Source organism: Oxyura jamaicensis, unplaced genomic scaffold (assembly GCF_011077185.1).
Source record: "Oxyura jamaicensis isolate SHBP4307 breed ruddy duck unplaced genomic scaffold, BPBGC_Ojam_1.0 oxyUn_random_OJ71886, whole genome shotgun sequence".
Lineage (NCBI taxonomy): Eukaryota > Metazoa > Chordata > Aves > Anseriformes > Anatidae > Oxyura > Oxyura jamaicensis.
In genome coordinates, this window is record NW_023310740.1 from 3,911 (window position 1) to 55,045 (window position 51,135).

The window sequence follows — 51,135 nt, forward strand, 5'->3', positions numbered from 1 at the left end:
CCCCCCCCCTCCCCCCCCCCCTCCAGTTTGCCTGTACTGGTACTTGGGGTTTTTCCTCTCTAGGCCTAGGACCCTGCACTTGCCTTTGCTGAACTTCATGAGGTGCCTCTTGGCCCAACCCTCCAGCCTGTCGAGGTCCCTCTGAATGGCAGCACAGCCCTCTGGGATATTGGGCACGTCTCCCAGCTTTGTAAGGTCAGCACAAGTCAGGATGACTTTAGGCAAAAGCTGAAACCTCTGACATGACAACCACTGTCCAAGACCTCTTCCTCTATGGGGCCTATCAGGTACTTAGGAAGAGAGGATCTCACAAACTATGTGCAAAACAGGTGCCTTCTGCTGGCCTATCATGGACGCTGGCAGATGTGAGCCTAATGGCAGAGATCCCAGCCAGGAGTCAAGGGATGAGCTGTTGGCTACTTCAGAAAGAGCTCAACTCATAATTCGCTTCACAGATATTCACATAGGACTGGATTAGGAATTTATGAGGCACCTCTGAGCTCATAATACCACACCTACAAAACACTCCTTTTTAGCCCAGGACCTGCCCAGGAAGATGTGAGCAGGTTGTGATCCTTCAAGGCCATGGCACTGCTGCTTGACTCCCAACATCTCTGAGACACAGCAGCTAATCACTTGCAGTCCTGTGAGATGCTGTCAGCCATCAGCCCCATCGTGTGCTGTAGAGCCACAGTGCCTAGGAATTGGGAATATTCATCAGCTCAAGGGTACTGAAAAGTGTTGGAAAGGGAAACGGACCCGAGTAACGATGCAACCTCGATGCGAGTATAATCGTCCTCCTTTATTGCATGTTCTCACAGAGTATATATAGGCAACTAACTACAGCACACGCCAATAACAACTTATAATTGATCTAGCTTCTCCGTGCACTTGTCTCTAGCTTGTTTCCTCATTATCTCTAATACAAGGACGTGGGAAACTGTGCAAAGCCACCTGCGAATTCCTTTCCCACAGAAAACTAACAGGGAACCTCTGAACCAGCCCCAAATCCCTAAAAGTCCATGCTGAGTCTCTGCTCTCACCGCACCGAGTCTGTCTGGAAAGAAGCAAAGCATCATGCCTCTTTGGAGCCTCTTCCTTGGGCTTGTTCTTGACAGCCCCTGTGTAGGAAGGCCTCAGTCTTCAGGCAGTGCCCGGAGGAGATCCCTTAGGAGGGAAGTGTTGCAGTGGAGACCAGTTCTGCCACTGCTGTGCCCATGGCCTGTCCCTGCCTGCAGTCCCAGCACAGCCCCACAGCAGCAATGGCACCAAGCTACAGGAGCAGCTGGGCCTGACCCCACCAGCAGGGCTCAGCAGGAGAGGGTGGCAGTGGCAAGAGAGCAGCTCTGCGTGTACCAAGCACTGGTGCTCCCTGGCTGTACTGCTGGGATGGGACTCTTTTCCTCTGCACCCCTGCACACGGGCACTGCCCCTGCAGAGCCAGACCAGGTCTCAGAGGAAGGACATCCGACAAAGAAGGCAGTGTGGAATCATTTTGTTTAAGTTCACAGAGAGATAGGCTCCTCATGTATAGAGTCTCAGTATATACATTAAACACATACATACTGAAATGGATTTGGGACAAATAATGGCATTTTATTGGAAATCCATAGATGAATTAAAACTAAAAAATACTGATACTAAAAACACATACTGACACACACGCATACACAGAAACACACACAAATGGAAAAAGAAAGAGAAAGAAAGAGAATATAGTCTGTTCTTTTAATAAGTGACATTATGAGTCATTTGCAGAAGTAGATTGAAAATTAATTTCTTCTGAAACACTTCAAGTCATCAATTTCCATAGGGCTTGATTGAGCTCCTTGTTCTGCATGCTGTAGATGAAAGGGTTCCCTACTGGAGGCACAGAACTGCCTTCTGTACTGGAGGTACAGAACTGCCACCACCGGGTCCAGGGATGGGGAAGAGATGGAGAGGGGCTACAGGTAAGCAAACATGATGGTACTGATAAAGAGGGAGACAACAGCCAGGTGAGGGAGGCATGTGGAAAAGACTTTGTGCCGGCCCTGCTCAGAGGACATCCTCAGCACAGCCCTGAAGATCTGCACATAGGACAACACAAGGGAAAGAAAGCAAATGCTAAAGAAAAACTAAACACAAGTGCCCCAACTTCCCTGAGTTAGGCACCTGAGCAGGAGAGCTTGAGGATCTGGGAAATTTCACAGGACTGGTCCACGGCATTGCCTTGGCAGAGGGGCAGTAAAAATGTATTGGCCATGTGCAGGACAGCATTGAGAAAGCCACTGCCTTAGGCAGCTGCTGCCATCTGGGCACAAGCTCTGCTGCCCAGGAGGCTCCCATAGAGCAGGGGCTTGCAGATGGCAATGTAGTGGTCGTAGGCCATGACGGTGGGAAAACAATATTCCTCTCCAACCAAGAAGACAAAACAGAAGACCTGGGCAGTACATCCTTGATAGGAGATGGCCCTGTTGTCCCAGAGGGAATTGGCCATGGCTTTGGGGAGAGTGGTGGAGATGCATTCCAGTTCGAGGAGGGCGAGGTTGAGGAGGAAGAAGTACGTGGGGGTGTGGAGGCTGTGGTCGCAGGCCACTGTGAGGATGAGGCCGTTGCTCGGGAGGGCAGCCAGGCCGTTGCTCAGGAGGGCAGGCCAGGAAGAGTGTAAAGTGCAGCAGCTACAGCTCCCGCGTTTCTGCAAATGCCAGCAGGAGGAACTCAGTGATGGAACTTCCATTGGACATGAGCTTTTCTGCGGATGTGGTCCTGCACAAAGAAGAGAAAGAACAGTAATAATGTACAACAGACTTATCAGAAGAAAACTCATTGCATTTCTTATGTAAAATTGCCAAAAATTTTGTCCAATTCCAGGAAGTCATTTGGCAGCTCCCTTTCATAAGTTCTTCCTGATGCTGCTTGAGGGAGCAGGAGACTCCTCTGTGGGCAATAGAAGAGTTGGTTAAGTCGTATAGCCAGAGGTAAAGAGGAACATGGGGTGATCTCAGACTCACTTCACACCTGATATCAAAGAACTTTGCCCCATTGTTGCTCCAAGGTCACCCAACTTCAGAGCATATATATATCTATGGATTTTTTTCTTTTTTTCTTTTATGGGGTCAGATTTTTTGTTGTTATTGCTACCCCACCACACCTGATGAGTTTTTCTAGAACAGAAATCCTGGGCATTCCTCCTGCCCATTCCTCCTGCCCTTTCCTGAAGGGAAACTTTGTGGATCCTCAGAGAAAAAGGGACTGGCCTTATAATGCAGAGTGTCCTTCAGGGAGGACAGACGATCTGTCCATCAGTGCTGGTCTCAGCTGTCCTGTGAGAGCTGCAGGAAAGTTGTACTCAGTTGTTCATCTGAAAAGAACCTGAACACTACTAAGAGAAGAGGAATCCAAGCTCAAAGTGCACATCTCCAGACCCCTCACCCTTTCCCCATACTCCCCTTCCCCCAAGCACTCCAAAGACTCACTCCATGGGAATGTGAAACTCCCATCCTCAGCCACCCTGCAAACAAGAACAGCAGCAGCATGGCCAGGCAGAGAAGCCAGGAGGAATGGCACCGTGCTGCTGCCAGGGGAGGCAAGGCCAGGGAGGGACGGATGGACACTCTGCAGACCCTCCTCTGCTGCAGCTCTGCGTGCAGAGGAGGCAGCTCCTGTTGGGGACACCAGGGGCTTGAGGGCAGAGGCTGTGATGATGGGAGAGGAGATCAGGGGGTGTCCCAGGGAAGGTGTCTGCCCTGCAGGGGATGGCAGGGAGGTGCCTGAGCCCTCCCTTGCACAGCATCTGTGGCAGCAGCACATTCTCAATGCCTGCCCATGTCCCTGCTGGGAGACAGTTCTGTGTTCCCATGTCTCCTGCATGTCCATATTCACAGACCCCATTCCTGCCTTCCCTCCACTGCAGGAATCTGAAAGCACAGAATGCAGCCATACCCTTTAGGTAGCCCCTGCCTTTACATTCCTTTTGAAAAAATCACATCATAAATTCTATTCTCTAAAGCATCTTTTCCTCTTTCCTGGAGTAAGAGAGAGAACTATCCTGAAGATGATATAAGGCATCAGATGTGCCAGCTGTAGAAGACCCCTCTGGCAACTGCTCCTGCATTGCCCTGCTGCAAGAGACTCACAGTGTCAAGAGTCTGCAGATCTGTCCTGCCACACGCTGCTCTCTGTTGTTGCGCTCTTCACTGCCTCCAAGCCCTCTCTCCTCTTCTCTCCCCATGCCACCTGCAGTCAGAGCCCCCAGCCCTGCTGCACTCTGCAGAGGAGCTGCTCCTGGGCAGAGCTGTCTCTCTGCAGTGCTGCCCGCTTGCCAAGAGCTCCCCTAGGGCCCAGGAGCCCGGCCCAGCTCAGCAGCACAGCACCTGACCATGGCATCACTTGCTCTGTGCCATTGGGCTCCCTCCAGGTGTCCCCAAGGCCTCAGGGCTGACAGCTCCAGAAGGCAGCAGGGTCTCTCCTGGGGTGTGGTGTTTGAAGCAGACTGAATTCATTACCGACTGCCCTTCTCTGAACACAGGCGACTTTTAGAAGTGTGATTTGTGCTATTAGAGTGTAGTTGTCAAACATGTTGTGTTTTAACCTGGCGGGCAGCTCAGCACCACACAGCAGTTAGCTCACACCTACCCCCCCAAATGCTTATGTTTTGAGACAAGGGCAGTTTAAAGGACCAAAAGGGAAGAGAAATAGTAATAATAGTAATTAATATTAATATTAGTATTGATATTATTGTTATGTACAAAGCAAGTTGCACAATGCAATTGCTCATTACTTACTGATGTCCAGCCTGTCCCCTGTCCCCAGCCTGTCCCCAACTGGTAACCATTGTGGTAACCATCTGCACCTGCTCTTCTTTGACCTTCAACAACTCCACAAATGGAAGGGTCCTCCCAGAGACTGGGCAAGGTAGACAACTCTTTAATATCCTCTGTCTCCAAGGCAGCCATCCCAAAACCCCACCTGTACCCTTTTGGATCTTTGAATTAGCCTTTAGTGGGGAACTCTATGTCAAGGTTTTATAAATCAACATTCTTCTCCCTCCTTTCTTTTCTGGGTAGCAGTTGTTTTCCATTCTAAGGAGCCTGATTTTCACACCCATTGTTTTCTCCTGCATATAGAGGCAACTGATACTGGCACAGGTTGGTGCTCTGGCCTACCAGACTACCAGACTGACTAGTCTAGTCCCCAGACTAGACCTGGGGTCTGTCACAGGGGCTGGATTGGCTGCAGGACGTGACAGAAGTGTTGGAGTAGCTGCAGGGCCTGTCACAGGGGTTGGAGTGGCACTGACTGAGACTCAGTAAGCACAGACCAAGTCCTAGCACATTCCAGTGACTTGTGTCCCTTTGGAATTGCCAAGGTGGTAACACCTCCTTTTCAAGCATTTCTACAGTTTTTAAGGATTCTGCACTTGCTCAGGGGTGAAGTTCCAAAGCATTGGAGGTGCCCACTGCTCTAGGTGCCTGCCCATATCCTCCCATGCTCCCTGCCACTCCTTTATCCTTAAACAAAAGTTGAAACACATTCAGGAGACATCACAATAGGACTATCCCAAGAATATCCAAAGCTTTGTAGAGCTAGTGTAATTAGCCTGGAGGAGAAGGGGGAGGTGAAGGAGAAAGGGAGAGTGAATAAATGGGGAAAAGTGTCCCTCCCTTTTCTCCCCCTAGATTGGCTCCCTAAAGCAAAAAGGTCAAGAGTATAATTCTTAAGTTTCTGAGTGATGGCTCCTGAGGTATGGAGGTGATGGCAATGCTCAGTACAAATAACAGATTGGTCACATGACCAGTAATTGTATAGAATCATAAACCAGTGTTACACAACATAGCAAAATAACTTTAAACCAGCCCCAGAAATGATAAACAGCACAACAGGGACACATACAGTAAGTAACGTGCTATACAACACATTTCTGAAAACAAGCACAACAGACCTGAGATCCAAAAAGTCGGTATTGTGATCAACAACTATTAAACTGGTCTAATGCTTATAACAATTTAATTTTAACACGCTGTGGTAAGATCTGTCATTATCTCAACCCTTTGTGCCCCACACTGGTTGCCAAAAAGACTGCTGTGGTTAACGCGGCAGTTTGAGTACATGGAATTATTTGAACGTGTCCAGAGGAGGGCCACAAAGATGATCAAGGGGCTGGAGCACGTCTGCTATGAAGGCATGCTAAGCGAGCTGGTACTGTTCAGCCTGGAGAAGACAAGGCACTGGAGAAACCTTGGCGTGACCTTACAGTACTTAGAGAAGACCTACAGGAAAGCTGGGGAGACAGTCTTTGTCAGGGAGTGTAGTGATAGGACAAGGAGTAATGACTTTAAACTAAAAAAGGGTAGGTTTAAATTAGATATATGGGAGAAATTCTTTATGGTGAAGCACTTGAACAGGTTGCCTGGAAAAGCTGTGAATGTCCCATCCATGGAAATGTTCAAGGACAAGTTGGAAAGATTTTTGAGCAATCCAGTCTAGTAGGAGGTGTCCCTGCCCATGGCAAGGTGGTTGGAATAAGATGATCTATAAGGTCTCTTCAAACTCAAACCATTCTATGATTCTATGATCCCATGATTTTGTGATTATCTATGACACTGTGACATTGTCCTTGTGAAGCCCATAAAGGCTCTCCTCTGAGATTTTAACCAGGCCCTTTCCCAAACCAAAACCATCTTCCTGGTCAGTCCTCAGGTTGCTTAGTGGTGATGTGGGAATGGTGAGAGAGGTGCTGGTGGAGCTGAAGATGTCACCATAAGACCTCTCTCAAAGACCTTGGAAAGGCCAGATAAAGGAGAGACATTGCTCAGGAGTTTGAAAAGGCAGACGTGAAAGAAATCTTCTACAAGAAGGGTAAACAGGAGGATGATTAAGCCTAACTAAGGATTGATTAAAATGCCAGTCTTAAACCTAGCCCTCTAACCAAACCTAAACTAAAAGCCTCAAAACTTGTCCTTATCCCAAATCTTGAGCAGGCACCTTGAGCAGAACACCAATCCCTCCCATGAAGCCCTTGCCATTCCCTTAACCCTGGAGAGTGACCTCTAATTCCTAAACATTAACCTGAACACCTAACCCCCAAAGCCTTCCAGCATGCACACAGCACATCTCATCTTCAACCCCACTCCTACCCCTAACTTCAGCTGGGGCTGGGCAGGGCCTGTAAGGTCCTGCAGCAGTTGCATGGCATTGGAAGAGGCATGTGAGCTGATAGTTATGTGATCAGATCAAAAGCCACAAGGAGGAGATGGCTGGGAATGCTGTGATGGGATCAGGTGTGCCTCAGGATCTGCTGGGCCTGCAGGAGGCACATGGCTGTGAAGGAGGCTGGGAGGTCACTTCTGTCTCTAGAGGTGACGGCCCAGCAGCAGGAATGTGGCCCAGATAGGGACCGTAAAGGGCAGAAGCCCATACATGACACTGAAGATGATGGCAAGGCAAATTCTGTTCTGGTCAGGTGATAGACCACAGGAAGGCTGATAAGATGGGAGTCATGCTACAGAGCTGCCTTACAAGAAGCATGGCCACCAAGAAAAACTGAGTTATCAAACTCAGCTGAGATCTGGTGTAACACCACCCACACAAGGGTCTGCAGCCAGCAGGGAAAGAGATGCAGGTCTGGGAGTCCCTCAGACAGGCTGGTGTGGAGAGGAGCAAGGGCTGTGTCAATGCTGTTAGTCCCAACAGAACCAAAGTCTTTGTGTCCATGGCTATGGTTGCTGTCAAAGCCACTGAGGCCTATGAGGAGACAGCTTATCATTAAAGCACCAGGGCCTCATTGCCTCCTCACCCCCACCCATGAACCAGGCAGGGGTCTTACCATTCTCTTCTACTTGGCAATGCACATCCTCATCTCCTACTTCCCCAGGATCAGCCCTGAGCAATGTGTGAAGGGAAAGGATCTCCATTCCCAGGGGCCGGGGGTCAAGGCTTGGGCCTTGTGCTTGCTGAAACACATCCAGTTTTCCTAAACATCAGTGTCACCTTCACATTGCCTTTGTCTCTTTGTCCTCACTGCCTCCAATGTTCTGCTCTAACGAGCTCCAAAGGAGGCTGTGTCAGTGCTGGCCCTCAGGGGGACACTCCAGGAAACTTGCATCTGACTTGGACTTTTTGGAGAAATCTTGGAGATTTCTTCAATTGTCTCTCAGTGCCTGAGGTCCATGGGCTCATCACCAAAGCCCCCAGAGGAGTGATTACAATGCCTTGGGCTGGGCCTCTGCTGCTGAGCTGGGCTGGGCTCCTGGGACAGAGAGAGCTCCTGGCAAGAGGGCCCTGCTGCAGAGAGACAGCTCTGCCCAGGAGTAGCTCCTCTGCACAGCACAGCAAGGCTGGGGGCTCTGACCACAGCAGACACATGGAGAGGAGAGAAGGAGAGAGGGCTTGGAGGCAGCTGGGAGTGGGAGGATCCTGGGAGCTGACTGCAGGAGAAATTTGCACAGCCCTTGACAAGGTAAGTCTCTGGCTGCAGGGCCATGCAGCTGCAGGTCCTGGAGGGGTCTCTTGCTGGGTCTTGTTCCTGGGAGGGCAGTGGGCAATGCAGTAGGCTTGGAGAGTCCTGCTGGATTGCACTGCGAGGTGAGGAAGTCTGGCAAAAGCCCCTTGGAGTGCCCTAAGCCAGGTGTCCCTGGTCAGCCCCAAACACCCTGCCCTGGTTGGACATGCTGGGCTCTCTGTCAGCTGCCCCATAGCTCCTGCAGCCATGGAGGGGCCCCTTGGCCGGGCCCTGTTGGAGGCAGGGTGCTGCAGGGCAGCACTGAGCACAGCTGCATGGGATGGGGTCTGTGAGCACAGGCAGGGGGAAAGAAGAGGTGGGCACAGAGCAGCAGGAGCAGAGTGGCCAAGCCTTCCTCCAGACACTGCAGGGGGTGCAGCTGGGATGCTGGGACATGCCAGCTTTCAAATATTCAGCTGTCTGAAGGGTGTCCTCCTGGGCTGCAGGCTGCTCTCCAGCAGGATGCAGCTCTCTCATGGCATCCTTGTGTTATCCAGGTGCCCCGAAGAGAAGACACCTCCTTGCTAAGGCCATGTCTGTGCTGCTAGATGGCTGTCTGTGAGCAGCTGGAGTGAAGCCTCTGCACCTCTGCCTAGGAGGGATGAGCTGAGATTCCAGTCCATCACCGGCAGACAAGGTGAGGATTCTGTCCAGCTGCATTTCTACTGTGGCTTCTGTGCTCTCACCTGTCTCTATGTTCTTCTGAGAGAAATCCCTGAGCATGTTGGTCATCCGAAGCATTACAGGGGGAACTACTAAAAAACATGGCAAAGCAAAGTCTGCTTTGCTCAAGCAAGAAAGCTGCAGAAAGTTTCTCCTGCAAAGAGGGAAGCTCAGGCTGGGGTGTGCTCTAAGACTTGCAATAGGTTTTCCTGAGAGAACTTTCTTCTGCCTTCTCTTCAGCAGACAACTGTGTCGAGAGTCAGCAAATGCCCAACAGCAGCTCTGTGAGTGAGTTCCTCCTGCTGGCATTCGCAGAGACACGGGAGCTGCAGCTCCTGCACTTCCTGGGCGTCTACCTGGCTGCCCTCCTGGGCAACAGCCTCATCCTCACAGCCATAGCCTGTAACCACCGCCTCCATACCCCCATGTACTTCTTCCTCCTCAACCTCACCCTCCTCGACCTGGGCTGCATCTCAACCACTGTCCCCAAAGCCATGGCCAATTCCCTCTGGGACACCAGGACTATCTCCTATGAAGCATGTGCTGCACAGGTCTTTTTCTTTCTTTTCTTCATAGCAGCAGAATATTCTATTCTTACTGTCATGTCCTATGACTGCTATATTGCCATCTGCAAGCCCCTGCACTCCGGGAGCCTCCTAGGCAGCAGAGCTTGTGCCCAGATGGCAGCAGCTGCCTGGGGCAGTGGCTTTCTCAATGCTGTCCTGCACACTGCCAATGCATTTTCACTGCCCCTCTGCCAAGGCAATGAGCTTGATCAGTTCTTTTGTGAACTTTCTGAAATCCTCAAGCTGTCCTACTCAAAGTCCTTCCTCAGGGAGCTTGGGCCTTTTGTAGTTAGTGTTATTTTAGCCTTTGGTTGCTTTGTTTTCATTGTAATTTCCTATGTGCAGATCTTCAGGGTGGTGATGAGGATGCCCTCTGAGCAGGGCCGGCTGAAAGCTTTTCCATGTGCCTCCCTCACCTGGCTGTCATCTCCCTATTTATGAGCACTGCCATGTTTGCCACATCTCTCCACTCTTCTTCAAAACCTGGTGTCAGAAATACAACAAGGAGCTGCTCACTGAAAAGGCCTCGTGCTTTTCTGTGCTCACAATCAGTCAGAATCCCAGAGTGATCAGTGAAGGACCAAGGGATGGATTGGGAACTCCCTGTCATCACAAAATGTGAATTTGCAAGATCTGTAGTTATTGCAGGAAAAGAAATACTCTTCTTCCCCTGCACTTGTTCTGTCGATTGTGCTGTGCGTTTAACCTTTGTAATCTTCCACATACTTTCACTGGTCCTGATTAAACTGACCACGTTGGAAGTCCCCTTTCCAGCTGTTTATCTGGACCTATGCACTTCCCATTGTTCTGTAGATTTCTCCCCTGTGGTGGTTTTACTTTAGTGGGTGGCTGAGTTGCGCCATGGCCACTCTCTACCTCCCTCTCCTCAAAGGGAAAGGGGGAGAAAATATGATGAAAGGGCTCAATGGTTGAGATAAGGACTGGGAGATCACTCAACAATTATCGTGACGGGCAAAACAGAGTAGGGAGACAGCAAGATTTATTGCCTATTACTAACAAGCTAGAGAAGTGAGAAACAAATGAAAGGAACCAAAAATTCCTTCCTTCCATCCACCCTCTTCTACCTCCTCCCCCTGAGCAGTGGAGGGGAATGGAGGAATGGGGTTGTGGTCAGTCTGTGGCACTCCATCTCCACCACTCCTTCATGGTCACTCTCTTCCCCTGCGCTGTGGGGTCCCCCCCACGGAATGCTGTCCTTCCCAAACTGATCCAGCATGGGCTTCCCACAAGGCAGCAGCTCTTCAAGAACTGCTCCAGATATGGGTCTGTACCACGGGGTCCATCCCTCGGGAGCAAACTGCTCCAACCTGGGTCTCCCATGGGCAGCAGCTCCTGCCAGGTCACCTACTCCTGCGTGGTCTCCTCTCCATGGGCTACAGGTCCGGCCTGGAATCTGCTCCAGCAGGAGCCCTCCACAGGTCGCAGCCTCCATCAGTGCAGGTACACCTGCTCCACTGTGGTCTCCTCCACAGGCTGCAGCATGGAACGCTGCTCCACCATGGTACTTCATGGGCTGCAGGGGGACATCCTGCTTCACCATGGTCCTCACCACAGGCTGCCTGGGACTTCTACTCAAGTGCCTTGAGCACCTCTTCCCCTCCTTCTTCACTGACCTTGACGCCTGCAAGGCTGTTCCTCACTCCTCTCACTCTCCTAGCTGCTGTGTGGCGCAGTTTTTTTTTTTTTTTTGTTTTGTTTTGTTTTGTTTTCCGTATTAAATATGCTCTCACAGAGACACAAAACAACATCATTTACTGGCTCAGCTCTGGTCAGCAGCTGGGCCCTTACCAAACATGGGGCAGCTTCTAGACCCTTCTCACAGAAGCCACCCCTATGGCCCCCTGCTACCCAAACCTTGCCACGTAAACCCACTACACACAGACACTGGCAGATGTGAGCCTAAAGGCACAGATCCCAGCCAGGAGTCAAGGGATAAGCTGTCGGCTACTTCAGAAAGAGCTCAACTCACAATCCGCTTTACAGATGTTCACATAGGACTGGATTAGGAATTTCTGAGGTACCACTGCCCTCGTAATACCATACCTACAAAACACCCCCTATTTGGCCCAGGACCTGCCCAGCTAGAAGTGAGCTGGTTGCGATCCTTCAAGCCCATGGTGAGAGAGGGAGATAGGAGAATCTTATCAAATAGAGATAAAAGCGCTGACAGTATTAAACTAGTGGATGCTACTTAGTGTCTTTGCTATCTGTTGTGCATTGTGCAAATTAATTAAAGCAAGAAGCTTTGGGTCCCTTACCAAGGTTAGTCTCTTGATAAAAATGTGAGCTTATCTTAAGAAACTGGCTATAACTGGTCCTGCGGATGGACAAGAGCCAAGTAGCAACTGTCTGTGCAAAGACAAGAGGTCAGCTAGCAGTGATGAGGAAGAGTCACCAACCTTCATTCCCATGTCCCCCCAGCAACCACTATAGGAGACACTGTGCAAGTGCAGTCGGGAGGAATTTATGGAAATGACTTCTTGGAACTAATTTTAATATGAAGTGAGGACAGGTTATGCATATGTATAGGCGCATTGTGAAACTTCATGCATATATAACTCTTTACTGCATATAACCATGGCAAGTTGCTGCGTTATGTGTGCACGACTTTGGTGGGACTACCCACCGTGCTGTCCAGAACTGAGTAAACATACCTATTTTACAATCTTACTGATTGTGGAGTCCGTTTTCCGCAAGTCACTGTGTGCCTTCCTCCTGCCATGCTGCGTGCGGTGGTTGCAGCAGAGGGGACCCCCAGCCAGCCCCTGTATGGGGCTCTGCCACCCACCTCACCCCAGACCTCTCCAGCGCCCTCCTTGCTGCTCTCTGATGTACGTCAGGACTTCCCAGTGCATGCCAGCCAACACATCTGCTGAGCCCCCTGCCCTGGGCTTGCCTCTCCCCTTGCCCTCGTTCCTGGCCTGTGTCTCTGCTGGCAGGAGCGCTCTTGGCATGTGCTTCCTGGCCTTACCTTACCTCTGTGCATCTGCTGCCCAGTCAGGCTGCTGGCACAAATGTGTCCTCAGAAGCAGCACCACCACTTGGGCTGCTTCTCCTGGCCTACCTCACCTCACTGCCTTGACTCCTTGTCTCTGCTGGGCCCCACCTTCCCCACCCAAATGCGTCCCTTGGCTGTCAGTGCCCTCTCCCCTTCACCTTGGGATGACAGAGCCACTGGTGGGACATGTTACCCTTAGGTGTTGTAGTGCTTGTTTGCTTTTTTCATGACACAAAACATTCCCTCACCGATGTTCTAGATCCTTCTGCCTTTCAGGTCACATCTCAATGTCCTTCACTTTCTTCCAGAAAATAATTTTGCATGGACTCAGCTTCAGCTTGATATATGTCAGAAACATGCTTTTCCAGAAACTCTTCTTCACCGCTATCATTTTGGTCATCTTTTCGTACTTTATGCTCTTTATCGAATTGAAAACTCCTTCTTCTCTTTGCTGCAGTACCTGCAGACTTGTTCCTTCTGTGCTTTCTTTCTGACACACCTCCAAAGAGACAGCATAAAAAATAATCCAAAACTTTACCAAAAGAATTCTTTCTTCAAAATCCATTATCTTCATCTTACTTGACTGACAAGGAAAACAAAGGAACTGAGGTACCATTGTCTTTATCCCTACATATGTCGAGAAAAGAGTTGAAAGTTAATGGGGACAGGTTGCTTTTAGATTAAAAATAATGATAACAATAATAAAAAGCTAGATAATTTCATTCACAGAACAATCACCTTCAAGATTTTACATGCAGAGGATTCTTTGTATGCTTCTTGATTCAGTTCACCGTTTGTGAAAAAACAAACTTTGTGGTTTTGCTCAGCAGAAAAGCCCAACATTCGTAGTATTCACAAAGTATTGCAAAAGGACATGAGTGAAATCTGGCAAAATTTCCATTCACACTAGCTAGACTTCCCTCCTTCAACTGGAAATCATGGTATGAGGTAGCAAAGATTTCAGCATTTAGGGGAGGGAGGGGTGGAGTGGGGAAAAAACACCATTTTGCATAATTTAAAACTAGTTGAGTATTCAGAAACTGCCATACACAACATTTTTTACCTCAAGAATTTGCAATTAAGGGGCTATTAAATGTCAGCTGGGTCATCAAAGCCAGCTTTTTATACTGTAAACCAACTTTCTTTGATCTTTGGGCTTCGTAAATTCCCTGAAACATCTCTCAGTGGCAAGTCTCTGAGTAACATCCCTTAAGAAAATACTAATTCATGCAAGGTGTTCTCCTCTTCTTCCTCCAGCACTCCTTCTTCTGTCGGCTGTTGAGGTTCAGGTGATGATGCTACAGGCAGGACTTCCAATGTCTGTTGAACTTCAAGTAATCAAGAAAAATTAGCCAATTCACAGTACTCAAATACAAACATATGCAAAATTACTGGTAGAAAATGACCAGCAAAGCAAATACCAAATAGCTAGCATGAGCTAGCATGGCAAGTTCAAATTGTGGGAATAAAAATGTTGTTTTTGCAGAGTTACATTTTTTAGAGGTAAGGAATGTGGCATTGAGATATGCTTGCAGTGATAAGAAAGCTTAACAGACAACCTTGTAAAATGCAGACAACCGGAGTCCTTAGAGCAATTAGGTGAAGATCACAGCGTCAAGTCAGATAAGTGAATAAAAAAGTCAAAAGAAATCTGAAATTTAACAGGCTGGCAACTGAAGGCCATGTATTGCCTTTGAAGCATCGGATTGGTTGTGAACCTGGATTACCCTGTCAATGCGGAAACAGGGGAGGCTCCCGGTTGTCAAGAAAGAAAGTATATAAACTGTACTATGTGACTAATGGGTGCGCTCCTGCTTGTGGGATGCCTGCCATTGCAATCGTGAATAAATTACTACTTCACAGAGATCTTTGCCTGAGCCCATGTTATTGGCTACAGAGTGCTTCTCACAATTTGAGGACTCGTCCGGGATCCAGTCACCTACTGGGGAGCCCCACCACTACAGCAGCAGGAAGGCATGCCCCGCTGATTTCAGCAGTCCTGTGCATCGAGGATGGCAGTTCTGTGGAGAGCTGACAGAGGGCCCGAGACTGATTAAAGAGGCAGAATCCATGAAGTAGTGGGGAAGGGAAGAATGTAGGCACTCCAGGTTTAAGAATTGATCCGGTAACTGTGCACAGACCAAGGTAAGAAATATTAAGTATTGCCTTGGGAATCGGGTGAGACTCTGTGTGATGTATGACTGAGACATACTTTTGTACAAAGGGAGTGTGGAGTCCTGATCTGTGTTTCCATAGCTCCGCGAGGGGCGTGGCTGGAGATGGATGAAGCATGAGATAAGGGAGAGAAAGGAAGAGTCTCAGGAAATTTGGTGTACAGTAAGCCCTTGCACAGGGAAGAGCTTGGCAGTATACCAGGGAAATTTGGTGTACGGTAGTCCTTGCACGGGGAAGTGCTTGGCAGTACACCAGGGAATCTGGTAAACTCTTAGGTGTGTGGTACCCCTTGCACAGGGAAGTGCTTGGTAGTACACCCCCATTTTCCAGAATTGGAACATTAGTGTATAGTACCCTGCAGGAGGGAAATTTCTGTAGCAGCACACTGACAAAGGCCAGGAAAAATGGGAAATATGACTTCCAGGGGACAGGGAGATATCCCTGGGGGAGTGCCTGCTGACAGTTCTTCCTGAAGAATGGTAAGAAATTGGAAAAATAATCTCAAAATTAGAGGAGATGATAAAAGAAAAAAAAAAAAAAAAGGTTAAATATTGTAAATATCAGTCTGGACAAAAGAACCAATTAAGGAAACAGCAGTATTTTGGACAAAATATGGGTCTGATGAAAATTCAGGCTTTAAATTTATATGTAAACAATAAGATTCCTTTTTCAGAAAAGGAGCCAAGTTATGCTCCCTATAATCTTAATATTGCACCAGTGGCAGCAGCAGTCGCTCCAGGGAGACAGGGACTGCAATTAACACTGTCCCTAGAGAAGAGCGTACTCTAGGCTCTGGTAAGAATTATAACAAGGTAGAAGAGAGATTGAGAATTTTGCCTTCCCTGATACTAACAGTACTAACAATAACTCCCCCTCTCCTTGCCGGCAGAGAGGTTTTAGGGGTTTTAAGAAGGAGATGAAGTCTTTAACTGAGGACCCCACCAGGCTAGCTGAACAATTAGGCCTATTCCTAGGGTACTCTTGGGGGGAAATGATGTCTATACTCTTGTCTTGTACTCTTGGGGGGAAATGATGTCTATACTAAGTATGTTGTTTACAGGGGAAGAAATGGGAATGATCAGGAGGAGAGCTGCTATACAAGAATGGGAAAGAGCTCATCCTCCAGGACCAGGGGTAATACTGGCAGGGCAGAAATACCCACTTGCTGATCCTGACTGGAATAATAATAATGCGCAACACAGAAATCGTATGAGAGACTTGGGGTCAGAATGAGAAAGTAATTGTGGATGAATGTGGTAGTTTTACTCAGGTGGGCAGCTGAGCTCCACCACAACTGCTCTCTCACTCCCCCTCCTCAAAGAGGAAGAGGGAGAAAATATGATGAAAGGGGCTCAAGGGTTGAGATAAGGACGAGGAGATCACACAGTAATTATCATGGCGGGCAAAACAGACTCAGCATAGGCTGTGCTGTGGGGCCCCTCCCATGGGATGCAGTCCTTGCTGAACTGATCTGGCATGGGCTTCCCACAGGCAGCAGCTCTTCAAGAACTGCTCCAGATATGGATCCGTACCACGGGGTCCATCTCTTGGGAACAAACTGCTCCAACCTGGGTCCCCCATGGGCAGCAGCTCCTGCCAGGTCACCTGCTCCACCATGGTCTCCTCCATGGGCTGCAGCATGGAACCCTGCTCCACCGTGGTACTTCATGGGCTGCAGAGGGACATCCTGCTTCACCATGGTCCTCACCACAGGCCGCAGGGGACTTCTGCTCCAGTGCCTGGAGCACCTCTCCCCCTCCTTCTTCACTGACTTTGGTACCTGCAAGGCTGTTCCTCACTCCTCTCACTCTCCCAGCTGCTGTGTGGTGCAGCGTTTTTTTTTCCGTCTTAAATATGCTCTCACAGAAGTGCAAAACAACATCACTTATTGGATCAGCCTTGTCAGCAGCTGGGCCCTTACCAAACATGGGGCAGCTTCTAGATCCTTCTCATAGAAGCCACCCTTATGGCCCCCTGCTACCAAAACCTTGCCATGTAAACCCACTGCAATGAATCCCGAGGACCCGGTATCCCGGGGGCTCTTGAAAGTTCATTTTGTGGTTGGAGCCTGGTCAGATACATGGTGGGGGGGCTCTGGAGGGTGGGGGTGAAACATGGGATTAGAAATTAGAGAGTGACTGATTAATTATATAGACAACACTCATTGCTTAATATGTGCTGTGCGTGGAAAATACAATGTTTGTTGCCTCTCTCCACGCTACCCCAGCCTGAGAGACAACATCGATTGGCTGCCTAGACATCTGCTCCCCGAGCAGGGACACCAGACATGGACACTAGGTGTCTAGCTTAAGTGCCAATTTATTGCTGCACAACATAGCCTCTTATACCCCTACACGCGACCGCCCCGGATACTTGTGACCCCTTACTCCACCCACTATCCCTCCTAACTTTTCCCCACATCCCCCCCCTCCTTATGCCATGTCATGCCCCCTTTTGTCATACCCCCTTTTTCTTGTTGTGAAGTGCATTATCATAGTACGGCTCCAGCTATAAGCGATCATTCTCTTCTTCCTGTGGTAAGCGCTGCCATCCATTACTAAGAAGCAGGTTAATATTCACCATTTGCAGGACTAGCTTTTCAAGCAGATGTTTCAGTAGTCAAAAAAGCAGAGGCAGAAAAAGTGCACCGGCACCCAGCAAAATCAACACCCATAGTGCAGTTGACAAGAGAGAGATTAGCCACAAGCCTGGTGTCCTTAGCCAATCTAACCAGTCCTTCCCCCACCAGTTTTGGTTAAGGTGGTCTCCATATGTGCTCTCCAACAATTTTTCAACCGCGTTCTTGGCTCATTCGAAGGCCGTTGTCGCGTTCTTCTTCCAGTCGATACAACAGAACCCTTTGACGCCAGCATCTTCCAGCTCAGAGCAACCGATTCCTGTTCAAGCAAGCAAATAATCTACAGCCAACCTAGTTGAGGATAAACCATCCTCAAGAGCTCCCATACCATCAATGAGATTCACCAAAGCATCCACCATGCGGTTAGCATTTTTCAGTGCCCAGCAAGATAGCCGCTCAATTGTCTTAGTATTTCCAGTGATTTGCAGCCATATAAAGAGCATCTCAACAATTGTTTGCGCTCGGGTATTCAAATACCATCCATCATCACAGTCCGGAGCTAGTGTAGGGTCTTTCAGCGAGCGCTTGTGATGGCTCCCCGTCCCTGCCATAGCCTTCTTGATGTCGTCAGGTACTAGTGGACTGAACGCTAATGTCCCAAGTGCGCAGGGTCTGCCATACTCATTAGAAGGAATAATCAAGTAAGCCCGACCACCTCCTTGAAGCAGAAAACAATGAGAAGAGAGCTCGCAGAAGCAAAGTATGTGGGCATAACTCCAATCCTCCCCCCTCCTTAAGCTCCCGAAGATGCTCCTTGAGGGTCCGGTGCATCTGCTCCACAATTGCCTGACCTTGGCTGTTTCCAGGGATACCCCTAATGAGTCTAATACCCCATGCCGCACACCACCGGACAAAGGCATGACTAACGTAGGCAGGACCATTGTTGGTCTTTAGGGTGACCGGCACTCCCAGGACTACAATGGCCATGAGAAGTGCAGCAATACACTGTTTTGCTTTCTCGCCCGTGCTGGCAGTAGCCCACATGAGACCACTGCATGTGTCAATGGCTACATGCAAGTATTTCAGCCACCCGAAGGGTGCAAACTCTGTGACATCCATCTGCCACAGCTCATTCAGGTGGAGACCCTGAGGGTTAACCCCAGCAGGCATGGGCGCCGCAGTATTACAAGTGCGGCAAGCTGCCACTATATTCCTTGCTTCTGACAGTGGCAGATTAAATTGCTGGTGCAAAGCGAGGGCGGACTGATGGAACTGGCGGTGGGACTGGGCTGCCGCCGCTTGAAGGTCAAGCACATAGCAGGCAGCATCTACCACCCGGTTTCCCTCTGTGATAAACCCAGGGATCTCGGTGTGACTATGTACGTATTGGATAAACACAGACCAGGGACTTTTCGAGAGGGCATTGTATAACAATGTAGCAGTTACCGTACAGGGTGTTGTACAGGAGTGCCACAGCTGCACCGCTCAAAAGCAATACTGGCTATCTGTGATAATATTCGAGGGCTCGTTTGAGAAGCGTGCCAAGGCAAGCAACACGGCTCTCAACTCCAGTTGTTGAAGTGACACCCCCGGTTCTTGCCTGACCTCCTGATTCCATCTGTTCCCATCCCACCACACCACCACGAATTTGTGTGTCGACCCCACTGCATCGGTGAACACTGTGCAGGCCCTCAACGGCTGCTGGGCAAGTGGGACCACTGGCAGTATGGTGATAAATTTTGCAATCATTGACCAAGGGGAAGTTCGTGTCGCTTCCACCTGACCAGGATACCCAGCCAGTGCGGCCTGGAATGACATACTATTACGCTGCAACAAGTCCAACAAGGTTGCAGCTAACTCACATGAAATTGACACGGGCTCTGCACCGGAGCATCCAACTATCCTTGTGCGGGCTCACTGTATGGCGAGGGCCAATAGGTCCTCCCACTGTGGTAACGCGACCTTTGGGGCCGTACAGTACCCAAAGAGCAGCAGGTGTAGACTGTTGCCTTGATGTAAGATTATGACCGCCCCCTCATGCTATAATAAGATGTGTGCCTGAACCCCCTTCCCCAGTTCTCGCCTTGCGAGCCCGCCCACCTGCACGTGTGAAAAGAAAGACTGCAACAACTTTTGATGAGTAGGCAGCAATCGTCGTGGCACCGTCAGATCCGTGTCGCCCTGCAGCAGGTCCGTGAAGGTCTTCATTTCATTTGGTGTTAGCAACACAAACTGTCGTAACCATTGCGTTGAGCCTACGAGCAAGCATCCAGCCTCCACAGTCAGCCCATTATCCACCCAGGAGAACATAATGGGGTGTCTGCTCCTACTGCCATACCCTTTCCCACCCATGCCCTGTACAGATGTCTAGAAAGGACAAAGCGGCCAACTCCTGGGCCATCGAGCTCTGGGAATCGCCATGACATCTGCCCCCGTATCCACCAGTGCTGGTAATTTCACAGAAGGTGGTATAGGATTGATAAGACCAGTGATCACCCCAAAGTGATGTTCATGTGGGGACGAGAGCCAACTCCCATGGTCAATGCTATCAAGGGCGCATCCCCTGCCTGCTGTGTTGGTACTGTGAGATATGTTCAACTGTTTCGTGTCAATGTAGAGCAATGCTAGGGCCACATGATAGAATGTGACTGTCTTATATATCCTTGTATAACCACAAGATTGGAGAAATGGAGATGGTTAATGTTTGTATATAGTTATTGTGTTTGGTGATCAATGTATGTATATGGTTTTTACATTCAGTGGTTAATGTATGTGTATAGTTCTTGTGTGCTGCAATGGCCACCTGACAGGAACAGCTTGGACCAGTGTTGTTGCTAGGCAGAAGACTCAGGGGGCGAGCACGCATGTAGTCTGGGGTCGAGAAGGTTTGAGAATATTCCAGAAGAAGAAGGCATGCTCGAAGGAGGACACGCCCACCAATGAATATGCATTAGTAGAGGAGATATAAGCCCAAAATGGGAACTGTGGGGTGTGTGTCTTGGTGGAGCAGAGACTCCCGGGGCACCCAGTGCTGTTTACTTGCCTTTATTCCTCTAATAAATTGCTAACTTTAATTGGAATTCTATTTGAGACTCAATCATTTATCAGAGTACTGTATTACTGATGACTGAAAGTCACCCTTCCTCCAGCTGTTGAGGAGGTATTTCAAATCCCTTCTCTAACGCCCCACTCCCCACAACACATTTCCCTCGTGTTTCAGGCCCATCATATTGACAAGTAAACACCTCTGGGCCTGTTGCCGTACTGCTCCCCTCTACTCTATGCCCTGATCGAGTTCGGGCCATGGCGCCCCGGACCACACTCGCGGACTTGTCTGGGAGCTCCAAGTTGGCTGCTGGGTGGGTGCTGCCCCCCCTGCCTGAGCCCCCCCCCCCACCGGGCCCTCCTGCTCCGCCGCTGCCGCTAGGGTCTCCGGAGCCCGGACTGCCGTCAATCTCCGCCTCCTCCTCCTCCCCCCCGTAGCCGAAGTCCTTGGGGAACGCGTCGGCCGCAACAAAGCTGCCCCCGACCAGCGCCAGCTCCTCCGCCGTGCCCGCCGCGGCCGTGCCGCCGAACTGCAGCGCCATGGCCACCCCCACCCTGCGACCCGCCGGGCCTCCGCCTGCCATGCCAACCCAGGCCGGCTCCTCCTGATCGTCCCGAGGATGCTCCTGCCCGTGTGCCCATCCCCGGGTCCCCTCTCCCTCTGCGGATGGTGCCGTCGATCCCGCATACGGGGGGGGCAAGAAGGACGAACCTGTCCCCGACATGAGCGCAGGGAGGTCAGAGGAGGGCAGTGGGGGCAGTGAAAACATGGGGGTGGGAGCAGGACCCCCACCCACCGATACCTCACGCATCGGGAATCTGATTATTGTGTTCCCCTCCCTCGTCCACCACCCCCCCATGCCTTCCTCTGTGGCTTGACCCAAAGGTGGAGAAACTCTAAAGATGGGCGCACACCAAGGTACTCTGCATTCCCCTGTCGAGGGCCCACTCTCCCCTGAATCCTTCTCCGCTTTTTCCTCCTTGCCCTCGGTGCCCTCTGTTTGCGACCCCTCCTCCTCCCTCTCGGGCGCCTCCTTTTCTGATGGAGTAATCTGAGCCTCTGACTTTGTCCCCTGCTCAGGCCCCTGAGGCATTCCTGCTGCCAACTGCCACACGGAAAGTCGCTTTTTTGCCAGCTTAAACATCTCGAGTATCTTCCCAAAGATGGGAATCAACCCCCGAGTTCCCTTCTTCCCATTACAGGCGGTCGCCCAAAGGTCTTCCCCCTCCTTAGGGGACCTGGTGTGCCCCGGCTCCCCGGGGCTCACCCTATTGATGCCTGCCTTAGCACAGACACCCGCTCGGCATAGCACACTGCAGCCCAGAACTCCTGGGCTCAAGTGATCCGGAGAGCTCAGCCTCTGCCGTTCCAGAAAACCAGACGGCGAATCAGCAAATCCCTGCCGTTGCATCCATTGGAGCAACGGATGGATCCCTTTCCTTTTCAGCACGATTCTGCACTGATTCCCTAACCCTTTCAGCGTACTCACCACCTGATCCATGGATGCCATGGCTATCGGCTTTCCGCTCCCTAACCCACCGGGTGGCCGCCCACAAATCACGTTGGGGTCACCAAATGTTTGTTGCCTCTCTCCATGCTACCCCAGCCTGAGAGACAACATCGATTGGCTGCCAAGACGTCTGCTCCCCGAGCAGGGACACCAGAGATGGACACTACGTGTCTAGCTCAAGTGCCAATTTATTGCTGCGCAACATAGCCTCTTATACCCATACACGTGACTGTCCCGGATACCTGTGACCCCTTACTCCACCCACTATCCCTCCCAACTTTTCCCCACAATGTTACATTTGTGATGTACTGTGCTTGTGCTGCGCTGGGAAAATACAAAATGTACATGCAAGTACAGCATGAGAGAATGCACAGATGAGGAGTAAGGAGGAGGACTAAAAGAAGGTCACACTTGCAAGGTGCCTAGATAGCAGGGGGCCCTCGGACCCTGGGAACCGAGACTAACCAACCTTATGGATTGGACTGAGACCAAGGGCTCAGAGAGTATGTGCAAGAAGATAAGGTGAAAAGTTCAACTCTGATGAAGTCATCTTACTCTTTCTTCATCCCAACAACCACCTGGATGACCACCAGAGAATACTGTGCAAGTGCAGAAGGACTGATAAGATAATTAGTATACGAAGTGGGGCTAGGTGGAGCTAGGAAGTGAATATGCATAGGTGTGTTTCAAAACTTAATGCATATGGAATATTTTAGGGGATAAAAGAGAATGCAAGCGAGCGAATTGTTGCACACGACTTTGGTGGGACTACCCCCTGTGCTGCCCAGGGCTGAATAAACATACCTACTTTACAGTCTTACTGATTGTGGAGTCAGTTTTCCATGAGTCAGGGGGATGTAGTGAACAGTCACTGGGGGCCCTCCTGTGGGAGGCCCTGAAGGTGTATGTCAGGAGGGGAGATGAGAAGGAAAAACAGTCAGTGAAACTAATGGTATTGACAGTGTAGCAGGTAGTGAGGCAAAGGGTTGGAGAAAGAGGAAGAAAATCTTCAGGGGAAAGCCTGCTCCACCAGGGACCTCTCCACAGGCTGCAGGGGGGATTCAGCTCCGGCACCTGGAGCACCTCTTCCCCCTCCTTCTGTGCTGACTTTGGTGTCTGTGGGGAGGTTTCTCGTTCCTCGCTCTCCCAGCTGCTGTTGAGCAGCAGGTTTCTGTTTGTTTTTGTTTTCTTGGATGTGCTCTCACAGAGGCACAGACTGTGTTGCTCATGGCTTGGCTCTGGGCAGTGGTGGGCCCTTTTGGGGCCGGATGAAACTGTCCCTTATCTGCCATGGGGCGGTTTCTGAATTCTTCTTGTGGGGGCTGCCACTGCAGCTCCCCCCTTCGCCTCCACCCCCCCGCCCCCCCCCCTCGAACTTGCCATGTGAACCCAATACACTGGGGCAGCTAGGTCATTACTGGCCTGTAATGTATCAGGGATTAAATTAACTAAAGTAACTCTAAAAAGTGATGGGGGTAGAAGGGTCTGGGATAACAGTACCACTTTTGGGGGATACCAAGCTGATACTAGGAGATAAAATGATCACTGGGCAATTACTGTATGTTCCCAAGGCAGGGACTAATTTGTTGGAAAGGGATTTTATGATGAAATTGGGCATTTAAATAGTAAATTGTTAGACTGGAATAACAGTGTTATTAATGGAGTGTTCTAGAACAGATTTTGGAACAATTACAACCTCCTGAGGAGGTATTACTGTTACAAATATGTGGATGATCTTTTATTGTCAGGATAGGAGAAAACAGTTTTGAAGGAAGCTACTAACAAGCTATTTGACTTTCTGGGAAAGCAGGGCTTGGGAGTATTGAAAAATAAATTACAATATGTAGAAAAAGAAGTCAAGTATATAAGGCATCTAATGTCTGAGGGAAAACAAAGAATAAATCCAGAGAGGATTCAGGGAATTATTGAAAACTAAGAAAGAACTAAAAAGTATTAAGAGAAAGATTTTTTTTTTTTTAAGGAATCAGGAATCACTAAGTCTGAAGGAAAATGGACACTCCCTGATGGGAGAGAAATGCTGAATAAAGCATAAACGAGGCAAATATTAAATGTTTTACATCAAAAGAGTCATTGGGAGGTGCAAGCAATATGTTATGTTGTGCTAAGAAAGTATGTCTGTGTAGGAATATACACTTCAGTGAAGCAAATATGCAGAGGATGTACCATATGTCAAAAGGGGGCATCCGTAACCCACCTAGAGGAGGACGGGAGCCAGGGATTCAACCTTTCCAAAGTATACAGGTAAACTTTACTGAGTTAGCTAAAGCAAGGGGACTTAAGTTCTTGTTTGTCCTAATTGACCATGTGACTGGATGGGTGTAAGCTTTCCCCTCCATATCTGCCACTGCAAACATGGTGGCTAAGGTATCACTGGAGCAAATAGTCCCTAGATATGGGATAGTTGAAAACATTGATTCAGATCAAGGAAGTCATTTCACTTCACAAGTACTGCAAGGGTTAATGCAGGCCTTAGAGATTGAGTGGGATTTTCACACCCCCTGGCAACCCTCCTCTTCTGGGAAGGTGGAGTGAATGAACCAGACATTAAAGAAGCAATTAACTAAATTAGTGTTAGAAACCCAACTTCCTTGGGTAAAATCCTTACTCCTACAGGTTCAAACAGCACCAAGAAAGGATATAGGAATTTTACCATATGAGATGCTGTTCGGATTACCCTATCCGGGCAGAAGGGATGAGATACCACAATTCGAAACAAGAGAGAGTTTTCTTAAGAACTATATTCTGGGGTTGTCCTCTTCTTTGTCATCTCTCAGGACCCGTGGGCTATTGGCTCAAACCCCACCTTTAGAATTCCCCATTCACCACTATCAACCAGGAAACTGGGTCCTGATTCAGACCTGGAAAGAATCTAAACTCCAGCCTGAATGGGAAGGGCACTTCCAAGTACTACCAACCACTGAAACAGCCGTAGGAACTGTGGAAAAAGATTGGACTCACTATACTCAAGTGGAGGCATTCATCGACCCTAGTACCTGGGAAGCTGTTCCTACAGAAGACTTGTTGGAAATTGAAATCAAAGAGAAAAATCTCATAGTGGACTCTGAGTGGGATAAAAGGTTACAATTGTAAACTAACCTTTTCACAGGTAACTAATGAGTGTGATTTGCAATTGAGAGAAAGGACAGTCCTATAGCAAACTGAAGTGCTCCCAATGGGGGTTTGTTATAGTAGTAGCGTACATATATCTTATTCTTTGTATTGATAATTATTTGGCAACCTAAGGGTTAAAAATAATGACAGGGAAAAATCAACTATTAGTTTTGTTTTTAGTGATTGTATGCCTCAGAGAAGGCCTTGGTCAATTGGCAACTTGGAAAAGGCATGAACAGATAATAGTAAGACGGGATACACGGTTTAAAAAAAAAAAAAAAAAAAAAAAGGTGAAAAAAGGTGAATGTGACAGAGGGTTATGTCTTTCATGTTTGATGTTTGTGAGGTGTTAGCTTGTGGAGATTTAAATGCCCAACGACAACTGAGCAGAGAGAACAAATAACTGGGAGAGACCCAACAGCCAGATTGAGAATAGCTGTATGGAAATGATCCTCTATTGCCATCAGAGAAAGGGAGAAACTCAAGAAAACAGGAGAGAAAACAGGAGGCCCTTTTTGAAATGCGGCAGTTCAAACATTTGAGATTGAAACAGGGTATGGGGATGTGAATGCCTGGATAGAATGGGTCAAATATACTGTCCAGAGACTCAACCATAGCAATTGCTATGCTTGTGCCTCAGGATGTCCGACTGCCCAGATAGTGCCCTTCTGATTGGGGTGGACCAAGGATTCCCAGGGGATGCGATGTATGATTGCATTGTACCAAGAAAAGACTGCATGGGAAAATGAGGCCTGTAAGCCTCTCTCTTTGCTGTTCCCTTCCTTGCATGATAGCAATATCAGGGTTCCCCCTGCATTCTCTACAGCTGTAGGTAACCAAACAGCTTGCCTCTCACGGCAAGGTGCGAGTGCTACCCAGCATCTGGGAGAATTTGCCTTGTGCACAAGGACCTTGAATGCTACCAAGGACTTGATGGGAACTGCTCAAAATGAGATCCCCAAGGCAGATCTCTGGTGGTACTGTGGAGGGAAGATCTTATGGTCCACCCTACCATCTAACTGGGGAGGCACTTGTGCACTTGTTCAATTAGCTATACCCTTCACCCTGGCATTTGAAAGAGAAACATCACAAATACCCAGAAGAAGCAAAATAAGCTTAGGAGTATCATTTGATGATAGAGTGTACATAGATTCTATTGGGGTGCCTAGAGGAGTTCCTGATGAACAGAAAGCCAGAATTGCTGCAGGATTTGAGTCACTGTTCTGGTGGATAACAGTCAATAAGAATGTGGATTGAATCAATTATATTTATTATAATCAGCAGAGATTCATAAATTGCACAAGGGATGCAAAAAGAGGAATCGCTGAACAACTAGATGCCACCAGCAAAATGGCTTGGGAAAACCGAATAGCATTAGATACGATTCTCGCGGAGAAAGGAAGTGTGTGTGTGTGATATTGAGCAACCATTGTTGCACTTTTATACCTAACAATACTGCCCCGGATGGCACAGTAACTAGAGCATTGCAAGGGCTTACCAACCTTGCCAGTGAATTGGCATATTTACATCCTTGATCATAGTTGCAGGAGTTTTGACAGCCATTGGTTGTTGCATTATCTCCTGTGTAAAAGCACTAGTACAGTGTTTAACTGATACTGCACTATTGAAACAAATGACCATGGAGCTGCCACCTTACTCAGATAAGGTGATGATATTAGAGGAGATGGAAAGCAAAGAAGGTGAAGAAGAGGAAGATATCTACCAAATTACACCTTAGAGAAAAGTTTTGCAAAAATCAACAATTTATAAAAAAAGAAAAGGGGGGAATTGTGGGGAATAAAAACATTGTTTTTGCAGAGTTACATTGTTTAAAGGTAAGGAATGTGGTATTGAGATATGCTTGCAGTGATAAGAAAATTTAGCAGGCGACCTTGTAAAATGCAGACAACCAGACTCCTTAGAACAATTAGTTGAAAATCACGGTGTCAAGTCAGATAAGTGAAGAAACATTACCACTTCAAACAGTAAAAAAGTTAAAAGAAAATTGAAATTTAACAGGCCAGCAACTGAAGGCCATGTATTGCCTGTGAAGCATTGGATTGGTTGTGAACCTGGATTACCCAGTCAACGGGGAAACAGGGGAGGGTCCCAGTCATCGAGAAATAAAGTATATAAACCATACTGTGTGACTAGTAGGCACGCTCCTGCTTGTGGGACACCCATCATTGCAATTGTGAATAAATTACTACTTCACTGAAATACTTGCCTGAGCCTAAGTTATTGGCTATAGAGTGTTTCTCACATAATTTGTCATTGCTTTTTCCATCTTGTTTCCATTTCCCAGGCCCAGAAGCATCAGATATCCAACAGCAGCTCCATCAGCGAGTTCCTCCTCCTGGTATTCACAGACACATGGGAGCTGCAGCTCCTGCATTTCAGGCTCCTCCTGGGCATCTACCTGGCTGCCTTCCTGAGCAACGGCCTCATCCTCACTGCCATAGCCTGTGACCACCACCTCCACACCCCCTTCCTCCTCCACCTCTTCCTCCTCAACCTCACTCTCCTCAACATCTCCACCACTCTCCCCAAAGCCATGGCCAAGTCCCTTTATGATAGCAGGGCCATTTCCTACTCAGGATGTGCCACACAGGTCTTTTTGTTCATCTTAATATCAGCAGGGTTTTCTATTCTCACCATCATGTCCTATGACCACTAGGTTGCCATCTGCAAGCCCCTGCACTACGGGTCCCTCCCAGGCAGCAGAGCTTGTGCCCAGATGGCAGCAGCTGCCTGGGGCAGTGGCTTTCTCGATGCTGTCCTGCACACTGCCAATACATTTTCACTGCCATTCTGCAGAGGAAGTGTTGTGGACCAGTTCTTCTCCTACCTCAGGGAAGTTTGGGTTGCTGTGGTTGGTGTCCTTTTAGCATCTGGCTGTTTTGTTTTCATTGTTTTCTCCTATGTGCAGATCTTCAGAGCTGTGCTGAGGATGCCCTCTGAGCAGGGACGGCACAAGGCCTTTTCCTTGTGCCTCCCTCACGGGTTTGTGGTCTCCCTGTTCGTCATCACTGGTATATTTGCCTATATGGACCCAATCCTTATTTCCTACCTAGTCCAGGACCTGGTGGTGGCAGTTCTGTACCCTGTGGTGCCTCCAGCACTGAACCTTCTCATGCAGGCTATGAAGCCGGGGGTGCAGGCAGGGGTGGCCAGGGCTGTGGTGCAGAGCAGGGTCCCTGCTGTGCCCCAGGGGCTGTGTGCTGGGGCAGGGCCTCTGCCACCTGCCAGGCTCAGCACTCAGCCCCCCTTTCCTTGCTTCCCTCAGTTGGAGGACCACAGCACTTTTCCTTCTTTCTCCATTGGTATGTACTACTCCTGCACTACTCCAAGTGTCAAGCACAGGGCAGACAGAAGCAAGTTCTGATGGACAGACCACCAATCCTGACTCTTCCCTAAGTGACAGTGAGGCATTTTGCCTCTGAGCACTGACTAGCGTTTACACAGAGGAAACACAGAAAATCTTAATCGTAGAAAGGCACATCAGTGGATTTAATTGTTGTACCTTGTCTTCTGGAGAGCAGGGTGTGAAGTTTTACTTTCACCTAAGGGAGAATGCATACTTCCAAGCTTTTTAAATTCCTTTAACCATTTTATAGGTGGAGAATTAGTGCACATTGTTAATTGATGTGAAGACAGAGTCTACCTTCTGAAAATAAAGCTGCATGCAGATGAATGGTTCAATCCTGTCTTCATGAGCCTGTTTCTGCCCCTTCTCCAGCATGGGAGCAGAAAATCTCTGATTCTTCATGTTACGGACATACATCTAAAGGAGGGTAAAGGAGGATGAGATGAATCCCTCCTTCTTCCCTTACACAGGCAGGTAGCCACTGTGCCAATTTCTAGTGGTGATGAATAGAGAATATCCCCAGAACCTGACTCATTCAGTGCCGGGGTACAACTGCAGAAAACAACCCCTTCAAATACAGGAGGGACTGGTGGAAACCCCCATGTGCCCACTGCTTTGGACTCCTTGGAGGGCTGTCTTAACATATCCTCCTATTATGCTTCTTCGTCAGGCCTCCGTACCCAGAAGCATCGGATGTCCAACAGCAGTTCCATCACCAAGTTCCTCCTCCTGGCTTTTGCAGACACACAGGAGCTGCAGCTCCTGCACTTCTGTACTGGGTCTGGCTGGGATGTTAACTTTCCCTGCAGCAGCCCATACAGTGCTGCGCTCTGCACTTGTAGCTAGAACAGCAGTGGTATCACACCAGTGTTGTGTCTGCTGCTGAGAAGTGCTGGCACAGCATCAGGACTCTCTCTGACCCTCCTAGGGGGTGGGCAAAAAGTGAGAAAGAAACATCACCAGGGCAGCTGACCTAAACCAACCAAAGGGATATTCCATACCATATGATGTCACACTCAGCAATAAAAGGTGGAAAAAGGAAGAAGAGGGGAGGGGTGGGCTCTCGTTGCAAAAACATCTGTCCTCCTCCCAAACACCAGCTACGTGCGTTGAGGCCCTGCTTCAAGGACGTGGTCAAGCATCGCTCATTTGTGGGAAGTAGAGAGTAATTTATTTCCTCTGCACTTCCACATAGCCTTTACTTGTTTTGTTTAGTTATTCCCTTTTCCCCTCCCTCTTTCCCTTTCCCTTTTTTTTCCCTTTAGTTGAATTGTTTAATTAATAATAATATTTCCTTAATTATATATATATATATATTTTCCCCTCTTTAATTAAATCATCCTTATCTCAGCCCGTGAGTTGTTCTTTCCTTTACTTCTTCCCCTCCTCATCTGAGGAGGGGGAGTGAGAGAGCGGTTGTGGTGTTCAGCTGCCTAGCACGGTAAAACCACCACAACTTCACGCTCTTCCTGGGCATCCACCTGGCTGCACTCCTTGGCAATGGCCTCATCCTCACAGCCATAGCCTGTGACTACCACCTCCACACCCCCATTTACTTCTTCCTCCTCAACCTCGCCCTCCTCAACCTGGGCTCCATCTCCACCACTCTCCTCAAAGCCATGGCCAATTCCCTTCATGATAGCAGGGCCATTTCCTATGCTGGATGTGCTGCCCAAGGCTTTCTTTTCCCCTTTCTGATGTCAGAAGAGAATTTTATTCTCACTGTCATGGCCTATGACTGCTACATTGCCATCTGCAAGCCTCTGCACTACAGGACTCTCCTGGGCAGCAGAGCTTGTGCCCAGATGGCAGCAGCTGCCTGGGGTAGTGGCTTTCTCAATGCTGTCCTGCAAACTTCCAATACATTTTAATTGTCAGTCTGCGAGGGCAATTCTGTGGACCACTTCTTCTCTGAAATTCCCTCGATCCTCTAGCTCTCCTGCACAGAATCCTATCTCAGGGAAATTGTGCTTGTCATTGATAGTGCCTTTTGTGGGTTTGGTTGTTTTGTTTTCATTGTGGTGTCCTATGTGCAGATCTTCAGGGCTGTGCTGAGGATGCCGTTTGAGCAGGGACGGCACAAAGCCTTTTCCACGTGCCTCCCTCACCTGGCCGTAGTCTCCCTCTTTCTCAGCACTGCCTTTTTTTGCCTTCCTGAAGTCCCCCTCCATCTCCTCCCCATCCTTGAATGTGGTTGTGGCAGTTCTGTACTCAGTGTTGCTCCCAGCATTGAACCCCCTCATCTATAGCATGAGGAACAAGGAGCTCAAGGGAGCTGTTATAAAAGTGATTTCATATATGGTTCATATCTGTACAGGTTCCCAATTATGCTATCAGGAAAGTGTTATTCTGGATTGTTTTCAATAATTGTAAAGTTCTTCCTTCTCTCCCCAGTATTTGCCATTTGGTCCTTGAGGGTTTTTTTTTTGTTTTTTTTTTATTTTTTTTATTTTTCCATTTTCATTATTAATATATTTCTAATAATTAATAGATTAACAATTATTAATTAATTTGTTAATTATTTTATTTCTTTATGCTTCTTCTGTTCCTACACCAATATCTGTATTCCTTCCGCTGCTACCAAGGAATGAACCTGCATTTTCTCACTTGAAATCTATCCGTGTGTACGCTCCTGTTACATTTCTTTAACAAAATAGATTTCCCCAGTGCACTGCCTGAAGCTTTGCCTCTTATTTCAAAGCTAGAGCAAAGAATTACTCCCCAGAAGGGACTGTTTCTCTTTGCATTCATAAGCAAATAGTTCATAGTCATGTTGAATGGCCGCAGTATTGCATACCGAGGCCTGTCATACATATGACAGAATCACAGAATCGTCTAGGTTGGAAGAGACCTCCAAGATCACCGAGTCCAACCTCTGACCTAATGCTAACAAGTCCTCCACTAAACCACATCCCTAAGCTCTACATCTAAACGTCTTTTAAAGACCTCCAGGGATGGTGACTCAACCACTTCCCTGGGCAGCCTATTCCAGTGACTAACAACCCGTTCAGTAAAGAAGTTCTTCCTAATATCCAACCTAAACCTCCCCTGGTGCAACTTTATCCCATTCCCCCTCGTCCTGTCACCAGGCACGTGGGAGAATAGACCAACCCCCACCTCACTACAGCCTCCTTTAAGGTACCTGTAGAGTGCAATAAGGTCACCCCTGAGCCTCCTCTTCTCCAGACTAAACAGTCCCAGCTCCCTCAGGCACTCCTCGTAAGACTTGTTCTCCAGATCCTTCACCAGCTTCGTAGCCCTTCTCTGGACTCGCTCAAGCACCTCCATGTCCTTCTTGTAGCAAGGGGCCCAAAACTGAACACAGTACTTGAGGTGCGGCCTCACCAGAGCCGAGTACAGGGGGACAATCACTTCCCTGGACCTACTGGCCACACTGCTTCTTATACAAGCCAGGATGCTATTGGCCTTCTTGGCCACCTGAGCACACTGCTGGCTCATATTCAGCTGACTATCAACCAAAACTCTCAGGTCCTTTTCTGCCAGGCAGCTTTCCAACCACTCATCTCCCAGCTTGTAGCTCTGCTTGGGGATGTTCTGCCACAGGTGCAGGACCCAGAACTTGGCCTTGTTGAACTTTATACAGTTGGCCTCAGCCCATCGGTCCAGCCAATGCAGATGAGGAGAGGAATCTGTATCTGCCTGGAGAGCCCAGGGAAACCTCCACGGACAGTGTGAGCCTGTGGTGACCAGATTACAGCAAAGCGAGAGAACAGACAAGGTGGTGGTAAAAAGGAAAGCACTGAATCCCTGCATCTGTGTGGATAAAGTGAGTTCTAACCTGAAGTATTCCCAGGTAAACAAGGACTATTCAGCCCTAGAGGAGAGAGTGGAAACACAGCAGGCACAGGGAAGGGAAACTGGCAGTGACTCATGTCATTGTTAGTGAAGTACCACCAGCTGGTCCCACCTAGAGTCACTGGCAATGCACCATCATCCCTTCAATCTCCTGCCACATCCATCTGCTCTGTTGTACTGGTGTTCTAGCAGAAATCTGTGTGTTTCAGTTTCCCCCATGAGGATCTTTGCTTGTAAACATGAGACATTTTCCAGTTGTCTGAGGAAGGCCATACATGCTGCTGCTTTTTTATTACAGGAGGTCTCTAGGTGACAACAACTACAAGGTCACATGTATTGGTCTGCCTGCTAATCCAGACCATGAGCTCTCATCACCAACACCAGGGCAGAGCTCCACGCATTGCCGCTGCTCTCCCACAGAAAGGTCTGCTCCCCCGCTGTGCCTTACAAGCTTGTCCACCCCTGGCTGCACTTCTGTTGTGGGCTGTCACACCATCTCTGCTATCCAAAATGACACCTCTGTAACCACACACACAGACCTCTGATTCCTCCTTATCTTCTACACACAGTACACATCAGTGTACTGGCACTTCAGGGAGATACCCAGGAATTCTGATTTCCCAAAAAGGATATCACAGGATCACAGAATTACAGAATGGTTGAGGTCTGAAAGGACAGGTTTGGAGACAGTATTGACCCATACAGTGACTGACCTCCAAGTGGACTGTGTGCCACAGGGCTGTGAGCCCAGCTGACCAGGCACATTCTATTCCGCCTCACTGGCTCTTCATTCTGCCCAGACTTCATCAGCTTCTCCATCAGAATCTTATGGGAGACATGTGAAAAGCCTTTCTGAAGACAAGACAGACAATATTCCCTGCTCTGCCCTCATTTACCAAGGCAGCCTTTTAATTGGAGAGGGCTATCAAGTTGTTAAGTCACTAGAAACCCTTGGTGAATCCATGCTGACTCCTGATCACTTTCCTTTATGTGCTTGGAAATGTTTTCCAGGATTAGCTCCTCCATCACCTTCCCAGGAACTGAGGAAAGGCTGTCTGGCCTATAGTTCCCTGGGTCTTCCTTCTTGCCTTCCTTGAAGACAGGGGTCACATTTACCTTCCTCAGCTCTGCTCTGGGCCTCAAAAAGGAGGTTTGGGGCAGACCTTATCACACTACAATCACTGTAAAGGGGGCTGTAGTGAAATGGGGATCGGTCTCTTCTCCAAGCACCAAGTTATAAGAGGAAATGACCTTAAGTTGTGCCAGAGGAGGTTTAGGTTCGATATTAGGAATAATTTATTCTCTGAAAGAGTTCTGAAGTACTGGAACATGTTGACAAAGGAAACAGTTGAGTCATCATCCTTGGAGGTCTTTAAAAAACATGAAGATGTAGGGTTTCGTGACATGTTTTAATGGTGGACTGGGCAGTGCTAGGTTAACGGAGGGACTGGATAATCATAGAGGTCATTTCCAACCTAAACGATTCTATGATTCACTGATAAGTCTGTGCTCTGGGCTTTTGGGTATTGGTTGGAGTCTGCCACTTGTGCCATAAAGATTTGGCTGGCTCATAAACAGGAAGGATGAGAGGGAGGTCCTAACAGGTGTAGCCATTGCTTGAGAGCAAAGGGAGAAAAGCAGGATGTATCCAACCTCTCTAACTTTCATTGCTCTCTGCTCTGCTTAGACCTGAGATGTGAAATGTGCCAATACATGCATAGTCTGGTAATATAATCTTCCTTAAAAGTGTTGGGAAGAAATATATTTTTAGAAAGGGTTGCAATTTTTTTTCTTTACATAAAAGAGGAGAAAGTGTCATATCTCACTGCTCCATGTACATCAGCTCTTAAAAAAAATGATGATAACTTGTAGACAAGCATTAAAAAAAATCTGAAATTGAAGTCTTCTTACAAATGTATTACATTAAGGACCTTTCCACATACATTTCAATTTGGCCTCACTGTGTCCTTCAGGGCTTGAATCAGTTGCCCACAAAGAGATTGCTGCAGCCTGAAGGATACCCTGGCATAGATGAAGCTCCTATTTGGGGCTAGGATATGACACAGGACCTTCTGTCTTCAAAACGCATGTTCAGAGTCCCTTAGGAGACATTCAGGACCAATATCAGTTTGAGATTGTTGATATCACTTCATCTGTAGGCAGTCAACTAAAGAAACAGCAGAAAACAAGAAATCCTTTCCTAGATGGTTTATTATTATTATTATTACTGAATTCTTTCCCTTAGGGAGACTCCTGCCATCTCCCTAATTAACCCCATAAGAATTGAAGACTTAGAAGTATTATGCCCAGAGCCTTGGCTTGTGAGGGAGTTTTGCATGTTGATTCGCCCTCTGCTGCCAAGTTCCTGAACTGCAGATCCTGAAGCAAGTCTCTGAAGGACAGAAGCAAACCCTTCAAATGTTTAAGGGCGTTGGCCAGCCCCACTGAAGGCCATCCCTGAAGAGATCACGAGAGGAACAAGTGGACAAGGTGACTGTTCCTGGGAGATGGTGAAGGAGAAAATCAGAGGCAGTAGTTATAGGTGAAAAATCAAATGGTAAGGTAGATCTGAAAGCCCTTGTGTTCAACCAAGGGGGATGGCCAAGGTCTGAGCACATCCCCTGGGAAGGGGGATCCTGCATTTCCTGAGATGCTCAGGGCATTTTCCTTATTTAAGTTTAGTTTCCATTAGTTCTGAGTTTTCCTAGGAAGTGATAGCAGCATTCACCATTTGTCACGGATCCAACGTTCCTCCTAAGGAGGTCTGGATGTGTAGGGAAAGCAGTCCCTTGAGTCCTAGACTGTATGGGCAACCTTGCTGCTCACCTCCCCATCCCCACCACTTCGCTCATCAGCCACCTGGGACTTGCATCCCTTCTCCTTACACCAGACTTCACTGAAATCTGCAGGTGGATGCTACAGCTTCTTTGCACCAACTCCCACCTCCTTTTTGCAGACAACTGGCTGCACACAGACACAGTATTTTTTGTTGTTGATGATGTTGTTTTGTCAACATTTAACACCAAACAAGCTAACAAGCAAACCCTACAGTCCTCAACATTGAGCCAAATCCAAGTTGCTTCCAAAAAGATGCACCTTCTGCAAGGGATGCCAATACAAGAAATGTTTGACATAGGTAGGAAATGATGAATAGAAACACAATTACAGCATTGTCTGTAGTGAAGATGTGATAGAAAACTGAAATACAAGGCAAGCTTGAAGGTCCCCCATGTTCTGAGAACCAACTGTGTGAGAAGTATCTGTATAATCAAAGAGTAAGGGGAGGGTAATCAGGAGAAGAATGGAAACTGCACACGTCCAATCTGCTGGACAGGTGACTTCCAACATGGTCTGTTTCATAAAGCGATGTAGAAATACCTGAAAGACTGGGGAGATGAAGTGGAGTGCATAAAAGACAGAGTTCTGGCAATGCAAGTACAGGTGGAAGATCAGTATTTTTTTCACCTACTGTAAAATGCAGTGTTAAAAATTAATATTTTGATGTCATGGGACAACTCAAACATTGTATTAGAAGTGTTCGATCATTTCAGCTGACTGCAGTGTGCTGATTGAAGTGAAATTTTTGAAATGGTTAAAAAAAAATGGAGGCAATACTCGGGCCTACAGCAAGAAAACGACGATTTTCTGTCTTACATGGAGCCCAGTTACCATAAAACCCTCCCTGCCCTGGAGTTTTCATGCCACCCTTCACTCCTGACACAGAGCAAATCTGTGACATGTTGACCTCTCCTGCCTGTTAGAGGCCCAGATGGTGTAGGCAATGGTATCTAAATTACCAAATGTGGGTACAGGTATAGCAAACTAGGAATCAATGGGGGGAAATGTGATTGGTGAGAACTGGTAATAGAGCAGGGGACTGCATGTAAGAAAGGAAGGGATTAAAGTGCCTTGAGGAGGAAGAATCCTGTGGAAGAGGAGGGGAGAGGGGTGCAAGGGGCCAGCTGCATGTAGATATGGGGCTGGTCAGGGCTGGTCTGGTCAGAACCTGTGCCTGATCACTGTCCTGCCTTCTTATTCAACTCTGTTGCTGGCTATTTGCTGTGTGAGTGTGCTCACTCCTGGGTGTTTTGGGGATGAATCACACAATCACGGAACCACATAGCCATGTGTGGGTCTGCACCCATGGGTAATTGCTGCTGGGGATGCGTGGAGCACTGGTGACCTTCAGAGCAGATCAGGCTGAGGTGGGGAATGGGATGGGGCCAGGTGTGTTGCTCATGGTTCTGTGGGTGTTGCTGGTGGTGTGGTGGCTGTGAAGGTGCTGTTCCCTGTTGGAGTTAGTCTGTGTGTGGTTGGCTGTGTCCAAGCCCTGTGTGCACATCTGTGTGTGTATGAGAGTGTGTGTTTACGCATGTACTTGCATGTATTTGCCTGTTTGCACGAGAGTGTTGGAAATTCTGAGAATTTCTCCAGGTCCCTGATGAAAGAAGAAGCTGGGCTTTGCTGGATCTTAGGACTGAGGGACATTTTCTGACACTCCTACAGACACAGAGATGGTGAAAGGGGTGTTAGCATGTTATCAATATGCTCCCTTTTCCTGTGGAGCATACAAAGGCATCCAGCCATGGACAGGCCCAAGGAGGGCTCGTCCTTCCTGTGGTCACAACTGGATTTCAGTCCTTGGAGTGGACCCAAGCTGAGGACTTGCTGAGGACATTTGGGCTTAGGTTCAGCACACAGGTTGAGGGAGACTGTTCACGGACATGTGCTGGACACAGCCAGAAGAACAGCAGCAAACTCTTATGGCTGCTGGGCCATCTTTCCATCAGTCAAAGCCCTGACACAGGGCACAGCTATTGCTTTTGATGCCACCCAATCGGAATGATGGCTGCATTAAGGATGGAGAGTATAGGGCACCAGTTCTTCCTCAGACACTTCCTAGGCTTGGTGAAGCACCAGGAAACCATGGACTTGTGGTTCTGCATCATCATAAGCATAGAATCACAGAATTATTAAGGGTTGAAAAGACTTCCAAGATCATCTGGTCCAACTATCCCCCCCCACCAATATCACCCACTAAACCAGGTCCCTAAATACTACATCCAACCTTTTCCTCTGCACAGCTTTCCAGCCACTCTGCCCCAAGCCTGTAGCACTGCATGGGGCTGTAGTGGCCCAAGTGCAGGACCCAGCACTTAGCCATGGTGAACCTCATCCCACTGACCTCTGCTCATCGATCCAACCTGTCCAGGTCCCTCTGCAGGGCCTTCCTACCCTCTAGCAAATCGACACTTCCGCCCTAACTTGTTGTCATCTGCAAACTTACTGAAGGTGCACTCAATTCCCTCATCCAAATCATCAAGAAAGATGTAAAAGAGGATGGGCCCCAACACCAACCCCTGAGGAACACCACTAGTGATTGGTCAGCATCTGGATTTCACTCCGTTCACCACTATTCTCTGGGCCCAGCCATCCAGCCAGCTTTTAACCCAGCAAAGAGTGTACCTGTCCAAGCCATGGGCCGCCAACTTCTCCAGGAGAATACTATGGGAGACTGTGTCAAAGGCCTTGCTGAAGTCTAGGTGGACTGCATCAACATGACTTCCCCCATTGACCACGCAAGTCACCCAGACATAGAAAGAGATGAGGTTGGTCAGGCAGGACTTGCCTGTCATGAACCCATGCTGACTGGGCCTCATCCCCAGGTTGTCCCACATGTTGCATGACTGCATTCAAGATGACCTGTCCCATCACCTTTCCTGGCACCGAGGCTGACAGGCCTGTAGTTCCCCGGGTCCTCCTTACAAACCTTCTTGTAGATGGACTTCACATTAGCAAGTCTCCAGTCATCTGGGACCTCTCCGGATGACCATGACTACTGACAGATGATGGAAAGTGTCTGATAGGTGATGGAAAGCAACACAAACTTCTGGATAGCTTGGCAACAACCTTGAAAAAAGAGCCAAGCCTTCAGGCAGTGCACTGTGGAGATCCCATTTAATTTTGAAGATGCTATTGTCCTGGTTTTACTTAGGAGAGAGTTAATTTTCCTCCTAGTAGCTGGTAGGGTGCTATGTTTTGGATTTAGGATGAGACTAATGTTGATAACACACTGATGTTTTACTTGTTGCAGAGCAGTGCTTACACTAAACAAAGGACTTTTCAGCTCCTTGCTCTGTCCTGCCAGTGGGCAGGCTGCAGGTGCAGCAAGTGCTGGGAGGGGACAGACCCAGGACAGCTGACCCAAACTGGCCAAAGGGGTATTCCATACCATCTGATGTCATGCTAAACAATCAGTATGGGGAGGCTGGCCAGGGTAGGGGGGACCAGCTGCTTGGCGATAGGCTGGGCATTGGTCAGTGGGTGGTGAGCCAGTGCACTGTGAATCGCTGGTTTTGTACATGTTACTAGTAGTAGTACTATTATCATTTTATTATTATTTTCCTTTCATTTCTGTCCTAATAAACTATATTTATCTCAACCCATAGGCTTCATTTTCCTGATTCTCTCCCCCATGCCAGTCAGGGTGGGGGGAGGGTGAGCAAATGTGGTGCTTAGCTGCCAGTGGGGTTAAACCATAACAACCAGCCCCATCACATCACATGTTCTAGTGCCCCAGTGTGGTGGTTTTACTCGGGTGGGCGGCCGAGCTTCACCACAACCGCTCTCTCGCTCCCCTTCCTCAAAGAGGAACAGGGAGAAAATATAATGAAAAGGGCTCAAATGTTGAGATAAGGATGAGGAGATCACACAGTAATTATCGTGATGGGCAAAACAGACTCAGCATAGGGAGATAGTAAGATTTATTGTCTATTGCTAACAAGCTGGAGAAGTGAGAAACAAATGAAAGAAACCAAAAGCACCTTCCCCCCCATCCACCCTCTTCCACCTCCTCCCCCTGAGCAGCACAGGGGAACGGGGAATGGGGGTTATGGTCAGTCTATAGCACTTCTTCTCCGCCACTCCTTCTCGATCACTCTCATCCCCTGTGCTGTGGGGTCCCTCCCATGGGATGCAGTCCTTGCTGAACTGATCCGACATGGGCTTCCCACAGGCACCAGCTCTTCAAGAACTGTTCCAGATATGGATCCGTACCACGGGGTCCATCCCTCAGGAGCAAACTGCTCCAACCTGGGTCTCCCATGGGCAGCAGCTCCTGCCAGGTCACCTGCTCCTGGGTGGGCTCCTCTCCACAGGCTACAGGTCTGGCCCGGAATCTGCTCCAGCAGGGGTCTTCCACAGGCTGCAGCCTCCATTGGTGCAGGTCCACCTGCTCCACTGTGGTCTCCTCCACGGGCTTCAGTGTGGAACGCTGCTCCACTGTGGTACTTCATGGGCTGCAGGGGGACATCCTGCTTCACCATGGTCCTCACCACAGGCCGCAGGGGACTTCTGCTCCGGCGCCTGGAGCACTTCTCCCCCTCCTTCTTCACTGACCTTGACGCCTGCAAGGCTGTTCCTCACTCCTCTCACTCTCCTAGCTGCTGTGTGGCACAGTGTTTTTTTCCCTGTCTTAAATATGCTCTCACAGAGGTGCAAAACAACATCACTTATTGGATCAGCTCTGGTCAGCAGTAGGGCCCTTACCAAACATGGGGCAGCTTCTAGATCCTTCTCACAGAAGCCACCCCTACAGCCCCCTGCTACCCAAACCTTGCCATGTAAAACCACTACACCCAGCCAGGTTAATTGGATACTCTTCACCATCTGCCTAAGTGCTGGACAGCAACTAGCAACACCTGAGCCAGACCCCCCCACCCTCAAACACCCAGCTGGGGCTCTGATCACTTCACCCTGAGCCCATGGAGAAACAGGGAAAGCCAGGTTCTTCTTTGGAGTCTATTTCTGGACTGCAATGTTCTTGACAGCAACTGTGAAGGAAGACCTGAGCCCTCAGGCACTACCCTGAGCGGAATCACTTTATGGGATGGAGATGCTGTTCTGGAGGCCAGCTGTGTCACAAAAATGCCCATTGTCTTTCCCTGTCTGTGGTCACAGGATTGCCACACAGCAGTACTGTAACCAAGCTACAGGAATGATCAGTCTTACAGTAACACAAAAGGCTCAGAAGGAGAGTGTGGAAGTGGAACAGGAACAGCTCTGGACAGACCAAACACTGGTGCTTCCTGGCACTGCTGCTATGATGGGACTCTGTTCCTCTCTACTTCTACCCATGAGCATTACCCCGGAACCCACAGCAAAGTTCTCAGAAAAAAGCATCTCTGACACAATCTTCACTGCAGGTTCCTTTATTTTGTTTAAATACATGAGCAGGATAAGGACATTTTATATGGACAACATTGTTGCCCCCCACACCCCTCATTAATAAACAAACAGAACCCAGCAAAGAACAAAAGAAAAGCTTGACATATCATGAGTTATGAGTGCTTTGCAGAAGAAGACAGGCAGTGCATTACTTCTGATGTATACCCACTCATGAGTTTGCGCAGTGCATCCTTGAGCTCCTTGTTCCTCATGCTGTATATGAGGGGGTTCACTGCTGAAGGCACCACAGAGTACAGAACTGCCACCACCAGGTCCAGGGATGGAGAGGAGAGGGAGGGGGGCTTCAGGTAGGCAAAAAAGGCAGTGCTGAGAAAGAGGGAGACCACGGCCAGGTGAGGGAGGCACGTGAAAAAGGCTTTGTGCCGGCCCTGCTCAGAGGGCATCCTCAGCACAGCCCTGAAGATCTGCACATAGGAGAGAACAATGAATACAAAACACCCCCAAAATACCCCCATCAACCAATACTCCCAGGTCCTTCTCTGCCAGGCAGCTTTCTAACCACACATCTCCCAGCCTGTAGCTCTGCTTGGGGTTGTTGTGCCCCAGGTGCAGGACCCGGCACTTGGCCTTGTTGAACTTCATACCGTTGGCCTCGGCCCATCGGTCCAGCCTATCCAGATCCTCCTGCAGAGCCTTCCTACCCGCGAGCAGATCAACACACGCACCTAACTTGGTGTCGTCTGCAAACTTGCTGAGGGTGCACTCGATCCCCTCGTCCAGATCATCGATGAAGATGTTAAAGAGGACTGGTTCCAGTACCGAGCCCTGGGGGACTCCACTAGTGACCAGCCTCCAACTGGATTTAACTCCATTCACCACAACTCTCTGGGCCCGGCCATCCAGCCAGCTCTTAACCCAACAGAGTGTACGCCAGTCCAAGCCATGAGCAGCCAGTTTCCTGAGGAGAATGCTGTGGGGAATGGTGTCAAAAACCTTACTGAAGTCAAGGTAGACCACATCCACAGCCTTTCCCTCATCCACTAAGCCTGTCACCTGGCTCACATTTCATGCAGTCAGTATCTCTGCCACCCTCCCATTGGCAGCAACAGGCTCAGGCACTTCCTGCAACCGAAGACCTGAACAGACACATTTTGGGGCAGGCAGTCAGTCTGGGCTGCCACAGTCTTTTTGGCAAGAGCTTTCTACCTGTTGGAGACCATGGCTGAATTTGCCATCTGGGAGGCAGCTCCACCCTCTGGGAGGATACTCCACCCTCCCTGCTCTCTCTGCCTGTGTGCACTGCCATGCACACTGCTGTGCCATGCCCTGACTGCCACTCCACACCCTGTTTGCACGCTCTGGTCGCTGCGCACCTGGTCACTCGTGCTTCCCAGAGGCTGACTTTGTATGACAGAGGGGGGTGCTCCTGGCTCAGCCCAAGCCTCGTCAGACACCCTGGAGAAGGCTACTGGGTTCTGGCGGCTCCCTCGGCTGTCGTAAAGCTCCCCCCCCCCCCACCCCCTTCCCACCCTCCCCCCCCCTCGACCCCCGTTCTGCTGCAGAAATCTTCTGCCCCAGAACTGATCACCTCGGCAAGTGAGAAGGGAAAGCTCCAGGGTGACCTCATTGCAGATTTTCAATACTGAAAGGGGGCTTATAAAAAAAAGATGGAGAGCAACTTTTTGCTCAGGAAGATAACGACAGGTCAAGCGGGAATGTTTTTAAATAAAAGAGGGAAGATTTATATTAGAAGGAAATTCTTCACTCAGAGGGTGGTAATGCACTGGAACAGGTTGCCCAGAGAAGTTGTGGATGCCCCATCCCTGGAAGTGTTCAAGACCATGTTGGATGAGGCCCTGGGCAACCTGATCTAGTGGGTGGCATCCCTGCCTATGGCAGAGGGGTTGGAACTAGATGATCTTTAAAGTCCCTTCCAACCCAAGCCATTCTGTGAGTTTGTGATTCTCTTCTGAGACTTCCCGTGATCACAGCTTCCCTTCAGCCCTCCAGATGAACCTTGTCTGGGGTGACATTTGGGGTAAAGGCCAGCCCACTGGTTGGGAAAGACTGTCTCAAAGATACGTGCTGCACACAAGTACTGAAGCACAGCAGCAAGCTCACATGGCTGCTAGGTCATGCTTCCATCAATGTAAATCCTAACACAGGGTCCCAGACTTGCTTTCCAAGATACCCTTCAGGAAGGGCGATGGCATTAAGAGATGGGGAGTGTACCGTACCAGTCCCTCAGGCATTGCTCAGGCCAGGTGGTGCACCAGGAAACCATGGTCTTGTGGCTCTGCAAGATGAGCATGAATTAGGGTACCCACAGTCCAGACCTTGTCTTGGATTAGGCAAACACCAATCTCTGAGGCAACTTCCAGGCAAGGTCAGCTCCTGTGAAATGTGTTAATTTGATTTGTCAGTATGGAACAATGCTAGGGCTGCATGATGAAATACAACCTTCTATCTAAGAAAAACAGAGTGATTAGTGTACATAGTTCTTGTATCATGCAAAGGAAGGGTCCAGCAATTTATGTAAATAGAGGGTTTGAAGGGCGAACATTGAGACTCGAGTCTGGGAGATAAGAGGACCAAGGAGTTTTTAGGAAACTGCTGACTTTTGCATGGGATGCTGCCCAAGCCTCTGACATCCGGCAAAGAGATCACCAAATAAGGAGAAAGGGGGAGTTGAAGGACGACCGAAGGACAAAGCCTGGGAGGAAGACTACAAGCCTTCAGCACAAGAGGCCCCCAGAGAGACCACCAGAGACTGATATGCATGCATCCGGAGAGAGTTCAGATTCCGGGAACTAATTATAATAACCCTGCCTTTTCTAGGAATAGTGATGAATATGTATTAGTCGAGGAGCATAAAAATCAGCCACCTGATGTAACAGGTGTGCGTCTTGGTGGAGCAGAGTCTCCCGGGGCACTCAGCGCTGTTTGCCTGCCTCTATTTGCTTAATAAATTACAAACTTTAATTGAAATCCTATTTGGGACTAAATTTTTACTACAGCTGATCTGATCTTTTACTACAGCTGATCTGATCTCTCCCCATCCCTCTTCTCATCTCTCCAGCTCTTCCTGTCCACCTCCCCATGCCATCCCCAGAGCCCTGGGCTGGGGACACTATGAGCAGACCAAGCATGCTGTGGTGCCCAAGAGGTGACTGCACACTGGCTATGCTGCAAAGGATGGACTCAGTTGGATTGGGATCACTGCTGCTAATGACCCTCTAAGGGGTCAATGGCTGTGATAGGTGTTCCCACATTGCAGAGTACTTGTTTTGCTGTGATATCTTAAGTTGGCTGTATCCCTGTGGGAGGCTTAACCTGGATGAGCTGTCACCTAGTGAGGTTTCAGTCACTGTCCACCCTGCACATGCTGCCCATGCAGAACCCATGGGCTCTACACACAGCTCAACATCTGTGTCCTGGATGAAGTCTGCTCCCCTGCCCCATGTGGTACAGTCATGGCTACCTACTTCAGTGGTGTTTCACCATCTCCATAATAATCAGACACCATCAAGTTACTCCTAAACCCTATTCATTATCTCTCACAGCTCACAGAATGGCAATAAGATACTTGTCTTCAGTTCCAGCTGGCTGCAAAAGGACTAGCCATTGGCCAAAGCTGAGCCAACAGGCAAAACTGTAGTGTCTCTGTGAAAGGCTGTTTCAGAAAGGAGAAAGGTTACTGCACAACAGTGGCTGGGAGAGAGGAGTGAGAAAATGTAGATCAAAATAGCCCTGCAGACACCAATGTCAGTGAATAAGGAGAGCAGGAGGTGCTCCAGACAAAAGAGCAGGTGTTGCCCTGCCACCAATGAAGAGGCCCTTGGTGGAGCAGGCTGTCCCCCTGCAGCCCACAGGTACCACAGCACAGCAGGTCTTCACACTGCAGCACATGGAGAGGAGCCCATGCAGGATCAGGGGATCTGGGGGGAGCTGCCACCTGTGGAGGACCCGTGTTGGAGCAGTTTGCTCCTGAAGGATGGACCCTATGGTACGGACTCATATTGGAGCAGTTCTTGAAGAACTGGTCCCACTTCTCTGGGGAAGCCCATGCAGGAGCAGTTCAGGAAGGACAGCATCCCATGGGAGGGACCCAAGCTGGAGCAGGGGCAGAGAGTGACTGTGAAGGAACGGTGGAGAGAAAGCCCCATAGACTGACCTCAGCCCCCATTCCCCACTCCTCTGCACCGCTCAGGGCAGGTGAGGGAGTACAAAAGGGTGGATGAGGGGGAAGGTGTTTTTAGCTTGCTTTTAGTTCCTCACTGCTCCAGTCTGTTAATTAAACCTCAATAAATTATCTTAATCTCCCTACACTAAGTTTGCTATGCCCATGACTGTAATTGGATGCAATCTGCAAGCCTCTGCACTATGGGACCCCCCGGGGCAGCAGAGCTTGTGGTACTTCTTTTCTCAATGTTGTGCTGCACATTGTTAACACCTTTTCACTACCACTCTGTTGAGGCAATCCTGTCAAGCAGTTTTTGTGTGAAATCCCCCAGGTCTTAAAGCTCTTCTGCTCCAAGTCCTTCCTCGGTGAAGTTTGTGTGCTTGTGGGTAATGTTTTTGTCGACTTTGGGTGTTATGTATTCATTGTGCTATCCTATGTGCAGATCTTCAGAGCCGTGCTGAGGATGCCCTCTGAGCAGGGGTAGCACAAAGCTTTTTCCATGTGCCTCCCTCACCTGGCTGAAGTCTCTCTCTTTATCAGCACTGTCATGTTTACCTACCTAAAGCTCCTTTCCATATCTTCCCCATCCCTGGACCTGGTTGTGGCAATTCTGTACTCAGTGGTCTCCCCCAGCAGTGAACCCCTTCATCTACAGCATGAGGAACCAGGAGCTCAAATTTGCACTCAACAAAGTGGTTTCATGCCATTTTTCACTGGTGGTAAACTTCTCATCCGTCTCCACAAATGACTCACACTATATTAATTTTCAGTCCTTTGTGTTGTATTAATATCATTAATATTAATATTAATATCACTATTCAATCACTTTGTTGTTAAATATGTAATTATTAAATATTTAATTAATTATTTAATTAATATTTAATTATTAATATTTAATTATTAATATTTAATTGTTGTTAAGTGTCATTGTCATGTTCCTACACACATTTAGCTTCATCTCATTTCATCTGAAGCATCAACCTGCTCCCTTTCTGTGAAGCCCCTAGAGAATATGTGTACCACTGCCACTGATCTGACTCTCTCATTGCCTCTGTTTGATATCTCTGTTTCTTCAGGCGACCGAGATGTCTTCAGTCTCCAGGGAGGAAATGTGGACCCAGTGGACACAGGGAAGGTGGGTCTGGAAAAGGATTCATGTCATCCTCAGGCACAAAGGCATGGCAGAAAGCTGCACCAGGGGAGGTTCAGACCGGACATAAGGAAAAATTTCCTTACCATGAGGGTGGTCAGAAAGATTATCCCCACACCCACAGGGCCCTCAAGCAGGGTGTCTCAGGGCACAGATCCAGCCCAGATTCTTGTAGCATGAACAGAAATGAGAAACTGCCCAAGAAAACTACAACTAGCCCCAGCCCCTCATGCCAGTAGTTCCCAGCAACAGCTCTTCACCACAGTCTGGGGAGGGCCAATTGCTGATATGTGAGCACCTCCATCCTCCTGGTGGGCTCAGGGCCTGTCCTGAGGGAACAGCCAGGACAGCCTGGACCACCTCTGGGCCCAGAGCCCAGTCAGCCACAGGACAGGGCGGTCTGCAAACCCGTGGGGGACATGCTGGGGCTGGGGTAAGGGTGGAAGCTGCTAAAGCAAGAGGGCAGTGACAGGCTGGGGCAGAGAGGGCTGGCAGGGGGCTGTGCTGGGGGAACATTTCCTTATGGACAGGGTGAGAGAATACAATTAAACAATCCATGGGTTGAGGTAAGGGGTAGGAGATCATTCACAACTCCTGTCACAGCAAGACAGACTTGGCTTGGGAAGGATTATCGACATTTAATGTGAATTAATGAGAGTCTAGAGCAGTGACAACTAAAAGCCAACAAAAAACAAGTTTTCCCCTACCCCACTGCCTCAACCTACTTCCCGCTGAATGATGCAGGGGGTGGGGAATGAGGGTTGTGGTCAGTCCATAATGCTTCATCCCTGCTGCTCCTTCATCCTCACCCTCTTCCACTGCTCCTGGGTGGGGTCCCTCCCTCCCATGGGATGCAGATCTTCCCAAACTGATCCAACATGAGCTTTTCACAGACTGCAGTTTTTAAGATATTATCCAACATGAAGCTGTACAGACCTGGGGAAAGTCCTTCAGAAGTGGTCCACTCCTTTGTCAGCTCTTACCTATGGGCTGTAGCTCCCACCAGAAATCTTGGTCCTGTGTGGGCTCCTCTCTAATGGCTGCAGCCTCCTTCAGGCCACATTCACCTGCTCCACCAGGGGCCTCTCCATGGGCTGCAGGGGAACTTCTACTCTGGCACCTGGAACACCTCCTGCCCTCCTTCTGCACTGACCTTGGTGTCTGCAGGGCTGCTTCTCTCACATTTTCTCACTCCTCTGTCAGCTGCTGCTGCACGGAGTATTTTTACCCTCTCAAAAAAATGTTATCAAAGAGGCACAACCAGCATTGCTCATTGGCTCAGCTTTTGGCCAGCAGCTGGCAGGTTCCTTTTCAAGCTGGAGGAACTGGCTCTGATCTGAACTGGGGCAGCTCGTCCTTAAACAAGGGAAATGCCCTTGCAGGATAGGCTGCTTTGCAGTAGCAGGTCCCACCATTGCATCCTGGGAACCATACATTACTTAGTATAACTAGAAAAGAGAAAAAGCAGAAGGAAGCTTGTGCCATTGGAACCACGTGGTCTGCTTGGTGTGATTCACAGGATGACATAGATAAACAGATGAGAAGGTAAAGAATGCACAGAAATGTGTGTTTGGCCATGTCCATGCCTTGTGCACACATCTGTGTGTGTGAGAGAGATGGTGTTTGTGTGCTTGTGCATACACTTGTGTGTATTTGCCTGAGTGCACAACAGGGTTGAGACTTCTGGGGCAATTTCTCCAGGCTCCTGATACAAGAAGAAACTGGGCCTGATATGAGGACTGAGGGACATTTCTTGAAGGCCCCACAGACAGTGAAGGTGAAAGGGGCCTTAACATATTATTAATACGCTCCCTTTTCCTGGGCAGCATGCAGTCATCCAGCCATGGTCAGGCCCAAGGAGAGGGCTCATTCTTCCTGTGGTCACAGCTGCACTCCAGTCCCTTGGGTGGACCCAAGCTGAGGACTTGCTGATGACTTTTGGGCTAAGGTTCAGCACACAGGTTGGAGGAGACTGTCACATGGACATGTGATGGACTTGTACTGAGGAACAGAAGCAAACTGGTATGGCTGCTATGTCATGCTTCCCTCAGTGGAAGCCCTGGCACAGGGCCCCAGACTTGGCTTTTAATGCCACCCTTCAGGAAAGATTATGGAGTTATGAGATGCAGAATAGACGGCACTGGTCCTTCTTCAGCCACTTCCCAGCCTCGTGCAGCACCAGGAAACTGTGGACTTCTGGCTCTTCTTCTACCCTAAATCATGAGCATGTATTAGGGTACCCACAGTCCAGACCTTGTCTTGATTAGGTGAACACCAGTATTTTAGGCAAATTCCAGACAAGGTCAGCTCCCATCTGATCTCTTCCCATCCCTCCTCTCACCTCTCCAGATGTTTCTGGCCACCTCCCCATGCTCCCCATAGGGCCCAGAGCTGGTGGTGCCATGAGCAGACCAAGCAGGCTGTGGTGCCCAAGAGGTGATGGCACAGTGGCTGAGCTGCACACAGTGGAAAGTAGAGCCAGATGGTTGGGATCACTGTTAATCCTGCTTTTTATGGTGTGTAGTTCTGGCAGGTGCTCAGAAAGAGCAAGGGACATTGCCAAGGACTCTAGGGGGTTTCCAGGTATCTTTCTAGTTCCAGCTGGTGGTACTTTGTGAGGGTGACAGGAATCCCTCTCCATTCTCTCTTCCCTGTGGCTGCTGGTTCTTCATTGAATTGCACAGGAACTGTGATGCTCTTCTTTGCCTGAGGACATCTAAATTTCACACTACCCCTTTTGGTGACAAGATCTTGGGCATTTTCTCTCTTTGTAAGGCTCCATTCCTTGCCCACCCTGAGAACACTGCCCATGGAGAACACCCAGGCTGTCCACACAGCTTCACATTCATGTCCTGGAAGCTGTCCTCTGCCCAGTCCCATGTGGGACTGTCATGGCTATGTACCTCAGTGACCATTCACCATTTCTGCTGTCATCAGACACCAACAGGGTGCTCCTAAAACGTGCCCATGGTCTCTCACTGCTCAAAGCACGGCAATGGGCTTTTCCTGTCCCAGATCCATAGAGCCAATAGAGCCAAGCCTTCACGCAACACGCTTTTTTTTTTTTTTTTTTTTTTTTTTTTTTTTATCAAATGCTTTGTAAGAGTGAGCTTTGATCTGATGTTACAGATATATTTATAGAGCCTCAAGAGTAAACAGAGCAGTTTCATTCCTTAGGAGAAGTAGGATGAATATTTTTCTGAGAGAGTAATAAGTGCAAGTGATACCAAAGTAAACAATAATGATATGAAAGAAGGGCCAGGCCTGCATGGAGGTACCAAGTTAAGTCATTTCTGGAAAAAGAGGGAAAATTTATCACTATTAAGAAACATCCATAAAATCACTTTCCTAACGTCACCCTGCTGTAGATGAGGGGATGGAATGTTGGGGGCACCACCGAGTACAGAACTGCCATCACGAGATCTAGGCTTGGGGAGGAGATGGAGGGGGCTTCAGGTAGGCAAAAAAGCCAGAGATGACAAACAGGGAGACCACAAACAGGTGAGGGAGCCACATGGAGAAGGCTTTGTGCCAGCCCTGCTTGGAGGGCATCCTCAGCACAGCACTGAAAATCTGAATGTAGGAATAAAGAATGAAAACAAAACAGCCAGATGCTAAACAGATAGCAACCATAAGTACCCAAAGGTCCCTGAAGTAGGAGTCAGAGCAAGAGATCTCGAGGATCTGAGGGATTTCACAGAAGAACTGGTCCACAGCATTGGCTTGGCAGAGGGGCAGGGAAAATGTATTGGCAGTGTGCAGCAGAGCATAGAGAACCCCACTGCCCCAGGCAGCTGCTGCCATCTGGGCACAAGCTCTGCTGCCCAGGAGGGTCCCGTAGTGCAGGGGCTTGCAGATGGCAACGTAGCGGTCATGGGACTTGATGGTGAGAAAGGAATATTCCACTGATATCAAAAAGAGGAAAAAAAAAAAAAAAAAAGAAAAGAAAAGAACTGTGCAGCACATCCTTCATAGGAAATGGCCCTGGTGTCCTAGAGGAAATTGGCCATGGCTTTGGGGAGAGTGGTTGAGATACAGCCCAGGTCGAGGAGGGCAAGGTTGTGGAGGTAGAAATACATGGGGAGGCGGTGGTTGCAGGCTACGGCAGCGAGGATGAGGCCATTTCCCAGGAGGGCATCCAGGTAGATGCCCAGGAAGAGCGTGAAGTGCAGGAGCTGCAGCTCCTGTGTGTCTGCAAATGCCAGGAGGAGGAACTCAGTGATGGAGCTGCTGTTGGACATTTGACACCTCTGAGCATGGAGACCTGTTTGAGGACGAAAATAAAGTAAGATGTTAGGCTAGACCCTGTGAACAAAACATACTCTACCTCTTGTTACACCTCAAAACTGCTGCTGCCCTTTCAGGAAAACATCTTCTGCAGATGCCTTGCTAGAGCTCTCGTCGCTGCTGCCAGAGGGTGCTACTGGGAGCAGGGGGCTCTGGAAGTCCTTGGCATTTTTGCTGCACTCCAGGTGGTATCTTGTGGGTCCCGAGAGGGAATTGCTCTGTCCCTTAGAGCAGAGTGATGGAAACCATCCTGTCCCAAAGTCCTGGTCACAGCTGCCCTGGACTGGCACCACTTTGAGCTGGAAGATAGCAGACTCAGGTGTTCCCATGAGAAGAACTGGGACAGAGCAAAGGAATCCAGTTTCCAAATGCAAAACTCCAGTCTCCTCACATCTTGAGGACAACCTCAGTTCTCCACACCTAGCAAGGGATATAGAGGGATCAGTGCAGCTGCCCACATAGAGCTGTCCAGCAGCATTTCCATGCCCTTAGCCCTCAGGTGTCTTCTCCATGGATAGCACAGAGCTGCTTTGGCAGAGCTGTGCCCTAGGAGGACAGCCTACCAGAAACCTTACAGGAAAAGTGTGGAATGCCCTAAAACTGGGGTGACCCAAACACAAAGACAGCTCATTCACAGCCCTGTACACAACTTTTCCACAACCTTACATATCAGGAGGAGACATGGAGGCTTTTCCCCCATTAATTTATCTGCATGGTGGAAGATGCAGCATCCGTGTCAGAGCTGCACCTGAATTATTCCCTACATGACTGATGCCAAAGGCAACTCATGAACAAGTTCTCACACAATTATGTTTGCAGGTCTATGCTGGGGGAAGGGAAGACACCATGAGGCTGTGCTCTGGAAGGCATCAGCACTGTAGGGACGACAGAGAAATGTTCATGGCCTCCCTTGCTCTGCCCTCCACCAGGCTCCCTGCCCATGGCCCTGGGGCTGCAGGGGAACCTGCTGGGAA

General features: G+C 48.9%; 1 protein-coding gene and 1 long non-coding RNA gene across 2 annotated transcripts; both read right to left on the reverse strand.

Annotated features, from left to right (window-relative positions):
- Positions 1-8,120: 8,120 nt before the first annotated feature.
- On the reverse strand, positions 8,121-34,862 carry LOC118159738. Its single transcript, XR_004747225.1, has 5 exons — positions 34,850-34,862; positions 32,630-32,635; positions 31,661-31,666; positions 15,690-15,695; positions 8,121-8,837 (listed from the first exon to the last, which is right to left on the reverse strand). It is a non-coding gene; the product is annotated as an uncharacterized LOC118159738 (long non-coding RNA).
- Positions 34,863-40,693: 5,831 nt separating this feature from the next.
- LOC118159737 (olfactory receptor 14C36-like) lies at positions 40,694-49,840 on the reverse strand. Its single transcript, XM_035314308.1, has 2 exons — positions 49,436-49,840; positions 40,694-41,005 (listed from the first exon to the last, which is right to left on the reverse strand). Exons 1-2 carry the CDS (start codon positions 49,838-49,840, stop codon positions 40,694-40,696), a joined length of 717 nt encoding a protein of 238 aa, XP_035170199.1.
- Between the last annotated feature and the right edge of the window lie 1,295 nt (positions 49,841-51,135).

Excerpts from the sequence above, each read along its gene's own strand:
- LOC118159737 (XM_035314308.1), bottom strand. The coding sequence starts at position 49,840 with ATGTGCTGCACAGTTCTTTTCTTTTCTTTTTTTTTTTTTTTTTTCCTC. Across the intron at positions 41,006-49,435 it reads ACATTCAGATTTTCAGTGCT|ATCTTCAGGGCTGTGCTGAG; the intron begins GTGCTGAGGATG and ends TCCTATGTGCAG.